Source organism: Eurosta solidaginis, chromosome 4 (assembly GCF_040869045.1).
Source record: "Eurosta solidaginis isolate ZX-2024a chromosome 4, ASM4086904v1, whole genome shotgun sequence".
Classification (NCBI taxonomy): Eukaryota; Metazoa; Arthropoda; class Insecta; order Diptera; family Tephritidae; genus Eurosta; species Eurosta solidaginis.
Genome location: NC_090322.1, coordinates 64,531,712 through 64,603,800, shown reverse-complemented (window position 1 = coordinate 64,603,800; position 72,089 = coordinate 64,531,712). Strand labels below are relative to the sequence as shown.

General features: G+C 36.9%; 2 protein-coding genes and 1 pseudogene across 3 annotated transcripts; all 3 read left to right on the top strand.

The window, feature by feature from the left end:
* Window positions 1–20,962: 20,962 nt before the first annotated feature.
* Window positions 20,963–30,691, top strand: LOC137248532 (glycine--tRNA ligase-like; the record flags this gene model as incomplete). Its single annotated transcript, XM_067779470.1, has 2 exons — window positions 20,963–21,430; window positions 29,901–30,691. Coding segments are annotated over 2 exons (963 nt in total), but the record flags the coding sequence as incomplete, so codon positions are not given.
* Window positions 30,566–31,955, top strand: LOC137248531 (DNA-directed RNA polymerase III subunit RPC5-like; annotated as a pseudogene).
* A 29,487-nt stretch (window positions 31,956–61,442) lies between these two features.
* On the top strand, window positions 61,443–62,996 carry LOC137247961 (MORN repeat-containing protein 3-like). Of its 2 annotated transcripts, XR_010951962.1 has the most exons (5): window positions 61,443–61,911; window positions 61,975–62,159; window positions 62,239–62,325; window positions 62,443–62,612; window positions 62,670–62,761. XR_010951962.1 is itself a non-coding variant. In XM_067778879.1 (4 exons), exons 1-4 carry the CDS (start codon window positions 61,443–61,445, stop codon window positions 62,551–62,553), a joined length of 852 nt encoding a protein of 283 aa, XP_067634980.1. In that variant the 3' UTR covers window positions 62,554–62,996. The 2 variants fall into 2 exon arrangements, 1 of the variants encoding a protein (XP_067634980.1); XM_067778879.1 differs by having other exon boundaries at window positions 62,443–62,996.
* Window positions 62,997–72,089: the final 9,093 nt, after the last annotated feature.

The following is a 72,089-nucleotide window of genomic DNA, read 5'->3' as shown; positions in this document are numbered from 1 at the left end:
AAAAAGTCATTAAATACCTTTTTGTTTTGTTGACAATTTTTTTGTACTCAGCGTGCTTTGCACACAGAGTATATTAACTTTGATTGGATAACGGTTGGTTGTACAATTGGTTGGTATAAAGGAATCGAGATAGATATAGACTTCCATATATCAAAATCATCAGTATCGAAAAAAAAATTTGATTAAGCCATGTCCGTCCGTCCGTCCATCTGCCCGTTAACACGATAACTTGAGTAAATATTGAGATATCTTCACCAAATTTGGTACACGAGCTTATCTGGAACCAGAATAGATTGGTATTGAAAATGAGCGAAATCGGATGATAACCACGCCGCCCACTTTTTATATATATATATACCATTTTGTAAAACATAAAAAACCTGATGGTTTAGTAAATAATACACCTAGAATGTTGAAATTTGACATGTGGGCTGATATTGAGACTCTAGCAGCGCCCACTTGTGATAAAATCAATTTTACAAATATTCAAAACTCGTTAAACCTATCGTAACAAAATTCGGCAGAGAGGTTGCCTTTACCAAAAGGAATGCTTTGAAAAAAATTAGCAGTTATTACCACGTCCACCTTAATACAAAAGATTTTTAAAAGGGTCGTAGACGAAAATAATAAGCTATATCTTAGCGAAAAAGAGCTTTGTGTCAATAGAATCTTACTTTCTAAATAGAATTATAACATTAAATTGGAAAACACTAAAATTTTTGGAAATGGGTGTGTCACCGCACCTTTTATGACTAAGAAATTTTCTATGCTTCGGGAGCCACAACTAGAAGAAAAATTAACGGATCGTAACAAAATTGGGTACACAAATTTTCCATATTGTAGAAAATATTTCTAGTAAAAATGGACGGGATCGGTTAAAGACCACGGCAACTTAGATATAAAACAAGGTTACAAGGGTCGTAGACAAGAATCAAAAGCTATAATTTAGCAAAAAATAGTTTTGAATCAATGATATTTCACTTATTAAGTTTTATTGTATTGGCGGACACCCCGGGCAAAGCAACATCAAAATTTTAGAAATAAGATGTTTCAATTAGAAGCAAATTTTTCTAAGCGGGATCGCCCCTCGGCATTGTTTGGCAAAGCGCTCCGAGTGTATTTCAGCCATGAAAAGCTTTCAGTGAAAACTCATCTGCCTTGCAGATGCCGTTCGGAGTCGGCATAAAACATGTAGGTCCCGTCCGGCCAATTTGTAGGGAAAATCAAGAGGAGCACGATGCAAATTGTAAGAGAAGCTCGGCCTTAGATCTCTTCGGAGGTTATCGCGCCTTACATTTATTTTTCATTTATTTTTAAGTTTTATTGTAAGAGGAAATGGGGAGACATTTTTTTTAAACGGGCGGTGCGCCGTGTTATGTAGAAAAGTAATTTATCTGAAATTAAATATACAATTGAAGCTCACGCTGATTATATAACGTTCTTTTAAACCCGAACTTAGACACTTTTACTTGTTTCTTATTATGTTATGGTAAATTTCGTATAACTTTTTTAAAATTCATATAACATGTTTGTTGTTGGAATTTTCGACCACCTACGTTCTAGTATGTCTAAATGGCTGCGGTAATGATTGATGTAATTATAATTATATTATCCTGATTTTGAAATTAGGAAATAATTACATACACACATACTAAGCTTATAAGTTCGTACTTGTTGGTAAATATATTTATTTGTCAAATTCCCAGAAACTGCTTGCTCATAACCAGAAATTGATTCATTAATAATTATACTCAACTGAGCAGAGCTCACAGAGTATATTAACTTTCTTCTCATAACGGTAATCCGTAACGGCATAAACTAATCGAGATAGATATACACTTCTATATATCAAAATGATCTGGGTGAACAAAGAAATTCATTTAGCCATGTCCGTCCGTCCGTCTGTCCGTCCCAGTAAACACGATAACTTGAGTAAATTTTGAGGTATCTTGATAAAATTTAGTATGTAGGTTCCAGGGCTCTCATCTCAGATCGCTATTTAAAATGAACGATATCGGACTACAACCACGCCCACTTTTTCGATATCGAAAACTTCGAAAAACCGAAGAAGTGCGATAATACATTACCAAAGACGGATAAAGCGATGAAACTTGGTAGGTGCGTTGACCTTATGACGCAAAATAGAAAATTAGTAAATATTTGGACAATGGGCGTGGCACCCCCACTTTTAAAAGAAGGTAATTTAAAAGTTTTGCAAGCTGTAACTTGGCAGCTGAGTATGTAATGTTCGGTTACACCCAAACTTAGCGTTCCTTACTTGTTTTAAGGTTAATTTTGCCCACAATGACTACAAACATATTCAATATTTACATATATATGTAAATACATGTTAATATGGTAGAATGTCTGTTTTTAGCAAGTGTGTTTTTCAAGAGGCACACCCTAAATTTTTATACTCTGCTGAGCAGAGCTCACAGAGTATATTAATTGGTTCGCATAACGGTACCCCGTAACGGCATGAACTAATCGAGATAGATATAGACTGCTATATATCAAAATGATCTGGGGGAAAAAAGAAATTCATTTAGCCATGTCCGTCCGTCCGTCCGTCTCCCCGTTAACACGATAACTTGAGTAAATTTTGAGGTTTCTTGATGAAATTTGGTATGTAGGTTCCTGGGCACTCACCTCAGATCGCTATTCAAAATGAACGAAATCGGACTATAACCACACCCACTTTCTCGATTCGAAAATTTCGGAAAACACAAAAAGTGAGATAATTCATTACCAAAGACGGATAAAGCGATGAAACTTGGTAGGCGGGTTGACCTTATGACGCAAAATAGAAAATTAGTAAAATTTTAGACAACGGGCGTGGCACCGGCCACTTTTAAAAGAAGGTAATTTAAAAGTTTTGCAAGCTGTAATTTGGCAGTAGTTGAAGATATCATGATGAAATTTGGCAGGAACGTTACTCCTATTACTGTATGTGTGCTAAATACAAAATTAGCAAAATCGGATGACGAACACGCCCGCTTTAAAAAAGAAAAGTTTTTAAATTGATATTAGAGAAAAATTGTAAGTTTACAAACGGCGATGGTTACTAGGACATGTTTCTGAATTTCACTTCTTCATCAGCTAGCTTTTCGGGAGCTGAGCGTTGAACTCGAGTCTCCAACATTCATATCAGTGCAAGCCTTTTTTAGCTGCTACGCCATATGAATGTTCCGTTGTTCGCTGTACAATTGGTCTCTAAGAGTTGCCTTTTTTGTTTATATTCCTTTTGATCACCATGTAGGCACTCTAATATCAATTACAAAAACCATTGTATAAAGCAATATGAGCAAAGCTCGCTAATTAAATACATAAAAGTTTTTAAAGTTAAATTTAAAAGAAAAATTTAATTTCTTTACAGTATATAAGTACATTATGTCAACATTCAAGGCAAGAAAATACAAAAATATAAGAAAATTTCAAAATGGGCGTGGCTCCGCCCTTTTTGATTTAATTTGTCTATAATACTTTTAATGCCATAAGTCGAACAAAAATTGACCAATCCTTGTGAAGGTAGGGGCATAGATTCTATGACGATAACTGTTTTCTGTGAAAATGTGTGAAATCGGTTGAAGCCACGCCCAGTTTTTATACACACTCGACCATCTGTCCTTCCGCTCGACCGTTAACACGATAACTTGGGCAAAAATCTATATATCTTTACTAAACTTAATCCAAGTACTTATTAGAACTCACTTTACCTTGGTATAAAAAATGGCCGAAATCCGACATGACCACGTCCACTTTTTCGATATCGAAAATTACGAAAAATGAAAAAAATGCCATAATTATATACCAAATATGAAAAAGGGATGAAACATTGTATTTGGATTGGTTTATTGACGCGCAAAATATAACTTTAGAAAAAACTTTGTAAAATCGATGTGACACCTACCATATTAAGTAGACGAAAATGAAAAAGCTCTGCAGGACGAAACAAAAGCCTTTGGAATCTTGGCAGGAATACCATTCGTGGTATTACATATATAAATAAATTAGCGGTACCCGACAGATGATGTTCTGGGTCACCCTGGTGCACATTTCGATCGATATCTCGAAAACGACTTTTAAAATACTCATTAACACCTTTCATTTGATACCCATATCGTAAAAAACGCATTCTGGAGTCATCCCTGGTCCACCTTTATGGCGATATCTCGAAAAGGCGTCCACCTATAGAACAAAGGCCCACTCCCTTTTGAAATACTCATTAACACCTTTCATTTGATACCCATATCGTACAAACGCATTCTAGAGTCACCCTTGGTCCACCCTTATTGCGATATCCCAAAATGGCGTCCACCTATAGAACGATGGCCCACTCCCTTTTATAATACTCTTTAATACATTCCATTTGATACCCATGTCATACAAACACATTCCAGGGTTACCCTAAGTTCATTTTCCTACATGGTGATTTTCCCTTATTTTGTCCCCAAAGTTCTCAGCTGAGTATGTAATGTTCGGTTACACCCGAACTTAGCCTTCCTTACTTGTTTGTTTAAAACTCAAACCTAATTCTGAAAACACTACTGAAGTTTATGAAGGTATGTATATAGTAAATATGCCCCCAGGGAAACCTCTATGGGAACTTTTGTTTCAGAAAATTCATGATTCATGTACTTTCCGGGACTGGCTTGCCTTTGACACAAAGATATTGGTCATAGTAGGCGTATAAGTGACTTTAATTCAAAATATCATATCTTTAAAGTTAACAACGCTGGAGGGGTCAAATCAACGTAAGGCCTGCAAAATGAACAAAAGCCTCAATTGCCTTGATTCCTCTAGCCTTGTTAGTTCCTTAGATATGATTTATTGAATGAAAGTCACTCATACGCTTACTTAAGCCAATTTTTTTTCAGGCCAAAGAGTAAGCCGGTTCCGAAAAGTACTTACATGAATAGCGTTTGTACATCGAGTAATTTTTTAAACATATGTTCCGAAGTCGATGCAAAGATTAAAAGAATCGAGCGGCCTTAATTAGTGTCGCCACGCTGATATAGTTAAATTCGTATTTTAAGTCATCCTTATGAAATTGTTCCACTAAAATTTTAGCATTGCAGCCTTATAAATTACATTTGCCGTGAAGTATTGAATTATCTTAGAATTTTATTTATATAAAATGGTTACATATCTATTTAGCCCGTTTTAAATAAGACATTCGTGGTCAGCAATTATATGTTGAATTTCACGACAGTATATTTCTTTAAATGAAAGTTATTGCAAAAACATGCGAGGAATACCCTTTAAATGGATAGGCTGGTTAATGGATCGATAAATGGATAGCTGTTTTTGGTTGAGCCTTTCAATTTTTTGGTTGACTTAAAATGGAGTAGGCTACCGAAAAACTTCCTTGAGTTTATCGGAAAAAATCGTAAAACGCTAACACCGATCAATTCGGTAGGGCCACCGTAAAAATAACTGTAGTTCCCCTCCCGAAATGTCTATCTGGATCTGCTCCATGCTTCGGTGTGAAACAGTCTAAGAATCAGCATCCGGTACCTAACAGACTACACGCTTAGCAGTTATTTATGTCATAGTTTTGAATGCCATCCTAAAGATCCATTTAGTTATTTTGATATCTTATAAGTATATCTTGTTAGTAAAGCAGCGCCCTCATTGTTCTATAAGAACTTTATCTGAGAATTTTAAAAGCCGAGAAGAGCACATTAAACAATGCTTCTAGGAAGGAAGGGAGTTTAACGATATTGCAATGACGTGAATTTTCAGCTAGAAACTAAACTATTGTTATTTTTTTTGGTGCTTTTGCATACATACTTTTCTACAGAACAGAAATTTAGATTCATAAAATTTCACTCAATTGTACTATTTGCATTGAACTGCAAACTTAATTGTGCATTCTAATTTGGTTACGTATACGCCGTGTATGCTTCGACGTAATCAAATGCATCTTAGAGAAGGTATTAGGTTACGTATACTACATGTTTATTCCGCAAAAAATTACAGTTTCCATACTTCTTTAAATTGTGAAATTCAACTATTTATGTTCACCAAAAAAACTTTACTTCACACCAAACAGAAATTAAGCTATTGAGTGAATTCTTATTGCGCTTGCGTTTCTATTGCTCTCTTAGTTGCTGAGTGAGTTTATGTGATTTGTATCTTTATGAGTTATACCTTGAAGAGGTTGTGGTGAGTTTAAATTCAATATTTACCCCTTCACATTGGTTGTGAGGCTACAGTTATCCCATCTGCAAGTGACAGGAATATTTATTTGCGTAATTTACGTTTCCTGTATGCGCATATATGTATATATGTCTCATCCGCTGATAATTTAATGTAGTACATATTTATATTCTTTTTCAAAAATCTTTTTTGTTGCCTACGATCCTCATCGCTAAACATAAATATGTAGCAACATATTGTGCGATCATAAAAAACGACGGCCAATTATAATATTACATATGCACGACTCCGTGTGTTCATTAAATTTGTATGTTCATTAGAAATACCGCTATTTTCACTGCCTTAAAGGCAAGAAAGACGTTTAAATAAATTTCGTTTAAATATATTTGTTCCGAAAGAAAGAAGAAAACCAATAATAATTCGTACAAAAAATAACTAGAAAAAAAAATAACTAGGAAAAAATCACCGGCAAAGAATCGTTCGAGTTTGAAACAAGCAATTCGCATGAATATGCAGTGCTAGTTCTCAATCTGTACCTACACAGTGCTTTTTTAATACCGTTATTTCCTACTAAGGGGCTATGACTATGACTAACCCTGATCGACGCGTTTCCATTTGATAACCAATTTATATGAGTGAGTTTGGTACACTATATGGAGTACTAGATAATGTGTATGTGCTATTGATATATACCAATCATATATATTATTTCTAATTGCTGTTTTTATGTACGGGTCCCTTTTTCGCTCTTATTTGGAATCCAAATCTATAAATAAAGTTTTGGTTGTAAAGATGGAGATTCGCGCTGTTAGCGAGCTTTGGGCTATTTTGGTCGTAGAGCTTTTGTTTAGCTATATTTTATTAAAATAATTTGTTAAAAATAAACGATTGTGAGCACACAAAGAAATATATTAGTACTATGGCACTATTGTGAATATTTGCACTACATTACTGGCAGTTGCTATCATACGCTAGATGGCAGCACAAGCTGTAAGTTTTATTTGATTAATAGAACAGCTGATTTTTGTTGATATTTGATTAGAGACTTTTATATGGGCTGCGCAAGATGCGCACGGGTCCGGCTCGTACAATTATATTTTTTGGAGTACTAGAGAATGTAAGAATAATGGTCACTACTCTCTAGCGCAATATGGGAACAAGGGACGTGGTAGACTTGATATGAGCCAAATCACACAGCAACACAAGGCAAATACGTCACCTTCAAATTAAAGTCTCTGAGAAGGTAAACATATTAATCAAAAAAATAAAACAAAATAAAAGAAAATAAAATAAAATAAAACAAAATTAAATTAAATTAAACAAAATGGAATAAGATAAAATCAAGTAAAATAAAATAATATAAAATGAAATAAAACAAGTAAGGAAGGTTAAGTTCGGGTGTAACCGAACATTACATACTCAGTTGAGAGCTATGGTGACAACATAAGGGAAAATAACCATGTAGGAAAATGAACCGAGGGAAACCCTGGAATGTGTTTGTATGACATTCGTATCAAATGAAAGGCATTAAAGAGTATTTTATGAGGGAGTGGGCCATAGTTCTATAGGTGGACGCCATTTAGGGATATAGCCATAAAGGTGGATCAGGGTTGACTCTAGAATGCGTTTGTACGATATGGGTATCAAATGAAAGGTACTAATGAGTATTTTAAAAGGGCGTGGACCTAAGTTCTATAGATGGACGCCTTTTCGAGATATCGCCGTAAAGATGGACCAGGGGTGACCCTAGAATGCATTTGTACGATATGGGTATCAAATGAAAGGTGTTAATGAGCATTTTAAAAGGGAGTAATCCTTAGTTCCACAGGTGGACGCCGTTTCGTGATATGGCCATAAAGGTGGACCAGGGGTGACCCTAGAATTTGTTTGCACAATATGGGTATCAAATGAAAGGTGTTAATGAGCATTTTAAAAGGGAGTAATCCTTAGTTCCATAGGTGGACGCCGTTTCGAGATATCGCCATAAAGGTGGGCCAGGGGTGACTCTAGAATTCGTTTGTGCAATATGGGTATCAAACAAAAGGAGTTAATGAATATTTTAAGAGGGAGTGGGCCTTAGTTCTATAGGTGGACGCCTTTTCGAGATATCGCCATAAAGATGGACCAGGTGTGACTCTAGAATGCGTTTGTACGATATGGGTATCAAATGAAAGGTGTTAATGAGTATTTTAAAAGGGAGTAATCCTTAGTTCCATAGGTGGACGCCGGGTCGAGATATCGCCATAAAGGTGGACCAGGGGTGACCCTAGAATTCGTTTGTGCAATATGGGTATCAAACGAAAGGAGTTAATGAGTATTTTAAAAGGGAGTGGGCCTTTATGGACCAGGGGTGACTCTAGACTTTGTTTGTACGATATGGGTATCAAATGAAAGGTGCTAATGAGTATTTTTAAAAGGGAGTGGGCCTTCGTTCTATAGGTGTTCGCCTTTTCGAAATATCGCCATAAAGGTGGACCAGGGGTTACTCTAGAATGAGTTTGTACGATATGGGTATCAAATTAAAGGTATTAATGAGAGTTTTAAAAGGGAGTGGTGGTAGTTGTATATTTTCATTTCATTTCATTTCATTTCATTTTTTATTCATTTTCTTTCAAAACAGCATATATGTTACAATAGCGACTTAAATTAAATTAACCATAATTACAGAAAGAAAAGTAAGGCATTCTGTAAAAATATATGTATTTTAGTATCGAATGCCATCTCCGAATAAAATTGAATTCAAAAACATGTAAAATAGTGCGTGGGGTGAAGTTTGATTAAAAATAATGAGTAATAAAATATATTAATACAATATGTACATATACTTTTTTAAGTGCTATGGTTCAGCAAAATTTTGATGTCTTCGTGTGATTTCTCTAGTAGAAAAGATTTAACCTTTCCCAAAAACTCATTCAGATTCCTAGTGACACGTATACATGCAGGCAACGCATTAAAAGCTTTACAAGAAACGATAGTAAAGAAGTTGTTGAAGCTGGTTGTTCGAGAGGTCGGGACATACACAAGTCCATATGAGTTTTGCCTCAAGTTATAACTATCCGATACCAGGCTATGTAAATACCCACAGCGAATGAAAAATATCTTTAACGTTTTATAGTAGTACATATGCTTAACAGGAAGAACTTTCAGATCCCTAAACAACTCCATAGAGTGGTGAAAACGATCAACATTACATATTTTTCTTATGACCCATTTTTGAATAGTTAGAAGCTGCTGGATTTTATTACCTGCAGCGCCACCCCAACAGGTTATACCATATTGGAGCTTGGAGTGGACTAAAGCGTAGTAAATAGTTTTAAGTGTTTCGTTTGAACAAACTTTTCTTAAATTGTAAAAATAACGAACGGAAGATCGCAAGTAGGACTTCAAACGAGAAATATGCGTAGACCAACTCAAGTTTTGGTCAACAATAACACCAAGATATTGGAAGTCGCTTACTTTTTCAATAGTGAAGCACTTATCGGAACAATTTACTTCAGCTTTAAACGATGCACAGAACAGAAAATTATTTAGTACAAAACGTTTGCAGTCAGTAGCATGGAATACAATGGCTATGTCAGGTGAGGATTTTGGATGCAAATTGAAATACATCAACTTCGTTTTCTTGCTGACACAGAGCTTATGTGCTGCAAACCACACTCTTAGCAAATGCACATCGTTATTGATTCCTGCTACTAAATCCAGATAGATCGATGAGCCATAGGCGATAGCAAGGTCGTCAGCGAAGGCTGTTACTTTTCCATACAATGGCAGCGAGAATATTGAATTAAGGTAAATCAAAAATAGAATAGGACCTAAGACAGATCCTTGAGGTACACCTAAGCTAATTGTAACTGGGTTACTTATACTACTTCCAACTTTTACTTTTTGAATTCTTCCTGACAAATAAGATTTAAACCAATTATATATAAAACCACGGAAGCCCGCAAAATACAATTTGTCTAATAAAATTTGATGATCAACCATGTCAAATGCTTTAGTGATATCAACGAACAGTCCAGCACAATTCTTTTTATTGTCTAGTTCCCTATATATGTGAGAACAAAAGTCCAGCAGGGCATCTTCTGTTGACCGCCCATATCTGAACCCGAATTGCATTGAGCTGAAATAGTTATTATTGTCAAGAAATGATAGGATTCGACCTTTAACCAGTTTTTCAAAAATTTTTGAAATTGAAGACAGTAATGAAATAGGCCTGTAGTTATTTATATCCGTTTTGTCACCCTTTTTAAATAAAGGAATGGCAATAGCGCATTTTAAGTCTAAAGGAAATGATCCACCTAAAATACTCATATTAAACAAATGCGTTAGGATATCAACTAAATTTAGTGCCACATATTTAAGAGTCTGATTCGAAATTCCATCACAACCACATGATCTAGAGTTATTCAGAGAATTAATTGTTTTTAAAACTTCAATGCCAGTAAATGGCTCGAAAAAAAAACTATTTCCCGAATTCGAGAACTCAGGTATCAGAGCGGAGGATTCGAAAACAGGTGATTGCCCTATTGATAGAAAGTGGTCATTGAAAAGGTTTGCCACTATTGGAGGATCAGAAAAGCTCACGCTACCATCACATAAAACAATTGATGTATTATTAGCTTTACAACTGCGATTCAGAAGACCGTTAATAATATTCCATTCCTTCTTTGGATTGCCATAGGAAGACCTAAACTTATTTCGATAGAAATTATCACGCTCCACGTGTACTTCTTTTTTCAGTTCTCTACATAATTTCATATACCTGCTGCGAAGATTTGCGTTTGATGGGTGGTTTTTACACTTTTTTCCAAGCTTGTTTTTTAGATGAATTTTTTTGAGCAACTTTTTGCTAATCCATGGTTTTAACTTATAATCAGATCTGCGAGGGATAAAAGAAAAGCTAGCAGACTTAATGTGTCTGTTAAAAATGTTCAGAAAAATATTAAATGCCTTGGATACGTCTTTTTCAGAGTAACATTCATCCCATGACTCAAATCGCAATAGTTCGTTTAGAGCGTCAAAATTTATTTGCGTTAAACAAGAACTAACCTTTTTATTATTGTTTTTTGCACAGGCCTTGCTTAGTAGTACACCAGTCATAGTGTGATCTGTTATTCCGACATCAAGATTTAGGCTACGCAAACTACTGAGAAAATGATTACTAACACGACAGAAAACGTGATCCAAGCAGCTTCCAGACATACTACGAGTTGGTTCATTTAAATACGATGTTAAACCATGACCAGCCATTAGATTTAGGAAACTATCTATGGTAGGATTAGCGTTAAGAATATCTAAATTAAAGTCACCTAAGATGACAATATTGGCTGAATTTTCACTACGGAGAAGATTTGAGAACTCTTCCACAAATATCTGAACAGGTATCGCATGTAGCCTGTAAACACATATAAAAGTAAAGACTGCACCGGAAATACTTATTGAAACCTTTAGGATGTCAGCACTTGTGAGATTGCATTCAAAATAATCACACTCATACATATCCCGAACAAAAACTCCAACACCACCTGCAGAATAACTGTCATTAGTGTTCGCGAAAAAATTATAACCAGGTATAGTGAAATCATGAATTTCGTGGGAGTATATCCAGATTTCAGACAAAAGTATTACGTCGGGATAGTTTGTGAAGGCGTTTTCCAGATATCGACCAAAATGTGGACCAGGGTGACCCAGAACATCATCTGTTGGATACCGCTAATTTATTTATATATGTAATACCTGCCAAGATTTTAAGGGTATTTTATTTCGCCCTGCAGAACTTTTTCATTTTCTTCTACTTAATATGGTAGGTGTCACAACCATTTTATAAAGTTTTTTCTAAAGTTATATTTCGCGTCAATAAAACAATCCAATTACCTTACCATATTTCATCCCTTTTTTCGTATTTGGTATAGAATTATGGCATTTTTTTTCATTTTTCATAATTTTCGATATGGAAAAAGTGGGCGTGGTCATAGTCGGATTTCGTTCATTTTTCATACCAAGATAAAGTGAGTTCAGATAACTACGTGAACTGAGTTTAGTAAAGATATATCGATTTTTGCTCAAGTTATCGTGTTAACGGCCATGCGGAAGGACAGACGGACGACTGTGTATAAAAAATGGGCGTGGCATCAACCGATTTCGCCCATTTTCACAGAAAACAGTTAGCGACATAAATTCTATGCCCCTACCAAATTTCAAAAGGATTGGTTAATTTTTGTTCGACTTTTGGCGTTAAAAGTATCCTAGACAAATTAAATAAAAAAGGGCGGAGCCACACCCATTTTTAAATTTTCTTTTATTTTTGTATTTTGTTGCACCATATCATTACTGGAGTTGAATCTTGACATAATTTACTTATATACTGTAAAGATATTAAATTTTTTGTTAAAATTTTACTTTTAAAAAAATTTTTTTTTTAAAGTGGGCGTGGTCCTTCTCCGATTTTGCTAATTTTTATTAAGCGTACATATAGTAATAAGAGTAACGTTCCTGCCAAATTTCATCATGATATCTTCAACGACTGCCAAATTACAGCTTGTAAAAGTTTTAAATTACCTTCTTTTAAAAGTGGGCGGTGCCACGCCCATTGTCCAAATTTTTCCTAATTTTCTATTTTGCGTCATAAGTTCAACTCATCTACCAAGCTTCGTCGCTTTATCGGTCTTTTGTAATGAATTATCGCACTTTTTCGGTTTTTCAAAATTTTCGATATCGAAAAAGTGGGCGTGGTTATAGTCCGATATCGTTCATTTTAAATAGCGATCTGAGATAAGTGCTCAGGAACCTACATACCAAATTTCATTAAGATACCTCAAAATTTACTCAAGTTATCGTGTTAACGGACGGACGGACGGACGGACGGACATGGCTCAATCAAATTTTTTTTCGATCCTGATTATTTTGATATATGGAAGTCTACATCTATCTCGATTCCTTTATATATGTACAACCAACCGTTATCCAATCAAACTTAATATACTCTGTGAGCTCTGCTCAACTGAGTATAAAAACACCGTATCTCAGGATTCGTTTTGAAACGACCCCATCTCAGAATTGGGTTGCAGAATACCCTAACTAGGGAAATTTGTCATAATCGACCCAAGTATCCCAAATTTATTAAGTTTATGCTCTGAGTTAGTAGCTTTTTAAGTAAAAGTATGAAGTAGGACGTTCTTTAAATAAAATCTAAAATGGATTGTTTTCAAAAGTTTGCTGGGGTAGGTCATTTTCGAATCCGCAGCCGAGGAAACGTGATAAAGACATTCAAAAGATACTCTGGTCCATATATTGAGTATAAAGACCCTTGGTGAATATCCTGTAAGTTAGACCTCGACTTTATACCCTCTAATTTTGAATCATATTTTCTCTCAATTTAAGGAATCTAACTTCTATTACTCTTGTTGCGTACTATGCTACCCGCGGGATTTCTATCTCATGATCTCATGGGCAATGCGTTTTGCATACATTCGGTAAGTATTGAATTTAAGACCCACTGAAGCACTCGTCATAAACAAATATTTTTAAGATTTTGTCTTACAACAACAAAAATGTCATCACCCTTTGAAACCTTCAAACTCGAATATCTCAAAATGAAGTCTTCAAAGAAACGAAAGAAGAGCATCAACTATTATATTCACAAGTATGAAATAAATTCATTGTTACAAGAGCAAAAATTAAAATTGCTTGGTCTACTTACTTCAATTTATATGAGAATGTATTTTCTTTATATATGCATGTGTATAAAAGATGGTGAAAATTAAGATGTGCGTTTAAGTAAAAGTCCTCAATTTGTTTTCACTTTTCTTCTAACATTAAATAGGATCCGGCACATTTGGCAAAAGATGCACATTTCACGTTTATGTAGTTTGAATATGAGTATATAATGCAGTTGATTGTCTGTTAAGGGCATTATTGCCATTTTACTAGCAACATGTCGTAGTAGTTGGGTCTATCTATGTATGTAGTGAGAGTACGATATGAAGTGCGGCGCACTTAAGTGCTCTTATAAATGCGCTTGAGTACATAATAAAGTTACAAAAGGAATTCAGAAGTTATGCTCCTCACATTCAAACTGATTGCAACCTAAAAGATAATTTTGTTATTCACTTCGTCTATTCATAGATATTTAGTACATATTTTGGACACAGCTCCAAAAACACTCAAATCAGATAAAAATAAATGTTATGTAACAATATCCGTTATGTTATTAATGATATTTCAGACCTCAAGAGATCAATATCATATTTGTTTTATTTTTATAAGCATAAATATTTATGTAGATGGATTTTTATTGTAAAAGCGGTAATCTGATAATTGGTTTCCATACATCCTTGTACGTTCAGCAGGCACATGCTTAGAAACCTTGCATGATCAGTTATCACAAGAAAGATATCTGGAACAATAGTGAAAATGATTGAGGGCTCAATTTTTATTAAAACTAGATTCTTAGCTTTAGCAATAAACCATTTTAAAGCTGGGTAGGTAAATCATATCAAAGTTCACCCAGTTATTGAAACTCACTTGCTTCAGACGGCACTATACCTTTGCTTTCCTCTCATCGCCTTTCCTCCTTTGCTTTCTTTTCCTTTCCTTTATTTTACTATCACCACCTCTCCCCTACTCTCCTCTTTATTTCATTTTATTTTATTAACTAACAAAGTAGTACACAAAACAGTTCCAACCAACAAAACGAATAAACACTTCAGAGATTCAAGGGGTTGATAAGTGCAATACAAAGAGTTACAGCTTCAAAGCTTCCGCAACCCAATTGTCGACCTCACCTACACGAAGGGAATCCTGCTACAAATATGAGTATATCATACACATATTTGGCAGGCGAAGCTCTGGCGACCCCAAGTTCCTCATGGAGCTAGGAGGTGGGGAGGGAGGGATGGTCTAGAAGGTTTAATGTGGTCATATTAATCGTTTCCGATGATCGGGCTAGTACCTTAATGGTGCTTTGGTACCGGAACACACCGGATCTATATTCGGCAAAGGACCATCAATATCGATAACAGTCCCCAAAGCCTTCGGGGAGTGTCTTTATCGTTAATACAACAACAAAAACTATAATAAATACTTCAACTTGATTTTTCTCATTTGTTTTTGTAAACATTTTAAATGTCAGCGAAGGAAATGACACATTTACTATAGCGCTATACTTCAAATAAAACAACTATGTGCAGGTTCTTCGTTTATTTGTTGATTTCGGTTGAATGTGACCTGCTGGTTTTCACAACATAACAACATCAAACACATGTTACGTTCGTAGTGCAAGCGTAAACATTCTCATAGTTTAAAGATGTGTTTGGCATTGGTAGTAATACGACTTTTAAAATATTATTTCCACGCTATATTTAACTTTTTTGAATTTTTTCAATGGCCTGCACTTCTCCTTGAGAAGAGCTATCAGCACATAAACTATTGTTTACAGCTTAGAATTATAGTTTGGCCTTGAAAGGGGAGCGAAATTTTCAGTTTACTTATTTATATATACATAAAAATGAAATATGTGTCTAAGGTTTTTATATCATTCGATTTATTTAAATATCATTAAGAGCAGCTTCTTTGTGTATAATTAATTCACATTGTGAATCATCCCAATAGAAATTTTTTTCAAATAATAAGCTCGCATCATCAAAAAGGTTAAAGCTTTTTCGCCTTTTCCTATATATGCGATTTTCGGTAGCATTTCCGTCATCTCTTTATTATTCATAGATAAATTTTGTCCATGGTTTTGAAGCTTTCTATTGTCCATCGGAAGCTTTCACTGCGTTGAAAAAAAACGGTGAAGAAACTGAAGATGCGTCCAAACACTATTAATAAGAATAGGAGTGAACCAAAGGCGATTAGATCTCTTAGTGCCAAATGAGTATATGAATAAGTGAAGACTTTGCACCAAACAACTGCGACTTCAAAATACCAAATACTTTCATATACGCAACTACATAATCTTATCATTTGTTAAAAATTAATATGTTTGTAATTATGTAAGCTTCTTTCGGCAAATTTGTACGCAAATATTTTACCTTTACAAATCATTGAAATTATGCTTTTTAAAGCTCCTTGTAGATACGCAAAGCCGTTTTAATAGTCTTGCCATAGAATGCACCAAATATTTGTGTGCGCGCGAAATATTCTGTTCGGCCTGAGTGCGTCTGGAACCGGCAGTGGGTAGGCGCACACGGGTCGATCTCGGGTTGATAGTGCTCTCGAAAGAAAGTAAAAGAACAAAACGCAAAGAGGATTTCCTCGTTATAATAGTGTTTTAATTAGAGTGTAGGAAAATATATACAAGGATACAATATTACCTTTGTGTTGAACGTGACGGTGGCGATCTTGGGCGATGTGTGCTGGTTGGCGGTCAATCGAAAAAGAGACCGGTTATCCCGTTGAGGACAACCGCTAAGCCGCGAAAAGGTCCTCTGGTATTAAGGAGGGGAAAAACCACACACACAACCACCCTTACGTATGCGTGCATGGGTGCTGACAACCTGCACACACACATGCATGTGTACGCAACGCATGCATGTGCATGCATGCACACAAGTGCGGCGTGAGTGTGGGTGGCTGGAAATATTATTAAAACATTAGGGAGGGGCGCCGTCAATCAAGTGAAAGTTAGGCATTTGGCCTAAACATGCCGCCCCCCTTGCGGTACGCAACGTCACAGTCCGCCAAGGATCACCGACCGTGAAGAAGAGAAGAAAAAAAGTAAAAACTTATAACTAATTATATCTAACTTAACATAAACGCCGGTCAGTCCGCCGGCTTGGCGGCACGCAAGATGGTTTGCGCAATGGGTGAGCTTGGTTGCTGATGCCTCTGTCATTCGGCACTTTTCCCGTGATTCAAGGCCTAAGCCAGGCTTGCCTAGAGCTAGGGATAGCGAAAAGAAGTAAGAAGATATACGTGTTCATATTTCTTGCCGTTTATTACAAATTCATTGGAAATTCTATGCTTGTGAATTTTGTATGAAGAAAATTTAATAAAAAATAGCTTATTGTAATGATACAAGATTTTAAACGCATACCTACATTGTGAACTCATACAAGTGGCGAAGGTTTGATAGAAATGTTCACAATAGTAAACAGCTTCGAGCACCTGTTCAATCGTTGTTCGATTACCTAAATCATTAGCTCACCAGTGGTATATTGCTTTATTTACATATTTTAAAATGCCTGCGTAGCTGGTGGCTTGAATTTAATCTGTAAACTTGATTTTAGAAATGAATATTAATATGTAGTCTGATTTTCGGTAGACAAATTTAAAAGAAAGCTGATTTGAAACAAATGTACAATTCATGGCACTTCAATTTAATAACGGCGAGCAAAAGAAAAACAAACCTTTATTCCCTTATCTGGCCATTCGCGACTGCCGTTCTCCCTGTCAGCTATTATTTGACACGTAGGTGTGGCAATGGAGGAATCGAACGATTTTTCGCTGGTACGAATTCACAATGCAAGTCTGTTGCAACTGTGTACACCAAAATTCAATAAAAATAACAAAGTATAAAAAAATTCATTTGTTTCGGTCGTTACCGAACATTTTGCTGTTAGGCCTTCGCTGTGCCCGAGAGTACCCAACCGAAGATGGTACTCTGAGCTAACAAAGGGCCAAACGTGGTGGGCAGAATCCCTGGGAGTATTATCTCGGCATATACATCTGTGCCTAGGACGAGGCGGATCGGGGCGGATGAGTAGAACTGCGGATCCGCCAGACGAAGATGTGCGTACGGGGCTGCGATGGCACTGTCGATGCTGGTTGTGGGTGTCGTGCGCCGAAAATTGGCTACGACCGCAGCGTGGGTCGCAATCCTTCTGTTCTGTCCGTGTCTTCCTCGGATACGCAGCAGACATCCTGCTTGCCCGCCAATGTTGCTGGTAGGAAGTTGGAGCTCCTGGGCGAGCTCATCCGCAATCACTGTGGTGGGGGAGCATCCGTCGATTAAGGCGCGAACGAGGTGTAGCCGCCCCCCTGCTTCTATTTTCACGACCGCGGTGGGGGTGATAGCTACCGTCGGTATCATGGTGGCGGTGGCAGCTGAATGCGGGGCTAGGAGCCCTGCCCGGAAGGCGGACACGGTAGTGAGCTGCAGCGAGTTGGATCCATGACTGCGATCTCGTGGTTGATGATGGGTGTGATATCTTTGTTGCAGGCGAAGAGGCCTTGTCTCCGCTCTGCGATCGCGCGGTGGTTGTCGTCGTTGAGGGTCCTTAGTTTGCCGGCGAAGAGACCGAGTCTCCGCTCGGCCGTCACGAACGTGGCGCTGGACTGTAGATGTGTTGTGCTGGAGCCGCTTCCTTTCATGCTGCAAAAGCGGTCTAAACGATTTGGCTTCTGGTGTTGTGTTCGGGCGAAGAGACCGAGTCTCCGCTCCGGTTCGGTGGATTCGAGCTGGACGAAGAGGCCCAGTCTCCGTTCCAGCATCTGACGCATATAACGATATGGAGTCGTCAATCCGCTCACGGGGTGATTCCAGCTCCTCCTCAACTTGTACACTCCATGGCTTGGAGCGGGCTTCGTGGAGTAGCTGTTCCTCTTCATCAATCGAGGAGATGTGAAGCATCGTGTGATGTTTTTCGCCGCATTTTTTACATCGGCCTTGGCTTGGGCATGCGTTAGAGCGGTGGTCTAGAGCCAAGCAATTTCCACAGCAGCTCCCGCGGATCGCTAAGTAAAGACGCTCCTCGGGTTTTTTGGCCCGAAAGATGGGGCACAGGCGTATGGGATGTTGCTTGAAACAAGCGCGGCATTCCGACGTATAACGCATGACGTTCTTGGCAGCGTTTCGTTTTAAAGCGGCAAAACGACCCATTTTCCTGAAAGGAGTGAAATAGGTTTCAATGGGTCGGGTCATTGTCAAAGTGCAGGGGCGAGTGGTCCCTAGTTGTATTATTGGGGATTTGGGAAATTTTATTAACGCTTGCATAAGGGGAAACATCTGTCGCTGCATAAAAAAAATTATTCATATGTGGCGTGCATTATGTGCATGGCCTCTTTCCCCGCACGTTATGTGCCTGGGTCTTTAGTGCCTTATTTTGTTTATTTTGTGTCACCCGGCAGCGTTTTAGTTGGCCACGGGCACACTAGTGCTGCAGAAAATGAGCATTTACGATTTTCGGTTCACACATTCTGGTGCCGAACCGGGTAGAAAGTGTATAGCGTGGGTTCTTTTGAGTCGCTGTTATTTGTGTTGTTGGTGCTAAAACCCAACAACTTCCCTGCCCGCCACAAAAAAAATGTTTGGACAGCAAAATTGTATGCGATGTAAAGAAAAAATAAAAAAATGTTCGTTTTGGATGAGGAGAATCAGTTGTAGAATGTATAATTTTTCTCTTTTTGTATTACCTTTCGGTTATTTATTCAACCTTTCCCAAGTACGCTTGTAGTCCTGTATCATTGATGGCGTTTAGCAAACGACACGGTGCCCGAAGGGTATTTGGCTCCGGTACCGATTTTTCCGGAAACGGGTTTTTGGGTACCCGTTTGCATCATTTTATGCATCCCTAACATAATGTACATTTAACTCGGCATATATATGTACATACGTTGGTATAAGTATATGGGCAGTCAGTGCACGGACTTTACCGCATTGGTAGTTTGACCAACCTTTTTGACCCATTTTTCATTTTCTACTACTTCTGCTACCAAAACTTAGATTCTACCAATATTTCAGTATTTTCGCACTGAAAACGTATACTGCATTGCAGTATTGAATTGCCGAGCCCACCCAACTAATATTAGGAGGCGATAATGACCAAATCAGTCAATTTTGACAAATTTGTGAATAACTTAAACAGGAAATGCATTTTTTTTGATTAGAGAAATATAGTAACTGAGCACGTGAGTATTTACTGCCCTATTTTTTAAATTTTTTTTTTTCTTTTTTTTTTTTTTTTTTGGTGAAGAGTTTGAACTACAATACAGTTTTACGTAAACGAAAACTGCCGAATCAGTTATTTTGCGGCAGTATTTTTGGTACATTGGAAAATTGTTGTGGTTGTCAGACGTTTTGGTATGTTTTGTTTGTGTATTTCAGGAAATAATGAGTATCCTAAGACCTAAGCTGTGTATGTACAAATTTACATTGATTTTGTCTTGTGTACATGTTTTTACAAGTGTTATTTCCCCGACATTTGCTTTATTTGTTTTACAATAAATGGTGAATAATTCAAGATGATTCAATAACACGTATTGTTTTCCACGCAAATAAACTACCAATTCCTACTGCTATTTTCATTTCTCGTTTACCAACCTTCCTTTTATAAAAAGTCCGCGCCCTGGTATATGTATACCAGACAAGAAAATATGAACATTCCTGCGTAAATATGTACATTTCTCTGAATTGAAGCAAACGGTAAACGGATCGTTCGATTCATGGCGCCGTTTGTTTCATTCTTTTCGTTTTACGCGTGGTGGAGTACGCTTGCTGCGAAAATTGAATTGGTCGTACTCGTGGGCTTTACAAACGGCAAGAAGGAAAAAACTGAGAAAAAGTGTAAGGGTATGAAAATGAGATTTTCAACCGAATTCAGTGATTGGGTGGTTTCTAATAAATTTTTAGTTAAAATATTAAAAAAAATTCTGAAATAGATGTTCCTCCTTCGAGGTGACATCTGTGATAAGACGATATTCCACCCTTAGTCTTTAGCAAAACTTTGATCGTAGAAGAAGAGTCGCTTAAGTAAATCTTCCATCTTTGAACGATCGAACGTTACAACACTAGGTGTTAATTCCAGCTCTCGATCTTCTAATAACTTTTTACGTGGTTTCAATTCGGCTACAGCGCGTTTAACATCAATTTCTCATGACCATAGGTATTAAACCAGAATGCTTACGCTTTCGCCAACATATGAATAATGAAATGGCACATTATGCTTGTGATTGTTGGGATGCTGAATGCCTCACCAGTTATGGCTGGGTAGAATGTGTTGGTTGTGCTGATCGTTCTGCCTACGATTTGGGTAAGCATACACAAGCCACAGGTGTACGATTGGTTGCGGAGAAACGTTTGCCTGAACCCAAAACTGTGGAGGTTTCGGAAATTGTGCCCAACAAACAAACGCTAGGAAAAACGTTTAAAAAGGATGCAAAAACTATTACAGATGTATTGGCGAAATTGTCGTTAGACGAAGTAAATGCAGTGGAGCAAGATTTGCAAAGCAAAAAAGAATATGTGCTTAATGTACAAACTGGTAACGAATTCAAACTAACTCCCGATACAATCTCCGTGAAGCATAGTTCCAAAACGGTGCATGTTGAGGTGTAAGATGACCATCGTGGTCATCTTTATTCTTGCGTCGTAGTTGACGCAGGTTATCGCCCAAAAAGCTTTAACGCAACTTGAGTGAAGCACACAATATTAATTGCGTAGACTTCTCGCACATACACTGCTTCTAATACCAAAACAAGAAACTGACGAACTTTACTTTTTAAATATAGTCTTTTTAAAATATTTTATTTGTTGAATATAAAGATGTTCACAAACTTAGAAAATTTAATATATATGTATATATATATATATATGTGAGCTGCTGAAAACTTTTTGCTTCTTTTCAAGTTGAATGCGCGAAATTAATTGGCGTCATTCGAAGTGACGTTTATGAAGGTAACCCTCATGGTGAGTGATTGGTGTGGTCAAAAAAATTGACGTGGTTAATATTTAATGATTGATGTTATGGTCACTCAACACTTATCATAAGGGTTGCCTTACATCATCCCCCTTTGGAAAAGAAGAATTGGCCAAATTCTTCTGTCCCAAACGTGATGTATTTTATCTTAATAAAAGTTTAAGACTGTTAAACTAAATTTAAATCTACATCTATGTTTAGATCTAAATTAAAAATGAAATTCTAAAGTCTAATTCTAAAGTAGGACTTAAATTTAATTTTTATAATTAAAAACAATTTTTTTGTGTTTTAATTCTACTGTATGAATTAAGTTCTTAATTTTTAATGATTGTTTAATTTTATTTGAATTCATTGTCTTTTTTTTTCCCAGGTTTGGAAGAAAAACATTTTATTCCTAATTTAACAATAGAGATTAACTTTAAATAATCTTGAATTTAAAAATTTAATTTAATTAATTTTTCTTATTCTATTTTTATGTACTATTTTTTTCTTTTTCGTTTCGTCATCAATTAACGTGACGTTTACGCCGTCAATACCTATTACGGTATACGGACCAATATAGATACTACTATGCTTGTCGCGGGGTTCTTTTTCAAGCAATACCTTGTCAAATACCTTGACAGATATTGGTTGTGAACTTTTGTTATATCCGGTTTGATTTTTTAATTTGTGTTCTGTAACTGTTTTATTCGCTAATTCGTGAGTTTTTTGAAAACGAAATTTAACTTCTTTCGAATAGTTTTCTATGTTATAAATCGGGTCTATTTTATCGGTTTGCAGTTCTTTTGGTAAATTAGCTGCTTTGCCAAATACTAATTCATATGGTGAGAATTTATTATCGAATACTGTGTTTGTTGTTGTGTTATGAAGAAAAGTGAAATATTTCAAGTAAACATCCCAGTCGGAAAAATTGGGATTTAGAAAAGATCTTAAATATTCATTGAAAACTCTGTGATTTCGCTCTACTGTGCCAAGAGTTTCATGATGGTACGCTGTGGAAAATTTATGTTCTATTTTTAATAGTTTTGTTAACTCTGAAAAAATTTCATTTTTGTATTCGGTACCTAAATCGGTTTTAATCGTCTTCATAATGCCATATATTAGTATGAAATTTTCAAAAATAGCTGATGCGACCGTTTTTGCACTTTTGTCAGGTATCGCAATCGTTACTAAGTATTTGCTGAGATCGCATATAATGGTGACAGCGAACTTGTTACCATTATCGGATTGAGGTAGAGGTCCTATAGTGTCAATGACAACAATGTCGAATGGCTTACATGGTGTTTCGGTTAGGACTAAATTTTCTTTTGTTTTTGGCTTAACCTTATTCAAAAGACATTTTTCGCAGTTTTTAACAAATTTCGCTATATCGCGCGTCATGCCTTTCCAATAATATTTGGTTCTGAGTTTTGCATAAACTTTTTTGCTACCGAAATGTCCTCCTAAAATTGGGTCGGTATGGTAAGTTGTTATTAATTGTTGTTTTTTGTCTTCGTCTGTCACAGTTTCTACGGGTTCGGTTAGGACGATTTCTAAATGTTTTAAAATTTTATTCCCAGTGGTTTTCAGATCTGATATCGAAAAATATTTAAAAAGATTATCATTTTTTTGCAATTCAATTATATTAATATTGCGCTTGCCAGCTTCTTTTTGTAGCTTCAAAAGTAATTCATCTAAATGTATTATTTTGTTAGCACACGCAACCTTAATTAACTCAATCTTTTTGTGTTTTAAATGCGCATTTAATTCAAAATTCGTAATTTTACCACTTTTATCATAATTTATTTGTGATTTTACTCTGGGTATTTTCTTTGAAAATTTGTTTGAAAAATTATCATAAACTTGTAATTTTATGTTTTCTTTTACTTTTTCTTCTTTGAGTATTTCTTGTTGCATTAATTGTTCTTGTTTTGTCTGTGATCTTGTCTGTACTGCTAAAATTGATGTTCCTGAATTTTTTATTTCTTCTATTGTGATGCGAGAGAGTGCATCTGCTCCTACGTTCGTTTTACCTTTTATGTATTCAATAGTGAAGTTGTACTCTGCCAGTTCAAGTCTGATACGTGAAAGTTTTGAAGAGGGATCTTTCATATTGAACAAGTAAACTAATGGACGATGATCGGACTTGACTGTAAAGTGTGTGCCATATATGTATGGTCTGAACTGTTTTATTGCAAAAAATATAGCTAAAAGCTCTAACTCAATTATTGATTTCTTTTGTTCTGAATTATTAAATGATTTGGACGCGAAACAAATTGGTAAGTCAATGCCATCTTTATTTTGACTTAAAATGGCACCACAACCAATTTTTGAAGCGTCGACAGTAATTATAAATTCCTTTTTGAAGTCTGGGTATTGGAGAATTTGAGGAGAAATTAAAGATTTTCGAAGTTTTTCAAATGCTATATCACATGATTGATCCCATTTAAATTCCACTCTTTTCCTGCTAAGTTTATTTAAAGGTGCTGCTATGGAAGCAAAATTTGGTATAAACCTTCTGTAATAATTGGCGAATGCCACGAATCGTCTTACTGCATCTTTATCGGAAGGTTTCGGATATTTCTTTATTGCAATTATTTTGGAATCGTCTGGAAGTAGACCTTTTGACGAACATTTGTGTCCTAGGAAAGTGACTTCTGAACGCATGAAGTTGCATTTTTCGGGATTAAGACGCAAATTAAATTTTTTGCATGTTTGAAAGACTTGTTCTAAATTTTTAAGATGGTGAGCTTCGCTGCACCCAATGACTATAAGATCATCGACATATAAAAAGGCTTGGTTTGGAGAAATTCCTGAAAAGGCAATTGACATCATTCTTGAGAATGAATTCGGAGCTACGTTTAAGCCGAATGGTAAAACTTTCCATCGAAAAGCACCGCGATCAGTGCTGAATGAAGTGATGTCTCTAGAATCTTTATTTAATGGGATTTGGTGAAAACCTGAATACAGATCCAATGTAGAAAAATATTTGGCTCTGCCTAGATTATCAAGAATATCGTCTATTCGTGCAAGTGGGAATTTGTCTGCTATCAATTTTTTGTTTACGGCTCTAAAGTCAACACACATCCTGTAGGATTTCTGTCCATTTGGGTTTTTCTTTGGCACAAGTATCAATGGACTATTATAGTTGGAATAGCTGTGTTCTATAAGATCGTTTTGCAATAAATTATCAACTTGTTTATTAATTTCCTCTCTCTGACAGTATGGTAAACGGTAATTTTTTATGTAAACAGGATTTGTATCTGTCAATCGTAATTTCTGTTCATAAAAGTTGTTAAGTGTCATACGATCGGTCTTTAGTGCAAAAATATCATCATATTTTAGACATAAATCGAGAAGTTTTGGTTTGGCATAGTTTGGCATTTGTTTTTCTAAAATTGATTTTAATTCCTCTGACCTTTTCGAATCTTTTGAAAGATCATTGATTTTATACACGTTATAGTTGGTGATTTCATCCGTAACTATGTTACAATTTCTTACGTATTTTACCTCGTCAGTGACGTTTAATACCTTTATTATCGGATTGTTAGTGTCAACAATACACTTTGCGGTGAACACACCACTACAAATTTCCTGTGCGTCTATAAAAACTGGATGTTTAGATTTTTTCAGCTTAAATAAGCGATAAACTTCGCATCTAGGAGGAATTATCAATGTATTATCGGTTGTATTATGTAAAATTGAAATTTTATGAATATTTTTGCCAATGCCAATTGTTATGCTCTCGTTTGCATAGTCTATAATGCAATTGTATTTTTTCAAAAAGTCTTTGCCTAAAATACCATCTGACGGTATATTGAATTTGTCATCTACTACATTTAAAGTATGTGGAATTGAAAAATTTGAATAAAAAAGTTCTGTTTTAATGGTACCCAATGTTGAAACTGTATCTGTCGTAACACCCGTTATATTTATAATATTGTTGTTATTTATAGAAACATTTTGTTTTAAACTTGAAAGTTTTATAATTGATATGTCAGCCTGTGTATCTACTAAGAAAGTGCATGTTTTAAAAGAGTCATTGCAATTCAGTTCGATAAAATCTGAGTAGTTCAGGTTTAAACAATAAATTGATTTATTTTGAAAAACGTTATTTAATTCAGATTCTGGTCCCCCAGTGTTCGCTCCTGAGGGCCGTTGGCGTTTAAAGTGCGTACACTAGCGTTATTTGTAGTATTTGAACGTCGATTGTTGTTGTTACTGTTGTTATTGCTGTTGTTTCTGTTTACGGGCCTGCTATTGTTATTTCGAAAATTACCATTATTTCGCGAGCCATAATTATTGTTGTTATTATGCCTATAATTGCTATTGTTGTTTCTGTTAAAATTGTTGTTGTACCTCGAAAAGTTGTTCCTATTATATTGATTTGACCTGAAGTTACCTCGAAAACTATTATTTTGCCTGTTATAACGTGATCTAAACGCTAGTACCTGCCTTTCACTTGTTTGGTTATTTTGTTCTACCATCATTTTCGCAACTACATCCTTAGAGTCAGTAAACGTAGTTGACGCTAAAATTGATTTTACTAGGTCTGAGCGAGTGTTAAGCCGACAAACGTTGACGGTTTGTTCGACTGCCATTTCGTGCGCTTTTTCCTGAGTCATTCCTTCTATAACTAATGATCGTTCTAAAGCATCGGAGAGTTCCTCAACACGTTTAGCGAATTCAGTATGATTATTATTAAAAACTTTTAACGATGCAATTTTTCCTGCAACAACTTTTGAGTTGTCAGGTTTTATTCTACTTTTTAATGCATCTTTTATTTGTTGAATTGTTGTTACTTCATTTGGAATTGCCTCACGCGCTTTCCCTTCTAACTTGGATTTTATAAACGAAATGAAAGTATTTGTCAAATTTTCTTCCATCAAATCTTCTATCAAAACTATTTTATCTATAAAGGATGCAAGTGAAAGCGGATCGCCGCTGTAGTTTTCTCTAATTATGGATGCACACATAGTTATAAAAGTTTTCTTTTGCTCTGAAGTCGCCATTGTTGGTTGTTCTTCGCTAATTGTGTCTAAATTATTATTGTGGAGTGAATTGGAAAATCCAGGGAAATCCTCAAGAAAAGATACGTGACTTTTTTTAATAATACTAGCTTTGTAAGCTGAAGTTGTCGATGCGTCGGATAATTCTTCCTCAGTGTCAAAATCCGAACTTGATTCGCTTTCTTGTATTAATTCAGAAAGATCTTTGGGTATTTTTATATTGCAGTTAATTCTAGAAAAACATTTAGTGAGTTGTTCTCTGCACTTTGACAAACTTTCGATTATTGAACTAGGCTTATCTCGATTTTCAAAATATGAATTTACTTGTATTATGATTTGGTTATAGCTTTTAATTAAAGCATCTTCATATTCTATTGATTTTTTCGCTGAGATAGATCGGTTATTTAAAACTCGTTTAGTAACTTTAGTGAAATTAGAGCGTAAATTTTTGAAATTGGAATCAAAATCTGACATTTGACAACTGACATCTGAAAACTTTATTACATTTATTGAAAATGTTTACCTCCGTGGCAGAAAAAAAAAAAAAAAAAATGTTTCATAAAAAAATTCGGAAAAATGTTAAGATTAACGCTGTAGGCACTGTTTATATAAGAATGAAGTTGAAACTATTCATTCGCTCAGTAATTGTGGTTTGTAATTTAAAAAAAAATTTTTTTTTTTTGTTTAAAAAAAAATCAGAGAATATTCGAAATATTCAAAATCGATGAGTTAATTGGTAAATGGTAAAGATTCGCATATTCGAAAGGCACTGTATTTAAGACTTATTTTGTAAATGCAAGTGAATGTTGAAATATTTTAACCGCACTGTATTCGTTTAATAATGCAAAGAGAAAAAACTGTTGGGATATTTAAAAGACACTGTATATAATACACAGTTTGAAAAGAGTCGCAAATGTAAGATATGTTGAAATATTTGGAATACACTGTATTCGTGTGATGCTTCGAAGGAATTGTTAACTATTTGAATGGCACTGTATTTGTTGCAAAAAAAATATGTAAATGTTTAGACATCCATGATGCTTAATTTCCGAAGAAATAATTGGAAAAAGAGAAAAGTAAGCTTTCACCGATAAAATAAATTTTCACCATTACCCTGATTGACTGTAACCCGTCTATGTTGATATTTAAAGTCAATGAGAATTTTTCAAAATTGATTAGGTTTGAATAACTATCGCAAAATTTTGGCGAAAAGATTTGATATTTTTGGTATTATACATATAAAATTGATGTATAATTTGCGTTCCAAAAAATGTTTTAAAAAAAATGTATGAATTTGAAAAAAATATTTTTTCGATTGTATTTATTACGAAGCAATGTTCGCATTTAAAATAAAAAATTCCAGTTCCATATTAATGTTCGAAAAAGAAAGAATATAGTAATATATGCGTGATAATATGCATGTGATGGCCGTATATTTGAAATTATATTTAATGTGCATTCGAATTTTTGGCGATATTTAAATGTTTATATGTTTATATTTCAATATAATTGTTTTATGTATGTAAGTAATTTGAAAAATTCAATTTCTTAATTTAATTAGTTTAACATGTTATTGTCTTTAAAGTAGAAAAAGTATGTTGCTACATGCGTAGTAAACAAATGTTTAAGAAAAGTATGTTTATAATCAAAAGTGTCAAATTGTGTTGCTACATGCGAAGGCTACATGTGTATTACGAAAAATTGTTGCTAAGTTTATAGTATACATGTATTTATACTGAGAAAGCCAAACTACCTACGTATGTACAAAGTTAAAATTTTATATACGTATATTTTAAGGTACTGTACCGCCCTTTTTTCTGCTTTGCTTGCTGCCTTTGCTTGTATACTGCTGAAATTTGTTGTTGTTGTCTTCCTTTGCTGCCGTTACCCACTGATGCTTTTTCTGCTTCTCTGCCTCTCATTCTTGCTTCTGTCTTTTTGCTTCTTTTGCTTTCTCGAATTTTTGTGGATGAGTAAATGGCTTGGGGTTATATTTAACCGCTATTAACGGTGCTCTGTAAAGGCGTCACAGGTGGTTGTGTTTTTAATATCACCGTTATGGCATGGTACAGCCGATTAAAAATTAAATTTTTGTTCATATATACATATGTATATGTATGTATGTTCCAGCCCATCACAACTTTCTAACACTTCTTTATATTTTCAAAAATGTATATATGTATATTTTCTTTTATATGTATTTTAAATGTAAATTTTTGGGTAAAAGTCCACTTTTCGTTGTAGTTTTGGTTTTTTTTTTTTGAAATTTTATAATTTTTGTAGTTTTTCTTTTGATATATATATATTTGTTTGTACTTTTTAGAAATTTTGTAATTTTTGTAGTGTTTGAAATTTTAAGATGATTTTTTTTTTTGTAGTCTTTTTGTAATTTATAATGTTTTGTAGTCTTTTTATGATTCTATGCTACTTCATGTAATTTTTGCAAAGTTTTTCTTTGTCTTTTATATTATTTTACGTATTTTTGCATTAGCACAACCACCACACACTTTTTCGTCCACAACCCCACGCACATATATATATATTTTTTTTAAAACCTTAAATTGATTTTGTACTGCAGGGAATTTTCTTCTTCCCCGGAGCCATCTTTTGCCGCAGGCATGGCCACGGTCGCCATGTAAGACGACCATCGTCACGGTCGCCATGTAAGATGACCATCGTGGTCATCTTTATTCTTGCGTCGTAGTTGACGCAGGTTATCGCCCAAAAAGCTTTAACGCAACTTGAGTGAAGCACACAATATTAATTGCGTAGACTTCTCGCACATACACTGCTTCTAATACCAAAACAAGAAACTGACGAACTTTACTTTTTAAATATAGTCTTTTTAAAATATTTTATTTGTTGAATATAAAGATGTTCACAAACTTAGAAAATTTAATATATATGTATATATATATATATATGTGAGCTGCTGAAAACTTTTTGCTTCTTTTCAAGTTGAATGCGCGAAATTAATTGGCGTCATTCGAAGTGACGTTTATGAAGGTAACCCTCATGGTGAGTGATTGGTGTGGTCAAAAAAATTGACGTGGTTAATATTTAATGATTGATGTTATGGTCACTCAACACTTATCATAAGGGTTGCCTTACAGAGGAAATAACTCCCAGCGTAATTGAGCCATCGTTTGGTATTGGACGAATTATGTATGCGTTATTGGAGCAAAATTTTCAGTGTCGAAAGGGCGATGAACAGCGTTGCTACTTCACTTTACCTTCCGTGGTGGCACCTCTAAAATGCTCCATACTACCGCTCTCTAACAATACCGAATTTAATCCATTCATTCGGCAACTATCCACTGCACTAACGAAAGCTGAGCTTTCGCATAAAGTCGACGATTCCAGAGGTTCTATTGGTCGTCGATATGCTCGTACTGATGAAATTGCCATTCCTTTTGGTATCACCATTGATTTTGACACTCTTAAGGAGCCACATACTGTAACCTTACGTGATCGTGATTCCCTTAAGCAGGTGCGTCTTGGAATTAATGAGGTTATCGATGTTGTTAAAGAACTCTCCACTGGCAAAGTGAAATGGTCTGAAGTAATGGAGCAATATCCAGTGTTTGAACAACAAGAGGCTACCAAGTGAATTTTAAGCGGCGGTTTTATATTGCATATTAGTGTTTTTTGTATTGTTTTACATATTTTTATATAATTTATGCATTTTGTTTTTTAACGCTGCGCAATATTGGCTTAAAAGTATGAATAATAAACATTAGTTACGCTTGAATACTCTTAAAAAAAAAACTTCTGAAATAGATGTTCCTCCTTCGAGGTGACATCTGTGATAAGACGATATTCCACCCTTAGTCTTTACAAGTGAGCCCGTAACGGAATCAAATTTCAAATTTAAGGATTTGAGTTGCTGATTTAAACAATCACGCTCAGTGTAAAGATTTTTTTTTAGTTCTTCTTTGGTTTTATATAACTGCGTTTTATATAAAGCGTTTAGTAGCAGCCGTTCCCTGGACAATGTTGACAAATAGGTTGTTGGAATTCTTTCTGAAAAGAGTTGCACCTCACGCCTTTGGCAAACCTATTGCAGTTACGGCCATCGTTCTTACACTTCGATAAAGAAGATAAGCGTATAAACGCCGAACAAAGGCATTAAATGATGAAGATGATGAGGGAGAATTGCAGCAGGTAACAGTGAAGTTCGCAAAATCCAGCGTTGGAAATAAAAAGACAAAAACCAAAGAAAAGCTAGGCTATGCAAATTATGTTAAAAGAAGCAATGAAGAATCGTGGTGCGAAACGTGTTGGCATCCACGAATATCTCTTACCGCAGACCTTGAAAGGCAAAGGTTATTTGCAACAAACCAATAAATAAACTTAGCGTTGGGTCTAGCCTCACATAAATATATATAAAAAAAACTTTTACCGGACGACGGAGAAGATTTAGGAATAGACGCGGTACTTCCTCCTAAGGTTATCAGCAAATCAAGTTTGAAGTCACTGCCCCTTGCAGACCAACTGAAAGTCATTTTAAAAGACGTACGAATGATAGGTTTTGAAGATATAAATGCCATACTACAGGAATGCAGTGATAGTGAAATTCCAATCGAGAAAGTTTTACGTGTTTTACCCCAAGTGGGGGTATTGATTCATGGCAATTGGGTACCGCGATCCGATATAGTTTATCCTGCAGATACAATATCAAATTCAACTGGTGTATCATCCGATCTTATGATACGTGCCCGAAATTATGTGCTTTACAGATTTTCTCGTGTTAAGTACGTATACCGGCGTCAAGTCATCTCTGCCACGCGGCTACCGCCTGACGAGGCTGCTGAGGTTCTTCATTCTGTTGCGCGTTTAAATTACTAGCTCCTAACAAAGAATTTGAACAAAGATATCCAGAACTTGTGCCACGCCAAGAAATGGTATGGCGTGCTACTCAACAAACTTATACTGAAATGGATTGCGAAAAGTCTCCAAACCGTTCCCGAAAACGTCCTATTCGTGAATCCAAGTCCCAGTCTAGCCAATCATCTCAGGGGTGAGTATCATAAAAACCCTATTGTTGCTTTATTTCCTTTTTAAAATGCTGTCAATATACATATAAATCATATTAGCAACGATATACGCATACCTGTCTACATTAGTCAAAAATTCCAGCAAAACAATGAACCTGTTGTTACGTATGGATCATGGTATGGATATAATTTCAACAGTTTATTACCTTAATAATCTTTTAAGGAATCAATAGATTATGCAAAGTTCATCACATATTCTTAAAAATGTAGACAGCTAATGCGAAACTTTCGTATTTTATCACATGTTAAATTGACGAGATAAGAGGCCATTATAGGTTTCATTAGAAAGACTCCTAGAGCAAAAAGGTTATTGATTGAATTTTTTCCTCATTAATAAAATATTGGTGGTTTTCGTTTAAACAGCTAAGATTCTGCCTAAACTCTATTTTAAAGATTTAGCAAGAATCTTAAGTGAATACATCTGGATAAGATTTAAACGTGATAAAATAGGAAATGCGGACCTACAACTAGTTCCATTTTTTCCATAAATATTTTCGTTACTTAACCTCTTTTCTAATTGTTGGTGCCCTCGCTTGGGGTGAGCGAGTGAATTTTGGGATGTTTTTTTTGAAATTTAAAAATATGAATAGATTATCTGGCAGATCGGTACGCCCTTCTGTCGTAGGCTTTCTGTTGTCCTCGCTCGGGGTGAGCGAGTGAATTGGGGTTGATTTTTTAAGAATTGAAAAAAAAGTGTTTTGTGGCAGATGGAGATCTGCATTAGGGTGGTTGATTGGCCTTGTGTCGGTGAACGAGCGCTGGGGTTTGAAATTTTAAAAATTTAAAAAGATTATGGGCCGAGTGCCCTTGTTTTCTGTGGCAGACCGAGGGTCTGCGTAAAGGCTTCTCTGGTACTCGTTATGGAATAACGAGTGAGTGGGATGGTTTGGGATATTTCGAAAGTAGGGAGGAACGGAGGGATTGTTAGGAGGAGCTCTTGGTCCTCTCGCAATCTATCTCCTCCGTGGGAAGAAGGATCAGTTTGACCAAAGGTCGTCGGACTTGACCCTTCTCGGTAAAGAGGTCGACCACACGTACTCGGTTGTCTTCACCGGGGTGTACGTTGACGACTCTACCGAGCCTCCACTCGTTGGGAGATAAGTTGTCCTCTTTGATGACAGCGAGATCTCCCACTTTTATATTTTCTTTGGGATGCTTCCACTTCACTCGTTTTTGAAGTTCGGATAGATATTCCACCTTCCATCGCTTGCAGAAAGTATGATGGAGGGCTTTGAGTTTCTGCCACCGATTTATCATCGAGGCAGAGCTCTCACTAGCATCTGGTTCTGGCGGAGCCAGTAGGTGGCTGCCCGTTAGGAAATGTCCTGGGGTTAGTGGTTCCAGATCCGTTGGGTCATTCGACCCTGGGCTGAGTGGGCGCGAGTTGAGGCACGCCTCAATCCTGCACAAAATGGTTTGGAACTCCTCCATGGTGTACTTATGGGGAGATGCGATCTTTTTGAAGTGGCTTTTGAAGCTCTTCACTCCCGCCTCCCACAAGCCGCCCATATGTGGAGCGCCAGCGGGAATAAAATGCCAAGTTAATGCTTGATGGCTATACTTGGAGACTGTTTTATCTCGGCTCTCTGCCAGGAAGGCTTTGAATTCCGATCGTAGAGATCTGGAAGCTCCGACAAAGTTCGTGCCATTGTCGGAGTAGATGTTCTTCGGACATCCTCTTCTCGCGATAAAACGCGAAAAGGCCGCGAGGAAGCCTGGGGTACTAAGGTCACTTGTGGCTTCTAAGTGGATGGCCTTAGTGGAAAACAGACGAAAAGGCATACGTAGCCTTTTGACTGTCGACATCCCCTACCGCGGTAGCTTTTGATGTCGAAAGGCCCCGCAAAGTCTACCCCGGTATTGGTGAACGCGCGGGTAAAAGTAGTCCGCTCGCAGGGAAGGGTCCCCATAAGTTGGGACTGTGCCTGCTTTCGGTGAATAATGCAGGTTTTGCAATTGTGGATGATGGCTCTGATCATGGTCTTGACATTCGGTATCCAGTATTGGGTTCGGATAAGACGGAGCATGAGCTGGTTCTCGCCATGAAGGGAGTCATGATGAGCCATCATAACGGTAAGGCGAGACAGCCTACAATTGTAAGGCAAGATGACCGGATGCCGCTCGTTGTATGACATGTCTTTTGAAGCCCCTAGACGCCCTCCTGTTCTGATAATATCATCTTTGTCGATGTATGGGTTGAGTGAAAGGATTTCACTCTTCCGATCAATAGGTTCCCTATTTTTTAATTTTAAATATTCTGTACCGTAAAATTGTTTCTGGCAGACTCGTATTAATGCTTGAGTCGTTGCCTTAATCTCATCGGCTGAGATTATGCACGACTTTTCTTGGAACACTGCTTTAGTTTTAGGATGCGTTCTTTTATAGAATCTCCTAACATAGGATAGAACCTTCAAAGCCCTGGGTAAGTGTGAAAAACGGTCGAGAATATCTCCCTGATCTACCCTTGTCGTGGCATATGTTTGTGCCCTCTTCTCCTCAACGGACGTTTTGTATTCTGTCTCTTGTGCTGGCCAGTGGGAATTGTCTTCTTGCAGCCAAGAAGGTCCCTGCCACCACAACGAATTGTTGACCAACTCTGATGCAAGTAGTCCTCTGCTTCCTAGATCCGCTGGATTAGATTCCGAGTCCACGTGAAGCCAGTCCTTTCTACCGACCATATCGATGATCTTAGTGATTCGGTGTGCGACGAAGGTTGACCAGGAACAGGGCGGCTTTCTTATCCAAGCGAGTACGATGGTTGAATCCGTCCAGAGGTGAACTTTTGCTGGCCCCAAATGAATGTTTCTGAATATTGATTCCATGATCTCTGCAAGCAGCACGGCGCCGCATAGTTCTAAACGTGGTAGCGAGATGGTTTTCACTGGAGCTACTCTGGTTTTCGCTAAAAGTAAGTGTATGAAAACCTGATCGTTTCTTTTCACGCGCATATATATCGCTGCCGCATATGCTTTCTCGGAGGCGTCACAGAAGCCGTGGATTTCTATGTCGTCTTCCGGTGAAAAATTTACCCACCGCGGTATCCTAATGTTATCTATTCCGCTATAGTGTTGGGTGAAATTTTCCCACCGTTCTAAGGTAGTTGGGGAGACAGGTTCATCCCACCCGGTGCCCTCTAACCAGATGTTCTGCATTAGTATTTTTGCTACTATGACCATTGGTGCAAGCCAGCCTAAAGGGTCGAAAAGTTTGGCTATAGCGGATAGGATTGCGCGTTTGGTGATGTTCTCGCCATTCTCTAAAACTCCTGCGGTGAAGTAAAACATGTCTGAATGCGCGTTCCATCGTATTCCGAGTGCCTTCAACGAGCTAGCCTCTTCAAACGCTAGGAAGTCCTCGCTGAGCAAATCCGTTTTGGGGATGTCCTGAAGGATTTCCTCACAATTGGATGTCCACTTGCGCAATGGAAAGCCAGCTGAGCGTAATGCTTCGCGAATCTCGTTCCTTGCTTTGATAGTTGACGCTATTGTATGTCCTCCAGATAAAACGTCGTCGACATACATACTTTCGCGTAGTATGCTCGATGCTATTGGGTGGGTATTTTCTACATCATCAGCCAATTGTAGAAGTGACCGTATCGCGAGGTAGGGGGCGCAGTTTACACCAAAGGTGACAGTCTTTAGTTCGTAAAGACTGATGGGTTCGTTGGGGGATGTTCGATGGACAATTCTTTGAAATTTGGCGTGATTATCGGTCACCCAAATCTGCCTATACATCTTTTCTATGTCGCTATTAAAGACAAAGCGGTACAGTCTCCAACGTAGAATTAAAATAGGCAAGTCCGCTTGGAGTACTGGCCCTGGGTGGAGTATGTCGTTTAGACTAATGCCATTTGCTGTAGGACTTGACGCGTTGAAAACGACGCGCACCTTGGTGGTGGTGCTTTCCGCCTTTACAACGGCGTGGTGGGGCAGGAAATAATTATCCGAATCGTCGGATGGTACATTATTTTTAATTTTTCTCATATGTCCAAGCGTTTCGTATTCGGATAACACCCGAACATATTCTTTCCCTAACTCTTGGCTTTTTAGTAATCGCCCCTCATTTCTGAAGAATTGTGAACATGCGCGCTTTAGGGACGGTCCTAATTTAATATTCTCAGGGTAATCCTGCCTGAATGGTAGCGAAACTATATACTTCCCATTTTCATCACGTTTTGTCGTTTCCTTAAATAGTTGTTCACAATACCTTTCTTCTTCATTAAGCATTTTGTTTTTGGGAACATTTTCTATCTCCCAGAAAGCTTTTAATTGGTTGTCCAATGCAACCTCGTTATAAAATGACATGATGCTCTTCGTTGGACTCGGTGCTTCGATGCGACCGGTTAGTATCCAACCGAACACTGTCTCTTGGGCCAAAAGTGTATTTAGTACATTCTTTTTCAGACCGCTCAGTATAATTTGGGGATATACGTCTCCTCCAAGTATGAGGTCTACGTCTTCGTTGATGTAGAACCTCTTGTCTGCCAACACCAAGTCTGGGAATGCCTGCATAGTCATGGCATTGATATGGCAGGATGGAAGATTCCCAGTGAGTTTGGCTAGGACTAGAACGGGTGTAGTCAGGCTGAAGCAGGCATCCACTGGTGAACGTAATTCAATTTTGGATGCCTCTTTCACCTGAGCTGACACCGCATTTGTGATGCCTGAAACTTGGGCATGCATTTTCCTCGCTGGCAAATTGATTCTGCGTTTCAGTCTTTCAGTTATAAAGGAACATTCAGACCCTGAATCAATTAATGCCCGCGCGGAGAAGTCGGTACCATTATGGTGAATGTGTACGCGAGCAGTTCCTAATAGCACACCTGTGCTGGAATTCGTATGACAGGATGTCACATTTTTGTTCCCGTTTGACCCTGGTTTTTCTGATTCCTGTCTCGCTAATGCCTGTCTAGAAGTAGAGGGCCTATTATCGTAGGAGTGTTGGGGCGGGTTGTAGGTGGTGTTTTTCTGTAGGGTATCCGCATGCAGGAGCGTATGGTGACGAGAGTGGCACGTATTGCAGTTGTAGGAACTGGTGCATCTGGTCACTGTGTGTCCTGGGGATAGACAATTCAGACAACCACTTGTAGATTTTATGAATTTAATCCTTTCAGGAGGGGTTAACTCGCAAAAGCGTGAACAGTTGCGTAATCTGTGTTCAGGGGATTTACACATTTTACAAATTGATTTTATTGTTTGCTTGGATACTTTCGTTTGAAAAGCACCAAGTCTTTTCGTAGGGGTTTCTAACGATTGTCGCGACGCGTTTGGTTTTTGCACTTTCGCAGTGGCATGCCCTGTAAAACCAGACACTGTTTCAAGTGTCTGAAACCGATTAGACAGGAATTTATCCATATCCTCCCACTTGGATATGTCCATTTTATGGTCTATACTTTGCTCCCAAAGAGCCAGCGTGCTCTCTGGTAACTTGGTTGAGCATAGATAGGTCAGGATTGCGTCCCAATTGGAAGTGTCAATTTTGTGGCATTTGAGGGACGAAATACAATTATTTATATCATTTTGCAGCTTTTTTATTGAACTGCCACACTCACTTTCTACCTTTTTTAAGTTAAATAAAATTTGTAGTTGTGTGTTAACTAAGATACGTTTGTTTTCGTATCTTTCACACAAGTTTTTCCAGGCCATCTCGAAACCTTCATTTGTGAGAGGGCATTTTTTAACGATATCTTTTGCTTCGCCCTGCGTTTTGTTGTTGAGATGGAATAACTTTTCCACCCCTTTCAAGCTGGAATTGTTTATATAAATTGCCGTGAAAAGGTCGCGAAAAGTTGGCCAAGACAGATAATCCCCTTTAAAAACTTCCGTATCGCAAGCAGGGAGGCGAATTTTATGCCCATGAGGTTCTTGCTCAGGGTTGACGTTCTTTTCATCCTTCTTATATTTTTCTGCCTCAGCAGATATAGACGCTGAACATCGCACGTAGATTGCGTATGCTGCCTTTTGCTTCTTTCTGATCGCCATAACGTCATCCGCTGACACCTCATCAGATCCCAATAGCGAATCAAACGCAGACTTTACCTTCTTCCACAAGAGCCGCAACTCTTCCTGCTGTATTGCAAGGGTGTGTTTGCTATGGTCGCTCTCCGGAATAAGGCTGTAATCTTTATCAAACTCTGCGATTGATTCTGCTAAACGGATGTAGGTTTCCATTGTTTTATTTACGTTTATTAACGAGAAAATTTCCGATTAGAAAAATAGAACTCTTCTGAGTTAATATGCCTACCCAGCCCTAAATAAAAACTATTGAACTTCGAGTTTATTATTTACTTTGTTTATTGCAGACTTTTTGTCTTGGTAGCGACAACAAAAAGGGTTTATTTTATGGACTTTTTGTCACAGCAGCGACAACAAAAAAGGGACCACTCGCCACCTCCACAAATAATGGGTGTATTTTTGAGAAAGTGAAAAAATGCGTGCAATATACGAAACTAAGCGCAAGAAAAAAGTGTAAAAAGTGTTTAAAAAGTGAAGTGAGCACCGGATTAATTAAATTAAATTGAACTTGATTTCGTGTTTGTGATGTGCAAATAAACAACAACAAAAACCTATTTAGTATGGTGCGGAAAGTGAGGTTAGGTTACCCTCTTCCTTGTGTTGTGTCTGGAAAACCTTACCACTGGTGGGGGGATAGACCAGATAATCACAAGGACTGAAATAAATTAACAAATCAAGTGGTTTAACTTTTAAAATGGAAAAATGGTGCCCACTAAGTAATCTCACTTTTTACACTTCTTCTCGATTTCAATATATCTCGCACAACACAGGTGTTTTCTTTATTTTTCTTCAATAACACTTAAAAAAAAAAATGGCAAGAAATATAACACTTACTTCTCTTTATTTGTTTTGATGTGGATCTGGTGGTTCTGCTCAGATGTGCTGTAGCAATCCTTTGACAAAAAAATTTGTAGGCAGATGTGCTGTGGCTCTGGTCACTTGTATATAATATAATCCCACTTTTCTCGTTGTTTGGCTGCTGAGGCAAATGCTTTTATAATCTTTGGCAACAATTTTTCTGATGATCAAAATATGCTGTGCAGGTTGATATGTGGACTGTATATATATTAAAAAAGGTGCTTTCAGTTCCTGGTGAGGAGGACCAATGTTCGGCCTGAGTGCGTCTGGAACCGGCAGTGGGTAGGCGCACACGGGTCGATCTCGGGTTGATAGTGCTCTCGAAAGAAAGTAAAAGAACAAAACGCAAAGAGGATTTCCTCGTTATAATAGTGTTTTAATTAGAGTGTAGGAAAATATATACAAGGATACAATATTACCTTTGTGTTGAACGTGACGGTGGCGATCTTGGGCGATGTGTGCTGGTTGGCGGTCAATCGAAAAAGAGACCGGTTATCCCGTTGAGGACAACCGCTAAGCCGCGAAAAGGTCCTCTGGTATTAAGGAGGGGAAAAACCACACACACAACCACCCTTACGTATGCGTGCATGGGTGCTGACAACCTGCACACACACATGCATGTGTACGCAACGCATGCATGTGCATGCATGCACACAAGTGCGGCGTGAGTGTGGGTGGCTGGAAATATTATTAAAACATTAGGGAGGGGCGCCGTCAATCAAGTGAAAGTTAGGCATTTGGCCTAAACATATTCCCATAGACAAATTCAAAACCTTCAAAGTGAATTTCGCGCAAAGATATCTTAGTGCCAATTTTCAATTTGCTCTTCTTACACACAGTATTTCAATGAAAACGAAGCAGATTTTGAGAAAATATAATGATTAATTTGTTGTTGTTGGCGGCCACCGTGTTGTGATGGTAGCTTGCTCCGCCTACCACACCGTATGCCCTGGGTTCACACCCCGGGCAAAGCAACATCAAAATTTTAGAAATAAGGTTTTTCAATTAGAAGAAATTTTTCTAAGGGGAATCGCCCCTCGGCAGTATTTGGCAAGCGCTCCGGGTGTATTTCTGCCATGAAAAGCTCTCAGTGAAAACTCATCTGCCTTGCAGATGCCGTTCGGAGTCGACGTAAAACATGTAGGTCCCGTCCGGCCGATTTGTAGGGAAAATCAAGAGGAGCACGACGCAAATTGGAAGGGAAGCTCGGCCTTAGATCTCTTCGGAGGTTATCGCGCCTTACATTTATTTTTTTTTATTTATTTAATTTGTTGTATAGAATTCGTAAAACCTTGAAAATATATGTGCCAATTTTCTTTACTGATTACAGAGAAAACGGTATAGCTGGCTTTCATACAATATTCAGTAAATATTTGACGATCGCCTAAGTGGGGTGGTAGCGCATTCCATACACCTTAGGTCCTGGGCTCAAGTCCCGGCTAAAGCATCATCAAAAACTTAGAAAACAGTTTTTTCAATTAGAATGAAAGTTTTTCTGTACAGGGTCGCCCCTAGACAGTGGTTTGGCAAACACACCCAGGGCATTTCTGCCATGAAAAGCTTGCCTGTGAAAATTCATCTGTCTTGCAGCCAATTTGTGGGAAAAGTTAAAATTAAGCATGGCGCGAATTGGAGGGAGAAACCGCCCTAATTATCCTCGGAGTAAATCGTGCCAAGTATTTATTTTTTATATGTACATTAGGGCGATCCTTATAAATAAAATTACCGATTGTTTTCAGTCTCACCCCTTAAAACTGTAGTATCGCAGTAAAAAAAACACATTTAAATTATGTAGCGATTGGAGATGGCTTAGGAATATGGCCCAGTGATCAAAGCTAAGATTCCTCTATGGAAACTCAAAAAATTATAATAAAATTTATATATTGGATTCCGATCGATTTGTAGATTTTGTGTGTATTTTTAAGCTAGTTCAACCTAAATGGGTTTAGTGTAAATAAAACGAGTTATTTCACCTTACGGCCCAACGTTTCGCCAACTTTCCTTGACATGTATATTGGAACGATTTTCCGTCATCCCTTGTCAAATTTGGTTTTGAGACAAACCGGTTTCGGCGTTGTGCCATCATCAGTGTCGATTTTCGTTCTGATCTGTTGTTGTCATTTGTCCTGTATTTATAGTTCGTAGGTATATGAGCAGGTATTGTCAAATTGATGCTTGTGTATATTTAGTTATGTGTATGTGCTGTGTGTTCGTTCAGAACCGAGGGTGGTTTACTAATCGATTTGTGTGGCTGACTGGGGTAGGTAGAAATCTGTGATTTTAGTCGTTTGACCTTCTTTGTCGGTTTTTTGTTTTGGTGTGTTAATTGTTTTGTGTTTATTTGTTGTTGTGCGTTTGTCTATTGTACCTGTGTGATTAAGTTGTTTCCTGTAAACAAGTTTTAAAGGCTCGAATATTGTGTCAGAAATGGTGTTTATCTGTTCGTTTATTATTCTACCGTCGAATGTTTTCTGTTTGTAGATTTCCATGTTTTCGAGTACGTTGAGACGTCGGCCCTTTTCTTGTATGTGAAGAACCCTAACTGTTTTATTGATGTTTGCTGGGGAACATTCATTCTCGACCATGTGATTCGCGAAGTTAGACTCGGGTATAATGTTTGGATTCCGTATTTTTTTGTTGTAATCTCTAATATGTTCTCTGAACCTCGTTCTTATTTGCCGTCCTGTTTGTCCTATGTAACTATGCTGGCATCCGCAGGTAAGCTTGTATACGCCGTGGCTGCTAAACGGATCCTCTGAGTTAATGTTAGTTCTTAGTTTTCGCCCTAGATTGTTCGATGTTTTGAATGCTGTGTTAATGTTGTATTTTTTAAAGAAATTTGCCAATTTATATGTTGCTTTTCCAGTATATGTCATAGTCGTCCAGCTATTATTTTCTTTTTCATTATTTCTTTTTGGTTCTCCATTTGTCCTTCTGAGCTTATCTACTAGTGCTTTTTTATATCCGTTGTTTGCAGCGATATTATATATGACCTCAAGTTCTCTCTTATATGCCTCTTGTGTAAGAGGTGTTCTTTCAAGTCTATGTACCAAGTGCCTTAATGCTGCATTTTTATGATGTTGAGGGTGATTTGACATCTTCAGGGGCGAATCTGTATTTTTAACAATAAAACATATCAAACAACAACAGTTAATGATTTGAAATAATCACGAGAAAAACATAATTTCATACACCAATAAATTGAAAACCATTCACTTAATTGATATTTAAACATTGAAGGTAAAATACGAATTTAGACACTGATTTTTGTCGTTAAACTAAAAAACTAATTTTTACAATTAAAAATGATACCATCTAATGTGGTACACTTGTCATACAGAAAGTAACTAAGTAACCTATCCCCCGATTTACACGGTACTTGTTTTACACGATTTGGCTTTTACACGGTTCATAAATCAGCAAAATTTTAAAAACTCCGAAGATTCACAAATCATTAAAAACCTTTTTGAGTCCCCTTGGCAACACTGATTGCAATATTGAGGGATTCCCCTTATTGTGAATATGTATGTACATACATAACCAAACGCAGAGTACATATGTATGTAGTTCATGTGGAATGAAAATCCTTTGATGAAAATTTGAACAAAAAGCCATAATTTTTACTATTATTGCGAGTTTTTTTGGTTTGAACTGGTAAGTTATCGATTGAATTATCTTTTCGTGAACCTCCAATAAGATGTTTTAGTTTTGTTTTATTTAAATAAATGACTGAATTGGGTAGTTTTTTCGCTTTACACGGTTTTTGTACAGGAAAACGAAGATTTCACTTTACACGGTTTTGTCTGGAACCGATCTTCCGTGTAAATCGGGGGATAGGTGTAATATTAAAACTCATAAGCATAATAGGTAGCTAGCGGCGATACCGTCTGTGCCCTCCTTCTTGTTCATCGTTTTATCTCTGTTTTGCAAAATCCGTAAGCTCTCTAAGACGGCCCATACATGACACAAAAACCATGCGCAAATATAAAATGACGAAATTTGTGCAAATGAAAATTTTGACATACACGGCCCAAAAACAAAGTAGCGCTACAAATGAAATATGTGTTTTAATTGTATAAAAAAGGCACTAATTGTATAAAAAATCACTATTTATTTTCCACAGTGCTGGTAATTCACGGTATAATTCGAAAAACTCGCACCAGAAGCGTTTATTTTCCATTGTACTTATAAAATATATATTTTAATTGCATGACCAGCTCAACTCATTGCAGCACTGCGCAATATTCATTTTTCAACTAGCGCAACAAATGAAACATGTGTTCTAATTTTATAAAAAGTTATTTTGTATTATTAAATTTGTGTGAATTCCTGTTAAAAGCTAGAGATGGTCCTTACGCCTTCGATATTAACATTTTTAAGCAATAATTACTGATGTTATATTATCAGGAACCACAGGTAAACTGTGTAAGATTCACCACACACGAAGAAAAAAGCATGTCCAATATTTGCAGACATGCGTAAATATCAGAATCGTTTTGATTTTAGCGCAGTTCTCTGCGCAAATAGCGCAACCAGTGCACACACCGGTCAAATCCTTGTGCCAACTGGTAATTGGCACAAGGATACTTGAGCCGTGTAATTGGCGTATAATGTGTATCGTGTTTTTTCTTCCGCTTCCTTGTCTATAATTTTTGTGTTTGCAAAATCAATCATATGCTTGTGTATTGTTGCGTGTTGTGAAAGAGCTGTGTTTTGTTTTTGCTTCCTAATATCAGCTTCATGTTCGGCTATTCGTGTGCCCAATGCGCGCTTAAGCGCCAAATACACGACACGAACATTTCCGCGAACATTCCGCAATCTTGTTCGCAGCTTTGGCCATACACCATACGAACTTTTGGCCGAACATTAGTTCTCTTTCAGACAGCGATGAATACGGACAACAATTGTGCGTATTGCTCGCTGTGGCAATTAAGCGTAAAAAAAGAGAGAAGATCGCAAAAAAAGAATTGTCCATTATTATTGTCCATTTTACTTTTCCGCGCACGTCTGTTCCGTTCAGAAATTACTACGATTATGAGCTATTTCGCCATACACGCACAAACAGTTCGCGCAAATGTTCGCCAAAAATTAAAATATTTTGATTTTTGGCGAACATTTGCGCGAACTGGCAAACACCACCATACACGACAGAAAAGGTCGCAGAAACATGACATAACGGGAATGTTCGCGGAAATGTTCGTGTCATGTATTTGGCGCTTTAGTTCTGCGTATGTAAATTTTATTGCAGTATTCATCGTTGTTTCCTTTACATTCTATTTTATAAACCACGTTGTTTTGTTGTTCTATGTTGAGTCGGGTTTTTGTTTTTGTAAAACATCTCGATAACGTGTGGTTAGATCGGTAGGCTATTGTGATATTTTGCTGTTTAATTATGTCTTGTGCTAGATTTTCTGTTAGCCTGGAAATGTCTGAATGAAATGAATCAAATTAACAAAGATTGAACAAAGAAGACGTACACGTTTTTTTTTGTATGGACACTGCATACAAAATCGAATAATCCGATACCAGTCAATCGAATTATTCGAATATTTTTAAGGGTCTAATTTGTAAGCTCGAAACTTCCCCAACCATATTCTACTCAGTACCATTTATTTCCAAACATAGATTACCATTAAATAAATATAAAGTCATTAAATACCTTTTTGTTTTGTTGTCAATTTTTTTATACTCAGCGTGCTTTGCACACAGAGTATATTAACTTTGATTGGATAACGGTTGGTTTTACAATTGGTTGGTATAAAGGAATCGAGATAGATATAGACTTCCATATATCAAAATCATCAGTATCGAAAAAAAAATTTGATTGAGCCATGTCCGTCCGTCCGTCCATCTGTCCGTTAACACGATAACTTGAGTAAATATTGAGATATCTCCACCAAATTTGGTACACGATCTTATCTAGGACCAGAATAGATTGGTATTGAAAATGAGCGAAATCGGATGATAACCACGCCGCCCACTTTTTATATATATATACCATTTTGGAAAACACAAAAAACCTGATTATTTAGTAAATAATACACCTAGAATGTTGAAATTTGACATGTGGGCTGATATTGAGACTCTAGCAGCGCCCACTTGTGATAAAATCAATTTTACAATTATTATTAATCATAAATCAAAAATCGTTAAACCTATCGTAACAAAATTCGGCAGAGAGATTGCCTTTACTATAAGGAATGCTTTAAAGAAAAATTAGCAGTTATTTACCACGCCCACTTTAATAGAAAAGATTTTTAAAAGGATCGTAGACGAAAATAATAAGCTATATCTTAGCGAAAAAGAGCTTTGTGTCACTAGAATTTTACTTTCTAAATTGAATTATAACATTAAATTGGAAAACACTAAAATTTTTGGAAATGGGTGTGTCACCGCACCTTTTATGACTAAGAAATTTTCGATGTTTCGGGAGCCATAACCAGAAGAAAAATTAACGGATCGTAATAAAATTGGGTACACAAATTTTCCCTATTGTAGAAAATATTTCTAGTAAAAATGGACGGGATCGATTAAAGACCACGGCAACTTAGATATAAAACAAGTTTTGGATCAATGATATTTCACTTATTAAGTTTTATTGTATTCGCGGCCCCCGTGGTGTGATGGTAGCGTGCTCCGCCTACGACACCGTATGCCCTGGGTTCACACCCCGAGCAAAGCAACATCAAAATTTTAGAAATAAGGTTTTCAATTAGAAGAAAATTTTTCTAAGCGGGGTCGCCCCTCGGCAGTGTTTGGCAAAGCGCTCCGAGTGTATTTCAGCCATGAAAAGCTCTCAGTGAAAACTCATCTACCTTGCAGATGCCGTTCGGAGTCGGTATAAAACATGTAGGTCCCGTCCGGCCAATTTGTAGGAAAAATCAAGAGGAGCACGACGCAAATTGTAAGAGAAGCTCGCCCTTAGACCTCTTCGGAGGTTATCGCGCCTTACATTCATTTTTCATTTATTTTTAAGTTTTATTGTAAGAGGAAATGGGGAGACATTTTTTTTAAACGGGCGGTGCGCCGTGTTATGTAGAAAAGTAATTTATCTGAAATTAAATGTACAATTCAAGCTCACGCTGATTATATAATGTTCGTTTACACCCGAACTTAGACACCTTTACTTATTTCTTATTATGTTATGGTAAATTTAGTATAACTTTTTTAAAATTCATATAACATGTTTGTTGTTGGAATTTTCGGCCACCTACGTTCTAGTATGTCTAAATGGCTGCGGTAATGATTGATGTAATTATAATTATATTATCCTGATTTTGAAATTAGGAAATAATTACATACACACATACTAAGCTTATAAGTTCGTACTTGTTGGTAAATATATTTATTTGTCAAGTTCCCAGAAACTGCTTGCTCATAACCAGAAATTGATTCATTAATAATTATACTCAGCTGAGCAGAGCTCACAGAGTATATTAATTTGTTCGCATAACGGTACCCCGTAACGGCATGAACTAATCGTGATAGATATAGACTGCTATATATCAAAATGATATGGGCGAAAAAAGAAACTCATTTAGCCATGTCCGTCCGTCCGTCTCTCCGTTAACACGATTACTTAAGTAAATTTTGAGGTACCTTGATGAAATTTGGTATGTAGGTTCCTGGGCAATCACCTCAGATCGCTATTTGAAATGAACGAAATAGGACTATAACCACGCCCACTTTCTCGATATCGACGGATAAAGCGATGAAACTTGGTAGGCGGGTTGACCTTATGACGCAGAATAGAAAACTAGTAAAATTTTGGACAACGGGCGTGGCACCGGCCACTTTTAAAAGAAGGTAATTTAAACGTTTTGCAAGCTGTAATTTGGCAGTAGTTGAAGATATCATGATGAAATTTGGCAGGAACATTACTCCTATTACTGTATGTGTGCTAAATAAAAATTAGCAAATTCGGATGAAGAACACGCCCACTTTAAAAAAGAAAATTTTTAAAGTTAAATTTTAACAAAAAATGTAATATTTTTACAGTATATAAGTACATTATGTCAACATTCAGCGCAAGAAAATACAAAAATAAAAGAAAATTTCAAAATGGCCGTGGCTCCACCCTTTTTGATTTAATTTGTCTAGAATACTTTTAATGCCATAAGTCGAACAAAAATTTACCAATCCTTGTGAAATTTGGCAAAGGCATAGATTCCATGATGATAACTGTTTTCTGTGAAAATGGGCGAAATCGGTTGAAGCCACGCCCAGTTTTTATACACATTCGGCCGTCTGTCCTTCCGCTCGACCGTTAACTCGATAACTTGAGCAAAAATCGATATATCTTCACTAAACTTAATCCAAGTACTTATCTGAACTCACTTTATCTTGGTATAAAAAATGGCCGAAATCCGACATGACCACGTCCACTTTTTCGATATCGAAAATTACGAAAAATGAAAAAAATGCCATAATTCTATACCAAATATGAAAAAAGGGATGAAACATTGTAATTGGATTAGTTTATTGACGCAAAATATAACTTTAGAAAAAACTTTGCAAAATCGGTGTGACACCTACTATATTAAGTAGAAGAAAATAAAAAAGTTCTGTAGGGCGAAACGAAAGCCCTTGGAATCTTGGCAGGAATACTGTTCGAGGTATTACATATATAAATAAATTAGCTGTACCCGACAGATGATGTTCTGGGTCACCCTGGTCCACATTTCGATCGATATCTCAAAAACGCCTTCACATATACAACTAAGGGGCACTCCCTTTTAAAACCATTATTAATACCTTTAATTTAATGGGTATCATCGTACAAACAGATTCTAGAGTCACCCCTGGAAAAGACGTCCACCTATAGAACTAAGGCCCACTCCTTTTTAAAATACTCATTAAAACCTTTCATTTGATACCCATATCGTACAAACGCATTCTAGAGTCACCCTTGGTCCACCCTTATGGCGATATCCCAAAATGGCGTCCACCTATAGAACGATGGCCCACTCCCTTTTATAATACTCTTTAATACATTCCATTTGATACCCATGTCATACAAACACATTCCAGGGTTACCCTAGGTTCATTTTCCTACATGGTGATTTTCCCTTATTTTGTCTCCAAAGTTCTTAGCTGAGTATGTAATGTTCGGTTACACCCGAACTTAGCTTTCCTTACTTGTTAATCTTCCTATTGTTGTTGTAGCAATGCTCGCCCCACCTAACAGCCGCGACCGTTTACAAATTGTCATCAATAACCTCTAACGGGAGTCCAAGGAAACTTGCCATTTCAACAGGGGTGGACCATAAGGAAAGGGGTGTTAGAGGCGTGGGTTCCACATTACAATTAAAGAGATGGTTGGTGTCATGTGGGGACACATTGCAAGCGAGGCATACATTTTGTATGTCGGGGTTGATTCTGGATAAGTAAGAGTTTAACCTGTTACAGTATCCAGAACGAAGTTGAGCAAGAGTGACACGCGTTTCTCTGGGGAGTATGCGTTCCTCTTCCGCGAGTTTTGGATACTTTTCTTTAAGTACTGGATTCACCGGGCAATTCCCGGCATAAAGGTCCGACGCCTGTTTATGGAGTTCACCAAGGACCTGCTTGTGTTTTTTCACTTCATACGGCTGGGTTCTCAGGTGCCGTATTTCCTCAAAATGCTTACGGAGATGACTCTTTAAGCCCCTAGGCGGTGCTGGTTCATCAATCAGATGTCTGTTGGGATGCCCAGGTTTCTGGGTATTCAACAGGAACTGTTTGGTCAGCATCTCATTTCTCTCCCTGATGGGGAGTATTCTCGCGTCATTATGCAGATGGTGTAGGAAACGATTGTGACTCCTTCCGGTGGTGAAGGTAGCTTAGATATGTAGAAATTAAACAAAAGTGGGGATAAGATACCAACCTGTGGCACCCCTTGTTTAATTCTCCTTGGTTTTGATGTTTCGTTTCTAAATTGCACCGATGCCTGCCGACCACCCAGATAATTTGCGGTCCACCTTTTAAGACATGGGGGAAGGGTATACCCTTCCAGGTCTTGCAATAACGAGCCATAATTGACCGTATCAAAAGCTTTTGATAGGTCTTACGCTACGAGTACTCTTCTATGGTGGGGGTATTGATTTAAACCGCAATACGACTCACCTATGTTAGCTGGTTTCCCAGGCTTTAGTAGCGGGACCACCTTGGCCATTTTCCATTTCTCGGGTATGACAAAGGTGGAAAGAGACAGGTTGAAGACATGCGCTGCATATTTGAAACCCTCTTTCCCTAGGCTTTTAAGCATCGCCATGGCTATGCCGTCTGGGCCCACTGCTTTGGATGGTTTAGCATGACCAATGGCGTCCTCAACCTCTTTAGCGGTAATGATGATTGGTGACGCGCTGAATTTGTGTTTATGTGCGTGTCTATTGGCTCTCCGTCTATCTTTGTCGACCGTAGGATGCATTATATATTGTCGGCAGAAAGCGCTCGCGCATTTTTTCGCATTCGACAGCACTTTATCGCCAAAGGCGATGGAAACTTTGTCTTTGTGCTTAGTCGGATTCGATAGGGACTTTACGGTGGACCAAAGTTTACTCACACCGGTAGAGATCTTACAACCTCTTAGGTGCTCCTCCCATTTCGTCCGCTTGTGTTCATCCACAAGCAATCTGATGCGTTGGTTTATATCCCTTATTTGGGAGTCGACTGGATCAAGCTGTCTTATAAGGTCACGTTCTCTCGCTAAGTTTGCGGCCTCCGCCGGGAAGTGGGGCCGGATTTCGGGAATTCTCCCAGCGGGAATGAAACGTACCGAGGCGGATTCAATGACCTTACGGAAGGCACGCTCCCCTTGGCGGGCATCAGTCGGGATAGGGAGGGCAGCAAAGCGGTTGTCTGTAAAGGATTTATATTCTTCCCACTTTCCTTTTTTGAAGTTTATGAAAGTGCGTTTTTCAGTGACGATGAAGTCGGCGGTACGCTCGAGCGAAATAAGAATGGGCAGGTGGTCGGATGCCAATGTTACCATCGGTTGCCAGTTGACGCAGTTTACGAGTTATGCGCTCATGATTGAGATTTCTGGCGAGCTGTGACAGCTTCCTACCATACGTATGGGGGCGTCTCCGTTTATCCGCCAACATCTCACCTCTACTGTCCGCCCGCAAGTTTGAATGCCGTAGATCATGATGGGCATTGAAATCGCCTAAGATAATGCGATTGTTGCCAGTGAGTAAGGCCTTGATATTAGGGCGGTATCCACTGGGGCAACAGGTGGAAGGAGGGATGTAGATGTTGATAATTTCTAGGTTTGCATCGCCTGACCGGACAGATAGGCCTTGACGTTCTAAGACATTGTCCCTGCAGTCTATGTAAGGATCAAATATATAATATTGCACAGAGTGGTGTATGACAAACGCGAGGCCGCCTTCATTTCCGCTCTCGCGGTCTTTCCTGTGGACATTATACCCAGAGCAGGTCTAAGACTGCTCGAATTTCTTCCAATTTGCGACACAGATATCACATGACATTCAATAGCTGGGGCAAGTTTTCGTTCTTTACATCTGACACGCTCTTGCTCATTTCCTCGTGCAATGTGACCGGGCTTCCCGCATTTGAAGCATTTGCTAACTCTTCCACAACGCTTTCGCGATCCTTTCAGCACCTCCAATATTGCGTCTACCCACTCTGGCCTTTCAACTTCCACACGGCGTGCTTTGAAAGCTGGCTTACACAGAAGTGACGCTGTTTCCTGAATCAATTCATGTTATACCGTTTCAGCAAATGTCAGCTTTGGGATTGCGTATGTAGCTCGCTTTGTTTCCACGTCCCGTATGCCATTTATAAAACTCTGGATTTTTACTCTCTCGGTGTACTCCACGGGTGCGTCCGCATTTGTCAAATGTGCCAACCTTTCAACATCCGAGGCAAACTCCTGCAAAGTCTCATTCGCTCTTTGGTGACGGTTTTGCAACTCAATTTGGAATATCTTTTTTCTATGCTCGCTTCCATAACGTCTCTCGACAGCGGCCATCAATGCTTCATAGCTGTTCCGTTTGTACTTTGGAATAGTCTGTAAGATTTCGGCAGCTGGTCCTTTCAATGCTACGAAGAGTGCAGCAACTTTATCTTCAGCATTCCAGTTGTTCACTGTTGCGGTCTTCTCAAATTGTAGCTTAATGACCTGGAAAGGAACAGAATCGTCGAAGGATGGTGTTTTTACCTTTGGATTACTCATTGAAACTGCTGGGGATTTAGTTGCAACTCCTGTATACGATCCTTCAAAGCATCCATTTCGGCCTCCTTTTTATCTTGTCGTTCACTAAAAGCCTCCAGCTGCGATGAGACTTTTGTTTCCTGTCCCTCCAGCTTCAATGAAATACGCTCTTCCTGTGCTTCGAGTTGTAATATTATGCGTGCCTCTTGCTCTTTTAATTGTTCTGCAATTTGTGACGCCATGTATATTTTCTGTTCATCCAATTGTGCTTCAATCTTCGCTGTTATACGTGTCTCCTGGGATTCTAGTTGCGATGCCACTGTCTATGTTTGAGCAGTTATTGCAGCCAATATCATGTTCAAGTCTGTGCTCGTAATTGTCTGCGATTTTTCGTTTTTCTCTTAAATTTTTGTTGTTGTCTCGTCGACATCAAGAGGAAAGACATACTCTTCCACGTTAATTCCTTCTGCTTCCATTGCCTCTCGTAGTCGTGCCTGAAGTTCGATTCTAATGCCGGTTGTATTCAATCCACGGCTCTCCAACTCCTTCTTGAGTTGCTGGATCTTCAATTCACTGAACTTTGCCATGTCCTTGTTGTCCTCTGGAATTTATTCAACAATTCCTCTTCTGACACGAATTGCAACGAATTTACTTGCAAATCCTTTTATGTGCACCCTTATGCTAAGTTAGAATCACTAAACTGTTGAATAAATAACTCCAATATTTAATAATGCAAAATGGCCTTTATTAAAGTACTTCACAATATATAGCTCAACTATTGCCCGACAGATAGCGTGCTTAATCGAAAACTGATTGTAGCGCCTTTACCTTTGTTGCTTTTATACTCTGTGATTTCCTCGTTGCATCTTCTAGGCGCTTCCAGAATTTACTTAGTTACTGCCATATAATTATAACTACAGATGCACGTGTATAGCTTCTCATATGCGCGCGTATTTGTGAGCGACACTTCCACAATTACAATTGCATACTTTCGGGAGCATCTCAGATAAGATATCTGCAGGTGTTTGTGCATCTCTTCTCCGCTGCGTGTACTTACATATGTGTAGACATAATGATTGATTCGTTTATGTAGATACATAATGGTTTATTTATGGATGAGCATACAAGTCACTGTTTAGCATCGGCTTAGAGATTGCAGTACCCCTTAGTGTTGCTAATATTCGTAACAATATGTTTAAAAAATTAATCGATATACAAACGCTATTCATGTAAGTACTTTTCGGAACCGGCTTACTCTTTGGCCTGAAAAAAATTGGCTTAAGTAAGCGTATAAGTGACTTTCATTCAATAAATCATATCTAAGAAACTAACAAGGCTAGAGGAATCAAGGCAATTGAGGCTTTTGTTCATTTTGCAGGCCTTACGTTGATTTGACCCGTCCAGCGTTGTTAACTTTAAAGATATGATATTTTGAATTATACGCCTACTATGACCAATATTTTTGTGTCAAAGGCAAGCCAGCCCCGGAAAGTACATGAATCGTGAAGTTTCTGAAACAAAAGTTCCCATAGGGGTTTCCCTGGGGGCATATTCACTATATACTTACCTTCATAAACTTCAGTAGTGTTTTCATAATTAGGTTTGTGTTTTAAACAAACAAGTAAGGAAAGCTAAGTTCGGGTGTAACCGAACATTACATACTCAGCTAAGAACTTTGGAGACAAAATAATGGAAAATCACCATGTAGGAAAATGAACCTAGGGTAACCCTGGAATGTGTTTGTATGACATGTGTATCAAATGGAAGGTATTAAAGAGTATTTTAAAAGGGTGTGGGCCATGGTTCTATAGGAGGACGCCATTTCGGGATATCGCCATAAAGGTGGACCAGGGGTGACTCTAGCATGCGTTTGTATGATATGGGTATCAAATGAAAGGTGTTAATGAGTATTTTAAAAGGGAGTGGGCCTTAGTTCTATAGGTGGACGTCTTTTCCAGGGGTGACTCTAGAATTTGTTTGTACGATGATACCTATTAAATTAAAGGTATTAATGAGGGTTTTAAAAGAGAGTGCCCCTTATATATGTGAAGGCGTTTTCGAGATATCGATCGAAATGTGGACCAGGGTGACCCAGAACATCATCTGTCGGGTACCGCTAATTTATTTATATATGTAATGGTATTCCTGCCAAGATTCCAAGGGCTTTCGTTTCGCCCTGCAGAACTTTTTCATTTTCTTCTACTTAATATAGTAGGTGTCACACCGATTTCGCAAAGTTTTTTCTAAAGTTATATTTTGCGTCAATAAACTAATCCAATTACAATGTTTCATCCCTTTTTTATATTTGGTATAGAATTATGGCATTTTTTTCATTTTTCGTAATTTTCGATATCGAAAAAGTGGTCGTGGTCATGTCGGATTTCGGCCATTTTTATACCAAGATAAAATGAGTTCAGATAAATACTTGGATTAAGTTGAGTGAAGATATATCGATTTTTGCTCAAGTTATCGTATTAACGGTCGAGCGGAAGGACAGACGGCCGAATGTGTATAAAAACTGGGCGTGGCTTCAACCGATTTCGCCCATTTGCACAGAAAATAGTTATCATCATGGAATCTATGCCTTTGCCAAATTTCACAAGTATTGGTAAATTTTTGTTCGACTTATGGCATTAAAAGTATTCTAGACAAATTAAATCAAAAAGGGTGGAGCCACGCCCATTTTGAAATTTTCTTTTATTTTTCTATTTTCTTGCGCTGAATGTTGACATAATGTACTTATATACTGTAAAAATATTAAAGTTTTTGTTAAAATTTAACTTTAAAAATTTTCTTTTTTAAAGTGGGCGTGTTCTTCATCCGATTTTGCTAATTTTTATTTAGCACACATACAGTAATAGGAGTAACGTTCCTGCCAAATTTCATCATGATATCGTCAACTACTGCCAAATTACAGCTTGCAAAACGTTTAAATTACCTTCTTTTAAAAGTGGCCGGTGCCACGCCCGTTGTCCAAAATTTTACTAGTTTTCTATTCTGCGTCATAAGGTCAACCCGCCTACCAAGTTTCATCGCTTTATCCGTCGTTGGTAATGAATTATCACACTTTTTGGGTTTTTCGAAATTTTCGATATCGAGAAAGTGGGCGTGGTTATAGTCCGATTTCGTTCATTTCAAATAGCGATCTGAGGTGATTGCCCAGGAACCTACATACCAAATTTCATCAAGGTACCTCAAAATTTACTCAAGTTATCGTGTTAACGGAGAGAGGGACGGACCGACATGGCTAAATGAGTTTCTTTTTTCGCCCAGATCAGTTTAATATATAGCAGTCTATATCTATCACGATTAGTTCATGCCGTTGAGGGGTACCGTTATGCGAACAAATTAATATACTCTGTGAGCTCTGCTCAGCTGAGTATAATTATTAATGAATCAATTTCTGGTTATGAGCAAGCAGTTTCTGGGAACTTGACAAATAAATATATTTACCAACAAGTACGAACTTATAAGCTTAGTATGTGTGTATGTAATTATTTCCTAATTTCAAAATCAGGATAATATAATTATAATTACATCAATCATTACCGCAGCCATTTAGACATACAAGAACGTAGGTGGCCGAAAATTCAAACAACAAACATGTTATATGAATTTTAAAAAAGTTATACGAAATTTACCATAACATAATAAGAAATAAGTAAAGGTGTCTAAGTTCGGGTGTAAACGAACATTATATAATCAGCGTGAGCTTGAATTGTACATTTAATTTCAGATAAATTACTTTTCTACATAACACGGCGCACCGCCCGTTTAAAAAAAATGTCTCCCCATTTCCTCTTACAATAAAACTTAAAAATAAATGAAAAATGAAAATGTAAGGCGCGATAACCTCCGAAGAGGTCTAAGGGCGAGCTTCTCTTACAATTTGCGTCGTGCTCCTCTTGATTTTCCCTACAAATTGGCCGGACGGGACCTACATGTTTTATGCCGACTCCGAACGGCATCTGCAAGGTAGATGAGTTTTCACTGAGAGCTTTTCATGGCTGAAATACACTCGGAGCGCTTTGCCAAACACTGCCGAGCGGCGACCTCGCTTAGAAAAATTTTCTTCTAATTGAAAACCTTATTTCTAAAATTTTGATGTTGCTTTGCCCGGGGTGTGAACCCAGAGCATACGGTGTGGTAGGCGGAGAACGCTACCATCACACCACGGTGGCCGCCAATACAATAAAACTTAATAAGTGAAATATCATTGATCCAAAACTTGTTTTATATCTAAGTTGCCGTGGTCTTTAATCGATCCCGTCCATTTTTACTAGAAATATTTTCTACAATAGGGAAAATTTGTGTACCCAATTTTATTACGATCCGTTAATTTTTCTTCTGGTTATGGCTCCCGAAACATAGAAAATTTCTTAGTCATAAAAGGTGCGGTGACACACCCATTTCCAAAAATTTTAGTGTTTTCCAATTTAATGTTATAATTCAATTTAGAAAGTAAAATTCTATTGACACAAAGCTCTTTTTCGCTAAGATATAGCTTATTATTTTCGTCTACGACCCTTTTAAAAATCTTTTATATTAAAGTGGGCGTGGTAATTAACTTCTAATTTTTCTTCACAGCATTCCTTATATTAAAGGCAACCTCTCTGCCGAATTTTGTTACGATAGGTTTAACGATTTTTGATTTATGATTAATAATATTTGTAAAATTGATTTTATCACAAGTGGGCGCTGCTAGAGTCTCAATATCAGCCCACATGTCAAATTTCAACATTCTAGGTGTAGTATTTACTAAATCGTCAGGTTTTTTGTGTTTTCCAAAATGGTATATATATATAAAAGTGGGCGGCGTGGTTATCATCCGATTTCGCTCATTTTCAATACCAATCTATTCTGGTTCCAGATAAGATCGTGTACCAAATTTGGTGAAGATATCTCAATATTTACTCAGGTTATCGAGTTAACGGACAGATGGACGGACGGACGGACATCGCTCAATCAAATTTTTTTTGATACTGATGATTTTGATATATGGAAGTCTATATCTATCTCGATTCCTTTATACCAACCAATTGTACAACCAACCGTTATCCAATCAAAGTTAATATACTCTGTGTGCAAAGCACGCTGAGTATAACAAGGATGCATAACAGGAAGAAAAATATGGTGGATATTTTGATGATATACAATGACGAGTTTATTAGAGTTGTATAAATGTAGCAAATAATGTCGAACGTGCATATAACTGAACTGCTTCGGGCTGGTAGTTCAGTTGCAACAGGGTCCCTCGTCGTGGAAAATTATGGATAATTGAAAGGGTGGGAATTTCCCACGCTTCTTTTTGAAATTTTTAGAAACTTCGTTAGACCTAAGCATATGATTAGGCATACGGTCGTAGTACTTGTGATTAATGAGATGAGTCTTCAGTGCAGTTTGTAAGTACCTATGTTTCATTCATTGGGAAAAGACATTCTGGCTTATAGATGGCATCGGTAGTTTTTCACGGAGAACTGGCATATACTGAGCAATCGTACTAGTAACTGTGGCTAACGAGATGTATCCTAAGTGTAAATGGCTTAGTAACCATGATTAATGAAAATTGTGTATCTTTCGAGTGGGTATGTTAAGTACTTGTGAGTATGACTGTCTGGTGGTACAAGACATTTCAGCCAGATATACTCAAAACGAACGGACATTACGCTTTATAGATTACGCCTAAGTAGTTTTTAATGGGGAAAAGTCATTTTAGATCTTATGGATGACGTCGTTGTAGTTAGTTCACAGTGAACGTGCGTTTTGGACCATATGCCTTATAAAGATTGTATCACATGCCTAAACTGTGTTCCAAATTCCTGGTGCTCAGAAAGGGATGCTCACAATGCCCCTAATACATGTATTTAAGTTGTGGGACTGTAGCATGTATCTGATCTATACACACAGAACATTTTGCAAGTGAATTTTTTAAAACGAAGCACACTTCTGGTTAAATTATTTATTATCTCGGCTGCCATTTATAAAACGTTCTATCCAGAATAGGGATGAACAACGATGTTCAAAGTGATTTGAGGATTCTTAAGATTTACGATTTGGTCCGTTTTCTCGCTTGTACTTCGGGAAAGTCAACCAGGGGCCGAAAAAAATTATGGTATGATTTTCTGACATTTGATACAGTGGTATTACTTTGACTAGCTTTTTATTTTAGAAAATTTTCTTTCCGGGAAATGGACCAATTTCCTTGAAAATCAGTACAGGGCTACATCTTTGACCATGCTGTTATTTAAAAAAAATTTCTTTCCGGGAAGTGCACCAGAGACCGACCTGTTCCGAAAAATTTTGTTTATGGTCCAATGCAATTTGGTACAGCGGTACGTCTTTATCAAGCTTAGTATTTCAGAAACTTTTTTGTGGGAAGTGGACCAGCAGACAACCTATTCGAAAACATCCTCTTGCTGGAGCGGTTCCCTTGAAGTTTAGTACATAAGCTTAATATTGGAGACCCTTACTTTCCGGAAAGTGACCATCCTGGGCAATTCGTTTGAACTCTACATTAGGCAGTTTTCCAATAAGTTAATCTCATATATAAAAGGTAATGCAAAATATTGTCACGGATATTAGCATCACTAAGCTATAACATCACTAAGGCGATGCTAAGGCCATGCTAAGCGATATTTACGTCATTAATCAAATGATGTATACACATATATAAGGCAGCCGAGAAATGTCACACACAGATGCATTTACTTATACGCCTATGTGGTGCGAGAGACTGTAAACTACAAAATCATACATCTGAGAGACGCTGAAAAGTAGACAATTGTAAACAAGTAGAAACTATATGAGAACTATAAACACACGAAATAGTTGGTAAGTTCTGGAAATAGAAGAGCCTAGATGTATGCAGCGTAAACTATAAAAGCGGCGCAAGCGAGTAAGAAGTAATTCAGTTTGATTTGAGGTTTCGATTAAGACGATATCTAGCGAGCAATAGCAGTATTATTTTGAAAGTCAGTTTCATTTAAGCTATCAGTTTGGTTATTAAGCCAGATAATTGCAAAGTATAAGTGTTATTGTGAAGGAAGTACTTTAATAAAGGCAATTTTTCCATTATTCAATATAAGAGTTATTTATTCAACAGTTTAGTGATACGAACTTAGCAAAAAGGCAAATAAGAGGATTTGCAAGCAAATTCGTTACAATATGTTTGTAAGTTTATAGCTCAAAAAGGAAGAGCCAATGTAAAAATCATAGCTGCAGTAAAGTTGTCTCAGTAAAGTGTTTTCATAATAAAGGTATCAAATAGGATGTGTTAATGATGGTTTAAAAAAGTGGTGCTGGTTAATAAGAATAGATAGCTATTTAAAATTAACGAAATCGGACTATAACCACGATATCGAAAATTCCTAAAAACCGAAAAAATGCGATAATTCATTACCAAAGACGGATAAAGCGGTGAAACTTGGTAGGTGGGTTGACTTTATAACGCAGAATAGAAAACTAATAAAATTTTGGACAATGGGCGTGGCACCGCCCACTTTTAAAAGAAGGTAATTTAAAAGTTTTGCAAGCTGTAATTTGGCAGTCGTTGAAGATATTATGATGAAATTTGGCAGGAACGTTACTACTATTACTATATATGTGCTAAATGAAAATTAGTAAAATCGGATGAAGAACACGCCCATTTTTAAAAAACAAATTTTTTTAAAGTCAAATTTTAACAAAAAATTTAATATCTTAATAGTATATAAGTAAATTATGTCAACATTCAACTCCAGTAATGATATGGTGCAACAAAATACAAAAATAGAAGAAAATTTCAAAATGAGCGTGGCTCCGCCCTTTTTCATTTAATTTGTCTAGAATACTTTTAGTGCCATAAGTCGAACAAAAATTTACCAATCCTTGTGAAATTTGGTAGGGGCATAGATTATATGACTGTAGATAGATAGATTCTATGATTATAACTGTTTTCTGTGAAAATGGGCGAAATCGGTTGAAGCCACGCCCAGTTTTTATACACGGTCCACCGTCTGTCCTTCCGCTCGGCCGTTAACACGATAACTTCTGCAGAGATCGATATATCTTAACTAAACTTAGTTCACGTACTTAACTGAACTCACTTTATCTTGGTATAAAAAATGGCGAAATCCGACATGACCACGCCCACTTTTTTGATATCGAAAATTACGATAAATGAAAAAAAATGCCATAACTCTATACCAAATATGAAAAAGGGATGAAACATGGTAATTGGATTGGGTTATTGACGCAAAATATAACTTTAGAAAAAACTTTTTAAAATGGATGTGACACCTTCCATATTAAGTAAAATAAAATGAAAAAGTTCTGCAGGGGGAAATCAAAAGCCCTTGGAATCTTGACAGGAATACTGTTCGAGGTATTACATATATTAATAAATTAGCGGTACCCGACAGATGATGTTCTGGGTCACCCTGATCCACAATTTGGTCGATATCTCGAAAACGCCTTCACATATACAACTAAGGGCCACTCCCTTTTAAAACTCTCATTAATACCTTTCATTTGATACCCATATCGTACAAACACATTCTAGAGTCACCTCTGGTCTACCTTTATGTCGATATCTCGAAAAGGCGTCCACCTATAGAACTAAGGCCCACTCCCTTTTAAATGATCATTAACACCTTTCATTTGATACCCATATCGTACAAGCACATTCTAGAGTCACCCCTGGTCCACATTTATGGCGATATCTCGAGAAGGCGTCAACCTATAGAACTATGGCCCACTCCCTTTTAAAATACTCATTAACACCATTCATTTCATACGCATATCGTCCTACGGTAACCCCTACATGGTTATTTTCCCTTATTTTGTCTCCAAAGCTCTCAGCTGAGTATGTAATGTTCGGTTATACCCGAACTTAGCCTTCTTTACTTGTTAGTATTACCATTTGTATGTGTACATGAAAAACACAATTTTGTCTCCAAAGCTCTCAGCTGAGTATGTAATGTTCGGTTACACCCGAACTTACTTGTTATCTTATGAGTACCTCCGTACTTTCCAATTCAATTCATACCGAACTGTAAACTGGGTTTACCAATACCTCCACTTAATAGTGAGAAAAGACCGGGTAAAAAATAAAAATTGCATTAGCGCATATTGGGGAGGAAGTCCGTTTTTCGCGGCTTCTGGACATATCGATTTTATTAGTTGATCGCCCTTTAAATATAGGTGTACTACATAAACAAAGTCATTTAACAGAGCCATTCAGGTGAAGCAGGTATTCCATATTTGCTACAGAGATTCCATATATGAGGAAATTGAGGCGCGTGTAAGTGGGAGTAGGAGTGGATGTGGGAGTAGGAATAGGAGTGGAAGTAATAGTTGGAGTGGAATGGACATGAATGGGATAGAGCGTGAAAATGGTAGGCGAGGCTCCCTTTTGAAATGTAAGCAAAACATTTTTCGGTTATAACAAAGTTTTTCGGGTACTCTAGTACCGAAGAAGAATACACTAGTTAATTTTAGCATTTTTTACAAACCAATTTTAAGTGTAGCGTGTTCTTAACGAGAAATACTTCTAAATCAAGTAGTATTAATAACCATGCCCACTTTTGATGGTATTCAGCTTTGAAGAACTGAAACTAAATTACATGTAACATAGAAGCACGTAGCTGAGTATGTAATGTTGGGTTCTACCCGAACCACAACTACCTTAGTTGTTGATGTGTGAACAACTTTTCTCACTGTGTGGGGAAATCTATAATGATAGCGTAAGAATATTAAAGCGTAAGCAAAGTATTTAGAAGTAGAATGCTGTATGGGGGAATACAGAATGTAAGCGTAGTGCCAGGTATTGCATGCTGTATGGGGAGTACAGAATGAAGGCGTAGTCTGTAGTGTAGTCATAGTGTGTACTGTAGGTACTGGTGTATAGTGTGATACCAATGTGCAGTATGGTGGAATCGATGGCTTAATTATTGAAATGTTATCGATTATTTATCTTAAAGTTAAGGGAACCTTATCGACAAGTTATCGATTTATTATCGAACGCTGATCACTATTTTTCAAACAGTTATCGATTCGCTATCGAAGTGTTACCAATTTGTAATCAGTGTGTTATTGAAAATATTTCGATTTGTTCTCGAAAAATTGTCGCTTTCTAATGAAAAAGCTATCGATTCTATATCGGAAAATTTACAATTTTTATCATTACCAATGAGTTATTGGCTTGATATGGATTTGTTATCGTCGACTCATCCATTTGTTATGAAAGAGATGCGGATAAAACTTCGTTATAAAATCAATTACATATATGTAACGCGACTATGCCAAGCAAATAAGAAACCAATAAGAAGCCGATGGCTCGGCGATAACAAGTCGATAACAAACCGATAGCTCGACGATAATAATTCGTTGACGATAATAAGCCGATAGTAAATCAGCAACCTGTCCGTATCGGTTTTTACGGATAAGAAGCCGACGAACCATTACTCAGAGTAGTGCATACCCCAATTGGCAGACATCAATTCAATTATTTTTCATACCAAATCATATATTTTTTTAGTATTATTTCACGCGTATACGCATCTTTTTAGGTTTTGTTCTTCCACCTTATCCAAATGGCACAATGTAACACGCGTGATAAATATAGTGTCGGATGTGTATTAACATGTGAGCTCAAAAACAGTTCTAAAGTCGAAAGTACGGGCGTACGTGCAACTTTCTTTTATCCGGGTAGCGGCACCTATAAGGGTTATTGGCTACGAAACCAACATCATCGATATGGAGTTAAAGGGACAAAGAAGCAACTTATCTATGATGGACAGTGGCAAAATGGTAAACGTCATGGCTATGGAACAATGCGTATACGTTTACCAAACGGCACGGCAGGACGACTTTATATTGGTGAATGGCGCGATGATATGAAATGGGGCGAAGGTAAACAATTTTTCGATAATGGTGTCTACTACGGATGGTGGGAAAGAAATAGACGTCATGGGCCTGGTGTTATGTGGTATAACAACGATTCAATTTATATAGGCCAATGGGCAGCCGATGTAAAGCATGGTGTTGGCGTATTCTTTTATGGTCTGTAGCGAATACTTTACTGAGTTATTTAAACTTGATTTTAATGATTATTTCTCACGACAGCCAATGGTAATCGTTATGAGGGACATTATGCGAGAGGTTTAAAAAATGGCGAAGGTACATTTTACCACATGCATACTGGTCAAATACAGAAAGGTATGTGGGAGAACGATGTATGTAAAGCTTCAATGGTATTTGACGATTTCCGAAATCAAGTGGACAACCCTACGCCGTATCCCATTCCAAAGGTACTTTTACACTTTTGTTTTCTGATTTCATTCAACAAAGTAAAACTTTAATTTCTGTGAATGTTGCCATTTCTTTTAGCTTGGCCTTGCGGAACCGGATAAATATGTTTGCAAGTTGTTTCAGAAATATATTAAGAATGCATATAAACCAATGAAATCCTTGAATGTTAGTTAGCGGTCTCTATCCCAACCTTAATATATATTTCTTTTTCTCCCTCCCTATCTTATTCATGACTAGGATTTACATAATTACTCTCTTATTTTTTTCTCTCTCTCGATCTAGGAACTGAACTGCCTCGATTTCACACACAAAATGAAGAACTTCGCCAGATTCGAGCCGAGATCAGTACCGGATTCAAAATTTACGTTCGACGTCGAGTTTCCTTGCACTTAGAGCTAGAGCAAAACATTAGGCAAACGTGAAACATATCCCACATTTTATTGTTAATAGATGTAACTCAAAATTTTATTTTTTCTTGCGTTCTTATATGCATATATTTGTGCTTTAAGTGAGGTAATACGCAACAGGACAAAAATCTATGTGCTACGTGGACCAATGCGCAAATTAAAATATAAATCATCTTCGTATCATCCAATAAGTGAGATCACTCACAAACTGCCATCGATATCCTCTAACGGGTTCCTAGGAGGCTGGCAATTTAAATAGGGACATGGGTTTTAGACGCGTAAAAATAGCATATATGGACTTCGTTTATTTGTGCAGCAGCATCAACACAAACAACAAGATTCACTCTAGCTAAGAAATGCTACTTTGGATTAGGTAGGCAACTTAAAATCATGCAAGTCACTTATCGTACCTGTCTTGCAATATGGTGCATGGACCATGAGAACATCAGATGAAGCGGCTCTGAGAGAGTTCGAGAGAAAAGTTTTTCTAAAGATTTAGGCCATGGTGCGCCTTGTTAGACGGCCATAATCGTTTAAACCCAGTGGACCGAATTCTCGAAAATAATCCTCCATATGGGCGATTTACGACATTAAACCAGATAAAACTCTCGCAAACGCATCTGAAGACGATAACAATATGATTCATGTGTCGTTCAGTTTGTGGCAGTGAAAGTATTGTTCACAATAGTCGCAACAAACAATGCTAGCGAGCCTTAAGCAATATTTCATACATCGGCGTCGAGACCCTTTTAAACATCTTTTATGTAAAAATGGGCGTGGTTCTTAACCGGTCCCGTCCATTTCTACTAGAATTATTTTCTGCTATAAGAAGAGTATATATTCCCAATATTTTATTACGATATATTAATTTTTCTTCGAGTTATGGCTCCCGAAAGATAGAATATTTAAATAAATTTTATATTTTCTAACTTTATGTTATAATTCCATTTAGAAAGTAAAATACCATTGATATTAAGCTCTTTTTCGCAAAGGTATAGCTTATTATATTAAGTCTTTTATTTAAATTAGGGTCCTTAGCCGATCTCGTCCATTTTTTCCAGAAATATTCCCGGCTATTAAGAAAATATGTGACCCAATCTTATTAATTTGTCTTCGAGATATGGCTCCCGAAACAAAGAAAATTGCTTAGTCACAAAAGGGGTGGTGCCACGCCTATTTTGAAGAATTTGAACTTTTTCCTATTGTTATTATTCCACTGGGGAGAAGAAATACCATTGATATAAACAGAACTGTTGAAGCCCTATACACTTATAGCACTTTTGTTTTTGTTTTGCCCTGAAGAATAGGCACAGATACAAATTCTTTGAATATAAAAAAAATTGCATAGCACTCCCATATGCCCCCACATATAAATTCGATTTATATGAAAGTGCCTGAATTTCATATAAAAGTGCAAAGAAAAAACACTTCCATATGAAGCCAAGCACTTTGGTATGATATTCAAATTTACACTAACAAATTGACAACAAACAATTTTTCAAAAATATTGTAGAAAAAATATTGTAGGGAAAAATTTTAAATCACATTTCATCCATCGCATCCATCGAAACTCTAAGCATTTAAAATATAACTTTTTATTTTTTTTTTTTCAATTTAAAAAAGGTTCAGTGTACATATAATATTATATAGGTGTTGCGATTTGCACTTGAACAGCCCTTGATATAAAGCTTTTTTTTGCAAAGATAACATATTTTATTTTTCCACGGCCATTTTAAAAATATTTTATATAAAAGTGGGCGTAGTCCTTATCCGATTTCGTTAATTTTTCTTCGAAGCATTCCTCATAGTAGAGACAACCTCTCTGCCGAATTTTTAACACGCTTTTATTAGCTTGGCCTGTATGTAATGGAATCTTTGAGCTTAATTTTCACCGGTTTCTAGAAGTCTGATTAATTTGAAACTGTGCATACGTATCAAGGGCCGATGACAATGCATTAATGTGATGGTGTGGTGATATAAGGTCAATTGCCATAAGGTCAATTGGCCTTATTACCACTTTGAATGGCCATAAGTTTGATTGAAAGTTTGCACACATATCAAGGCTCGATGACAATTCATTAATGTGATGGTGTGTTGACATCAGGTCAACGGCCATAAGGTCAGTTGGCCTTATTACCACTTTGAATGGCCATAAGTTTGATTGAAACTTTGCACACATATCAAGGCTCGATGACAATGTATTAATGTGATGGTGTGGTGACATAAAGTCAACGGCCATAAGGTCAATTGGCCTTATTACCACTTTGAATGGCCATACGTTTGATTGAAACTTTGCACACGTATCAAGGCTCGATGACAATGCAATAATGTGATGGTGGGGTGACATAAGGTTAACGGACATAAGGTCAATTGAACTTATGACCACCCCAAATGGCCATAGATTTGAAACCATGCACATAATGCGAAAAGCGCATTCCTTTATTAATGATAGAAGTGGATGCATGGCACATCTGAAGCTCTTTTTATACCTTTCATGAAAATGAAATGGTATATTAATTTCGTCACGAAACCCAAAATTGTAAGTCCTTAAAGGAAAGAGATAGACCCAACATTAAGTATACCGAAATAATCAGGTTGAAGAGCTGAGTTGATTTAGCCATGTCCGTCTGTCCGTCTGTCTGTTTGTATGCAAACTAGTCCCTCAATTTTTGAGATATCTTGATAAAATTTGGTGAGCGGGTGTATTTGGGTGTCCGATTAGACATTTGTCGGAACCGGCCGTATCGGACCACTATAGCATATATCCTCCATACAACCGATTTTTCAGAAAAAGAGGATTTTTGTCATATCTTACTCAATTTAACAGATTGAAGCTTCAAACTTCACCATATAATTTCGTATATTGCACATATTGCTGCCTGAAAAAATTGATGAGATCGGTCGTATATATAGTATATATCCCCCACAGCCGATTGTTCAGATAAGAAACTTTTCGTAATTACTGCCCTATTTTAAGAGCTAGAGGCTTCAAATTTCAACGAATGCTTACGTATATGGCATATATTGTTGTCTGAAAAAATCATAGAGATCGGTTGTATATATAGTATATATCTCATTCAACAGATTGTTCAGATAAGAAACTTTTCGCAATTTCTACTCCATTTTAACAGCTATAAGCTTCAAATTTCACCGATTGCTTACGTATATAGTATATATTGCTGTGTCAAAAAATCATAGAGATCGGTGATATATATAATATATATATGATGGTATATATAGTATATATATAGTATATATATATTTTTTTTTGCGATTTCTGCCCCATTTTAACAGCTAGAAGCTTCAAATTTCACCAAATGCTTACGTGTATAGCATATATTGATGTCTGAAAAAATCATTGAGATCGGTGGTATACATAGTATATATCTCATACAACCGATTGTTCAGATAAGAAACTTTGCGCAATTTCTGCCCCGTTTTAACAGCTAGAAGCTTCAAATTTCACCAAATGCTTACGCATATAGCATATATTGTTGTCTGAAAAAATCATAGAGATCGGTGGTATATATATTATATACTTCATATAAACTGTCATTTTTGGCCCTTTTTTACGGCTATAAGCCTCAAAATTCATCAAATTTCATCAAATAGTTACGTTTAGGTCATATATTTTTGAAAAACGTGATTCGTAGTCATAGCTTTTACATGCAGGCCACAAAAAACGTGAAGCTTTGCATCCTCACACAAAGTACCTACCTATTTTTATACCTTTCATGAAAATGAAATGGTATATTAATTTCGTCACGAAACCCAAAATTGTAAGTCCTTAAAGGAAAATAGATAGACCCAACATTAAGTATACCGAAATAATCAGGTTGAAGAGCTGAGTTGATTTAGCCATTTCCGTCTGTCCGTCTGTCTGTTTGTATGCAAACTAGTCCCTCAATTTTTGAGATATCTTGATAAAATTTGGTGAGCGGGTGTATTTGGGTGTCCGATTAGACATTTGTCGGAACCGGCCGGATCGGACCACTATAGCATATATCCTCCATACAACCGATTTTTCAGAAAAAGAGGATTTTTGTCATATCTTACTCAATTTAACAGATTGAAGCTTCAAACTTCACCATATAATTTCGAATATTGTACATATTGTTGCCTGAAAAAATTGATTAGATCGGTCGTATATATAGTATATATCCCCCACAACGGATTGTTCAGATAAGAAACTTTTCGTAATTACTGCCCTATTTTAAGAGCTAGAGGCTTCAAATTTCAAAGAATGCTTACGTATATAGCATATATTGTTGTCTGAAAAAATCATAAAGATCGGTGGTATATATAGTATATATATGGTGGTATATATAGTATATATATATATAGTATATATATATATATTTTCGCAATTTTAGCCCCATTTTAATAGCTAGAAGCTTCAAATTTCAACGAATGCTTACGTATATGCCATATATTGTTGTCTGAAAAAATTATAGAGATCGGTTGTATATATAGTATATATCTCATTCAACCGATTGTTCAGATAAGAAACTTTTCGCAATTTCTACCCCATTTTAACAGCTATAAACTTCAAATTTCACCGATTGCTTACGTATATAGTATATATTGATGTCTCAAAAAATCATTGAGATCGGTGGTATATATAGTATATATCTCATACAACCGATTGTTCAGATAAGAAACTTTGCGCAGTTTCTGCCCCATTTTAGCAGCTAGAAGCTTCAAATTTCACCAAATGCGTACGTATATAGCATATATTGTTATCTGAAAAAATCATAGAGATCGGTTGTATATATATTATATACCCCATATAAACTGTATTTTTTTGCCCCTTTTTACGGCTAGAAGCTTCAAAATTCATCAAATTTCATCAAATAGTTACGTTTACGTCATATATTGTTGAAATACGTGATTCGTAGTCATAGTTTTTACACGCAGACCACAAAAAACATGAAATTTTGCATCCTCACACAAAGTACCTAGGGGAGGACGGGGCACATTTGACAATTTCACAAAAAGGTCTTATATTTTGTACATAACAAAATATATTCAGAAAAAAATTAATATCGTCAAAAGCACCTGGCTTTAAACATTCTATAATGAAAATACAAAATTTGAAAAAAAAGCCTAGTTAATTTTTATATGTTTTTAAAGAAAACATATATAATATGTCAAATGATCCCCAGCCTGGGGCACATTTGACTTTTGCGGGGGCACATTTGACAAGCATATTTTTTATGGTGTTTTCTCGGCTTAAACATTATTCGGACCTTGTTTAAATTAAACTAATGCTTTATAATTTGTTTTTTTTTTTTAATATTTTATTGATATAACAGTCATCGTAGGTATTTGTACTTATTGAAGCTTATGATATGATATTAATCTTTGAAGAAATAAACTAAAATTTGTAAGCCTTCGAATATGAAAAGTCATTTTATATAGAAACGATCAAAATTAACCTCGAACAAATATTTGGTGCTGCTGCGAGAAGTTGAAGCCGGGTTATCGGGAGTCGGAAGTTTAAACTCAATTTCGTTCCTAAGTGTTATAGAGATGTCTTCCACCATTGGTTTTATAAAAACCCAGTTGTCTGGAGATAGTCTACGCAAATAATTAATATTGTAGTAGTGTGAGTGAAGGATTTTGCTCCAAAAATCCATACAGCCAGCTTTCTCCAGCCGTTTTGTTAGTTACCCAAATAGATGGGCATGGTATGTTATTAGCGGCCACATATTCGTAAACAAACCTTTTGAATATATTGTAAGATAATCCATATGCATAAAACGCACACTTCTTAGCATATTCGACTAATTGTTCCTCGTGAAATTTCGTTAGCGTTTGATGACTTGTGTATTTGGAGTGATAAACGAAATTCTCATCACTGCTACTATCATTTCCAGAGTCCGAATCGTTCCTTAAGGGATCTTTTTTCTTCATTCGCATAATCAAAGTAGTCCTTTTTAATGTATACTTTTCCGCTGCCGACGTGGCTGTCTCGCGCTTATGCCTTATGTCTGCAAGGACTTTTTTCATATCATCCTCATTTATTTGGGAACGGTTGGTCTTTTTTTTGTAGTTGCGAACCATTGCTAAAATAACACTAAACGTGAAAATTTTTGTTGGGCACTTCTCTTATTAAACATATTTTTTTTTCGTGGGGAATATTTGATATTTGTCAAATGTGCCCCTTCTGCTAAAGTCAAATGTACCCCATTCTACTTACCGTGTTGTTTCTTTTTATTTGGTAAAACGTATTCCACTTCAGAAAAAATAACAATTATATTTCAATACACACACGAAGAGAGTAAGCACTTTCATAGGGTGCTATAAAACAACGTCTTTTATTATCTGAAAGAGAGCTTACACCCGATATACCAAAAGTTACCTTTGCGATCGCGGAAATATAAAAACACGTGTTACTCCGATATGCACTGTAATACAATACTGATTTTTTTTGACGTTTACTTTCGCCACAAGAGGCCGCTTCCCTCATCCTTACATTTTTACTAAAGGTGCATGTACATGCTGCAGAGGCTGAAGTCAAATGTACCCCAGTGTCAAATGTACCCCGTCTTACCCTACCTATTTTTTATTTTATATTTATCTTAAAAATCGTTTAGGAATGTAGATCTGTTCATTATATATTTCTTATCTTATACATCCGATTATTCGGAGATTACGAACGGCATAAGATTATTGCTCAGCCCCATTCATGAAAGGTATGAAGTCTTCGGCACAGCCGAAGACAGTCCTGTCCTTACTTGTTTAACACGTTTTTATTACCTTGCCTGTATGTAACGGAATCTTTGAGCTTAATTTTCACCGGTTTCTAAAGTCTGATTAATTGTAAACGTTGCATACGTATCAAGGACCGATGGCAATGCATTAATGTGATGGTGCGGTGACATAAGGTCAATGGCCATAAGGTCAATTGGCCTTATTACCACTTTGAATGGCCATAAGTTTGATTGAAACTTTGCACACATATCAAGGCTCGATGACAATGCATTAATGTGATGGTGTGGTGACATAAGGTCAACGGCCATAAGGTCAATTGGCCTTATTACCACTTTGAATGGCCATAAGTTTAACTTAAACTTTGCACACATATCAAGGCTCGATGACAATGCTTTAATGTGATGGTGTGGTGACATAAGGTCAACGGCCATAAGGTCAATTGGCCTTATTACCACTTTGAAAGGCCACAAGTTTGATTGAAACTTTGCACACGTATCAAGGCTCGATGACAATGCAATAATGTGATGGTGGGGTGACATAAGGTTAACGGACATAAGGTCAATTGAACTTATGACCACCCCAACTGGTCATAGATTTGAAACCATGCACATAATGCGAAAAACGCATTCCTTTATTAATGATAGAAATGGATGCATGGCACATCTACGAAAGAGCATACTGAAGCCCTTTTTTAACACGCTTTTATTAGCTTGGCCTGTATGTAACGGAATCTTTGAGCTTAATTTTCACCGGTTTCTAAAGTCTGATTCATTTGAAACTTTGCATACGTATCAAGGACCGATGACAATGCATTAATGTGGTGGTGTGGTGACATAAGGTCAATGGCCATAAGGTCAATTGGCCTTATTACCACTTTGAATGGCCATAAGTTTGATTGAAACTTTGCACACATATCAAGGCTCGATGACAATGCATTAATGTGATGGTGTGGTTACATCAGGTAAACGGCCGTAAGGTCAATTGGCCTTATTACCACTTTGAATGGACATAATTTTGATTGAAACTTTGCACACATATCAAGACTCGATGACTATGCATTAATGTGATGGTGTGGTGACATGAGGTCAACGGCCATAAGGTCAATTGGCCTTATTACCACTTTCAGTGGCCATAAGTTTTATTGAAACTTTGCATGCGTATCAAGGGTCGATGACAATGCATTAATGTGATGGTGTGGTGACATAAGGTTAACGGCCATAAGGTCAATTGTGAATTAAATTATTATATTAAAATATTCATAATATTCATATTATAATATATTATTACATTAAAATATTCATAATAAAATAAAAAATAAATAATAAAATAAAAAAAATAAAAATTAAAAATAATAAATAATAAAATAATAAATAATAAAATAAAAATAATGAATAATAAAATAAAAATGCAATAATGTGATGGGGTTGGATTCATCCATGGACCACTGGCGTTTCGAGGTTTCATCACTCTCGACTAAAACTTTTACAATTATTTGAACTAAAAAACTAAAAGTAAATAATAGTTTAAATAAATAATAGTTTAAAAAACTAAAAAACACGCTTTTATAACAAACCGAACTAAAAAATAGAAAATAATTTTCAATTAAAAAGAGTTTATATAACAGTAGTAGAAGGTCAAACAATCGTTTATAGTTAGTCACCTCAAAATAAAATTATAATAAAATTTAAGTTATTAACAGAATAATTTAATTCACAGTAAAAAGCGTGGGGTGCTTGATATTGAATGTTACAATCATTCTATTGGCAACTATCTGAGAGGAAAGATATGAAATGTAGTCAAATGCACCCCACGCTTTTTACTCTGAATTAAATTATTCTGTTAATAACTTAAATTTTATTATAATTTTATTTTGAGGTGATGAACTATAAACGATTGTTTAACCTTCTGCTACTGTTATATAAACTCTTTTTAATTGAAAATTATTTTCTATTTTTTAGTTCGGTTTGGTATAAAAGCGTGTTTTTTTAGTTTTTTAAACTATTATTTATTTTATGATAAGTTTAACGGTGTTTGGTTTATGATTAATATATGTAAAATTGATTTTATCCAAAGTGGGCAGTGGCACGCCCAGTCTGAATATCAGTCCACACATCAAATTTCGACATTCCAGGTGTATTATTTACTAAATTATCAGGTTTGTTGTGTTTTTCAAAATGGTATATATATAAAAAGTCGTTCATTTAAAATAGCGATGAGAGATGAGTGCCAAGTAACTCATATACCAAATTTTAATAGGATATCTCAATATTTACTCAAGTTATCGTGTTTACAGACAGACGGATGGACAGACGGACGGACATTGCTAAATCGATTCGCTTATGCCTTTACGATCAACCGTTGTTTTACCAAAGTTAATATACTGTGTGTGCAAAGCACGCTGAGTATAAAAATTAGCTACAGCATTAACATTATAGACTGAGATCAAAGATTTTATTTAGAATTACTTTTGATTATGTTAGGTTAGGTTAGGTTGATGTGGATGCCCGAGGGCACACTTAGGCCAGTAGTATTAGGCCCGTTGTGATACCACGAAAATACACCGTTACCTTGCCTCTTCAAACCATTTTGAGGACCTGATAAAAGCTACCACAATCTGGCTCAAATTATCTAGAAATGGAGCACCCAGAAAGCGCTGCCGTACTCCGCTTAGTGCTGGGCAGTTGCATATCAATTGAACCGCCGTTTCCTCCTCATCCTCTTTACAACTCCTGCAGCATCGACGATAAGGCGCTCCTAACCTCTCGGCATGCTTACTTATGAGGCAATGACCAGTTTATCCCCCCA

Bases quoted from the DNA above. Each gene is read 5' to 3' on its own strand.
- LOC137247961 (XM_067778879.1), top strand. From the start codon at position 61,443: ATGGCACAATGTAACACGCGTGATAAATATAGTGTCGGATGTGTATTA. The intron at 61,912-61,974 runs GTCTGTAGCGAA...TTCTCACGACAG, and splicing joins TGTTGGCGTATTCTTTTATG to CCAATGGTAATCGTTATGAG. The intron at 62,326-62,442 runs GTTAGTTAGCGG...CTCTCGATCTAG, and splicing joins AACCAATGAAATCCTTGAAT to GAACTGAACTGCCTCGATTT.